We start from the raw sequence: 71,813 nt of genomic DNA, 5'->3' as shown, positions 1-71,813 counted from the left end.
CATGGATATTCCATAACGCCCATGAAAGGCTAAAATAATAATTAATACCATGAGCCGCAGATCGAAAGATAGCTTGTGATGACCCGGCCGATCGTCTTAAGAATTAACGCTCTGATCCCCTATTAATTATTTTTCCGAGTTTATTTCTGCTATTTTGATTTGCCTGGATGTTCGATTTTGAGTTTCGGGATGTTTTGGTACACTTAGTCCCAGAATGAGAGCTTAAGTATTGGAAAGTTGACCGTAGTCAAAATAGTGTGAAGACGGCCTTGAAATGGAAATCTGACAGTTCTGTTAGCTCTGTTGGGTGATTTCAGGCTTAGGGGCATGATCGGATTGTGTTTTGGAGGTCCATAGCTAATTTAGGCTTGAAATGGCAAGAGTCGAATTTTTGAAGTTTTCGGTCCGATAGTGAGATTTTGATCTAAGGGTCGGAATGGAATTCCGAAAATTGGAATAGCTCTGTAGTGTTGAATGTGACGTGCTTGCAAAATTTCAGGTCATTCGGACGAGATTTGATAGACCTTATGATCGAAAGCATAAGTTAAGAGTTCTTGGAGTTCTTAGGCTTGAATCCTACGTTAAATTGGTGATTTGATGTTGTTGTGAGCATTCCGAAATTTTGAACAAGTTTGAATGATGTCATGGGATGTGTTGGTACCAATAGTTTGAAGTCCCGGGGACTCGGGTGAGTTCCGGGTAGGTTCCGGGATGTTTTAGGCCAAAAATAATAGTTGTTGCAGGTCCAGAAGAGTTGCAAGCCTCGGAACCCACCAGTGCAGTCCGCACAAAGTCCAGTGCGTCCACGGTGGGGGCTGTGCGGCCGTACAAAATGCAGTGCGGTCCGCGGTGAGGAAAATTTCACTGGTCCTATTTCGGAAGCTCATATCTTTTGATATACAAGGAATTTTTGGGATGATTCAAAAACGAAAGTTGTAGCCCTTCTTGTCTAGTTTCCAGAACGGTAAAGAAATCATAATTTGGATATCTTTAAAGAAAGTTATGGCCAAAATACTAAAGTTTGTCACTGCAGTCAAAACCTGTGCAGACATCACTCGTTTTGTGCGGACAACACTCGTTTTTGTGCGGTCCGCAGTGGTGGAAATCCGGGGGTGCTCTATAAATACGAGGTTTTGGGTTTTATTTCTTATTTTGACCTAGAGGGCTCGGATTTTGGCGATTTTTTGAAAGTTTTTCAAGAAATTTATCGGGGTAAGTGATTCTAACTTAGATTTGGCTAGAGTACATGAATCCATCATTGAATTCATCATTTAATTCGTGAATTGGGATAAAATATGGGAAGAAAACTTGTGAAATCTTTCAAAAATATAAAATGATGATTTGAAGGACCAAATGGTATCAGAATTGGATAATTTTGGTATGGTTAGACTCGTGAAGGTATGAGGATTCTGAAAATATAAATTTTACCCGATTCCGAGATGTGGGCCCGAGAGGCGTTTTGGTCATTTACATAATTTCATATATTAGCTTAGAATTTAATTGTAGAATCAGTTACTTGAAGTGTTATTTACATTATGCAATTGAATTGAATAGATTTGGGCCATTTGGAGTTGAGTAATCGTGGCAAAGACGTGGTGCTGGGTTGATTTTGAGCCGGTTCGAGGTAAGTGGCTCATCTAACCTTGTGTGGGAGACCTCCCCTTAGAATTGGTATATATTGTAATTGAAATGCCTTGTACGTGAGGTGACGGGTGCGTACTTGTGCTAATTGTTTGAAATCCGGTTTTCTTTAAGTACTTACTAGTATGTTTTCTTTCCTATTTCTATTACTTACACTATTAAGCCTGTTGTTAGCTTAGGAAAGCATGTCTAAGTGACTTAATTGCTTTATTTGGTTTAACCTGCCTTACTTGAATTATGTGTAGCATGCTAGGCTAGAATCACTTATTGCCTTAATATAAATTTTGCTATTTCTATTTATCTTCATGCTGCTGCTATGTATTTATTTTGGGACTATAGATGTAGGATTCCGGTAGCTCCCCTTGTCTGTTTACTTTGGGACTACGGGTTAGATTCCCGGTAGATCCCCTGCACATTTACTTTGGGACTACGGGTTAGATTCCCGGTAGATCCCCCTGCATATTTACTTTGGGACTACAGGTTAGATTCCCAATAGATCCGTCTGCACAGTTATATGGAACTACGGGAATGCACCCGGTAGATTCCCCTAGTACTGAGTATTTACATTTGGGACTACGGATCGGGATTTCGGTAGATCTCCGCGCATTGATAGTTGGACTACGGGACGGGATCCCGGGAGATCCTTTGGACATATATATGATGGACCATGAGACGGTATCCTGAGAGATCTACTGGACACTTGTAATTGGGACTACAGGACGGTATCTTGGAAGGTGCCCCGGTTGTTATCTCTATGTTGAGCTGTATTTCTTTCTGTGGCTTGTTTGGTCTCTGTTCTAGTTGTTGTTGTTCTGTCAATTCTATGTTATTTCTTATTGTTGCACTTATTTATATTGTTTTATTCCACACTGTTGACCCTTATATTGTATTTAACCTCAGTAAGGCCTTGACCTTCCTCGTCACTACCCAACCGAGGTTAGGCTTGGTAGTTACTGAGTACCGCTATGGTGTACTCATGCCTCTTCTGCGCATGTTTTTTATGTGCAGATCCAGGTACTTCTACTCAGGCCTACCATCCTTGATGGAGGCGACTACTTAGAGACTTCGAGGTACATCTTCCGCGTCCGCAGACCGAGGAGTCCTTTTTTATTCCTACCTTTTAGTATTTAGCCCTTCTGTACTTTCTGTTCTTATTAGACAGATTCTAGAGTTAGAGCTATGTAGTATTTCTTTTTTCTTAGCTTGTGATTCGTGGGTTTTCGGGTCTTGGATTTGGATATTGGTTTTGAGATTTATATATGGTGTATGTCGAGCGGCGCATTTAAACATTGTTACTACTTTATTTCTGTTTTAAATTGTTTACTTCCGCAAATTTTGGCTTTTTTTTTCAAATTAGGTTTACCTAGTCGTAGAGACTAGGTGTCGTCACGACGGTTCACGGAAGGTGAACTGGGGTCGTGACAAGTTGGTATTAAAGCTCTAGGTTCATAGGAGTCATGGATCACAAGCCGGTTTATTAGAGTCTCTTTGATCGGTACGGAGATGTCTGTACTTATCTACGAAAGGCTAGGTAACCATTAGGAAAATTCCACTTCATTTAAATTCCTTGTCGTCCGAGATTTTTGATTTCACAATTCTAAACTTCTATCTTCTATTCTCTCACCGATGGTGAGGACACGTACTACCCAAGATGATCAGGCACCTGCGCTCATGCGAGAGTCGCCAGAAGTCGAGGCCGAGGTAGAGGTCGAGGATGTGCATGCGGTGCAGCCTGAGCACTCGCACGAGCTGCCACCGAGGAGCCACCAGCAGTTCCAGCCAGAGCCTAGGCACCAGATACGCCTACTGCTACTACTACTCTAGCCCTTCAGGAGATATTAGCACAGTTCCTGAGCATGTTTGGTACATTAGTTCAGGCGGGGTTGATTCAGGTTGTACCAACTACTTCACAGATCGGGGAAGGGACCCAGACTTCCACCACCCCCACTCCAGAGCAGCAAGTTCTCATTGTACAGGTTCCAGTTGTCATGGCGACACAGCCTGTGGTCCCAGTTCAGTGAGTGGTGAGGACCTCTCACCGAGTAGAAGACAAGTGGGTCCAGGAGAGAGAGGACAGACAAGATCAGGAGAGAGAGTATAGGGAAGTGAGGAGACCTCGTAGACTGGAGAGACCCACTGGTCCTTATTCTGGAGGAAGAGTATGACATGGTAGAGGTTTTGTGGGTCAACCAGCTCAGTTTGTATCTCAGATTTCACACAATGTTTCAGGTGTTCAGGGGTCTTGGAGTACCCGTACCACATAGTTTCCACTGCCACGTCCTCCCAAAGCTTGTTTTGAGTGTGGTGACAACCGTCATATGGTGAGGGATTGCCCCAGACTTGGGAGGGGTGCACCTCCACAGACTTCTCAGCCACAGCGTGCCCCGTAGAGTTCTCAGGCTATGGTTATAGCTCCAGTTGCTACCCCACCTGCTCAGCTAGCTATAGGTAGAGTTCGGGGAGGTACAGGTTGCCCTAAAGGGGGAGGCTAGGCCAGATACTATGTCCTTCCTGCCCGTACTGAGGTTGTTGCCTCTGATTCTGTCATCATAAGTATTATATTGGTTTGTCACAGAGATGCATCGGTTCTATTCGATCCAGGCTCTACTTACTCTTATGTGTCTTCTTATTTTGCTCCGCATTTGGGTGTACATCGGGATTCTTTGAGTTCCCCTATTTATGTTTCTACTCCTGTGGGAGATTCTCTCATTGTGGATTGCGTTTATCGGTCGTGTTTGGTTGCTCTTAGTAGTTTTGAGACCAGAGCCAATTTATTGTTACTCAGTATGGTTGACTTCGATATTATCTTAGGCATGGACTGGTTGTCGCCCCATCATGTTGTTCTTGATTGTCACGCCAAAATCGTGACGCTGGCTATGCCAGGTGTACCGCGTGTTGAGTGGAGGGATACTTTAGACCACACTCCTAGTAGAGTTATTTCTTTTCTTAAAGCTCAATGTATGTTGGAGAAGGGGTGTGATGCGTATTTAGCTTATGTGAGAGATGTCAGTATTGATACCCCTTCAGTTGATTCAGTCCCAGTAGTACGGGATTTTCTCGATGTATTTCCAGCAGATCTTCCAGGCATGTCGCCAGATAGAGATATTGATTTTGGCATTGATCTGTTGTCGGGCACTCAGCCCATTTCTATCCCTCTGTATCGTATGGCTCCTCCTAAGTTGAAGGATCAGTTACAGGAATTGTTTGATAAGGGTTTTATTCGGCCCAGTGTATCGCTTTGGGGTGCTCTTGTCTTGTTTATGAAGAAAAAAGATGGCTCTATGCGTGTGTGTATTGATTACCGCCAGTTGAACAAGGTTATAGTGAAGAACCGTTATTCTTTGCCTCGTATTGATGATCTATTTGACCAACTTCAGGGCGCACGGGTGTTTTCTAAGATTGATTTGCGCTCAGGTTACCATTAGTTGAAGATTCGGGAGCCAAATATCCCGAAGACTGCTTTTCGGACTTGGTATGGTCATTACGAGTTCCTCGTCATGTCATTTAGGCTGACTAATGCCCCAGCAGCCTTTATGCATTTGATGCACAGTGTGTTCCGGCCATATCTTGACTCGTTTATCATTGTCTTTATTGATGATATTCTGGTGTATTCCCGGAGTCGGGAAGATCATGAGCAGCACCTGAGGATTGTGCTTCAGACTTGAGAAAGAAGAAGTTATATGCTAAATTCTCGAAATGTGAGTTTTGGTTGGATTCAGTGGCATTCTTAGGCCACGTGGTATCGAGTGAGGGTATTCAGGTGGATCCGAAGAAGATAGAGGTCGTGCAGAGTTGGCCCAGACCATCCTCAGCTACAGAGATATGTAGTTTCCTTGGCTTGGCGGGCTACTACCGTCGTTTTGTGGAGGAGTTTTCACCGATTGCAGCCCATATGACTAGTTCATTTCAGTGGACGAGGGAGTGTGAGGCGAGCTTTCAGAAGCTCAAGACGGCTTTGACTACACCCCAAGTTTTGATATTGCCTACAGGTTCGGGGTCTTATACGGTCTATTATGATGCCTCCAGGATTGGCCTCGGAGCGGTGTTGATGTAGGACGGTATGGTGATTGCCTACGCCTCCAGACAGTTGAAGATATATGAGAAGAATTACCCTGTTCACGACCTTGAGTTAGTTGCCATTGTTCACGCCCTGAAGTTTTGGTGCCATTATTTATACGGGGTTCCTTGTGAGATTTATACTGACTATTGGAGCTTGCAGCATTTGTTCAAGCAAAATGATCTAAATTTGCGCCAGAGGAGGTGGTTGGAGTTGCTGAAGGACTATGATATCACTATTTTGTATCACCCGGGAAAGGCCAATATGGTAGCCGATGCTTTGAGTCGCCGGGCAGGGAGTTTGGGGAGTTTGGCTTATTTACCAGCATCGAGAGGCCTCTGGTGATGGATGTTCAGGCTTTAGCCAGCCAGTTTGTGAGATTGGATCTTTCGGAGCCTAGTCGGGTTCTAGCTTGCATGGTTTCTCGGTCTTCCTTATTTTATCGTGTCAGGGAGCGGCAGTATGATAACCCTCATGTGCTTGTCCTCAAGGACAAGGTTCAGCACGGTGATGCTAGAGATGTGGCTATTGGTGATGACGGGGCATTGAGGATGCAGGGTCAGATTTGTGTACCCAATGTTGATGGACTTTGAGAGTTGATTATAGAGGAGGCCCATAGCTCGCGGTATTCTATTCATCCGGGTGTCGCAAAGATGTATCAGGATTTAAGGCAGCACTACTGCTGGAGGCGAATGAAAAAGGATATAGTTCGATTTGTAGCTCGGTGCCTCAACTGTCAGCAGGTGAAGTATGAGCACCAGAGACCGGGTAGGTTGCTCCAGTAGATAGAGATTCTGGATGGAAGTGGGAACGAATCACCATGGACTTTGTAGTTTGGCTCCCACGGGCTTTGAGAAAGTTCGATACTATTTGGGTGATTGTGGATCGGCTGACCAATTCCGCTCATTTTATTCCTGTGTGCACTACTTATTCTAGTGTCTATCATCTCAGATAGGGGTACTCAATTTACATCACGGTTCTGAAGGGCCGTTCAGCATGAGTTGGGTACTCGGGTGGAGTTGAGTACATCATTTCACCATCAGACGGACGGACAGTCCGAGTGCACTATTCAGATTCTTGAGGATATGCTCTGTGCATGGGTGATTGAGTTTTAAGGGTCTTGGGATCAGCTTGCCATTGGCGGAGTTTGCTTATAACAACAACTATCGGTCCAACATTCAGATGGCACCGTATGAGGCTTTATATAGGAGGCGGTGTAGATCCTCGATGGGTTGGTTTGAGCCAGGTAAGGCTAGACTATTGGGCACAGACTTGGTACAGGATGCTTTAGAGAAGGTTAAGGTGATTCAGGATAGACTCTGTACAGCCCAGACCAGAAAGAAGAGTTACGCGGACCGAAAGGTTCGTGATGTTTCCTATATGGTTGGAGAGCGGGTTCTGCTTTAAGTTTCACCTATGAAGGGCGTTATGAGATTCGAGAAGAAAGGGAAGTTGAGTCCGAGATTTATTGTCCCTTTTGAGATATTGAGGCGTGTTGGGGAGGTTGCTTATGAACTTGCCTTACCTCCCAACTTGGCAGGAGTTCATCTGGTTTTTTTTCATGTTTCGATGCTCCAGAGGTACCACGGCGATCCGTCACACGTGTTGGATTTCAGTTCAGTCTAGTTGGACAAGGATCAATCCTATGTTGAGGAGCCAGTAGCAATATTTGACAGGCGGGTCAGAAAGTTGAGGTCAAAGAACATTGACTCAGTGAAGGTTCAGTGGCGGGGTCAGCCGGTCGAGGAGGCGACCTGGGAGACCGAGCAGGATATGCGCAGTCGTTACCCTCATCTTTTCACTACTTCAGGTATGTCTCTATGCTCGTTCGAGGACGAACGAATATTTAAGTATAGGAGGATGTGATGACCCGGCCGGTCATCTTAAGAATTAACATCTCGATCCCCTATTAATTGTTTTCCCGAGTTTATTTCTGCTATTTTGATTTGCCGGGATGTTCAGTTTTGAGTTTCGGGGAGTTTTGGGATACTTAGTCCCAGAATGAGAGCTTAAGTGTTTGAAAGTTGACCGTAGTTGGAACAGTGTGAAGATGGCCTCAGAATGGAAATTCGACAGTTTCGTTAGCTCCGTTGGGTGATTTAGGACTTAGAGCGTGATCGAATTGTGTTTTGGAGGTCTTGCAGCTAATTTAGGTTTGAAATGGCGAGAGCCGAATTTTTGAAGTTTCCGGTCCGATAGTGAGATTTTGATCTAAAGATCGGAATGGAATTCCGAAAATTGGAGTAGCTCTGTAGTGTTGAATGTGACGTGCTTGCAAATTTTCAGGTCATTCGGACGAGATTTGATAGACTTTTTGATCGAAAGCATAAGTTAAGAGTTCTTGGAGTTCTTAGGCTTGAATCCTACGTTAAATTGGTGATTTGATGTTGTTGTGAGCATTCCGAAATTTTGAACAAGTTTGAATGATGTCATGGGATGTATTGGTACAAATAGTTTGAAGTCCCGGGGACTCGGGTGAGTTCCGGGTAGGTTCCGGGATGTTTTAGGCCAAAAATAATAGTTGTTGCAGGTCCAGAAGAGTTGCAAGCCTCGGAACCCACCAGTGCAGTCCGCACAAAGTCCAGTGCATCCACGGTGGGGGCTGTGCGGCCGCACAAAATGCAGTGCGGTCCGCGGTGAGGAAAATTTCACTGGTCCTATTTCGGAAGCTCATATCTTTTGATCTACAAGGAATTTTTGGGATAATTCAAAAACGAAAGTTGTAGCCCTTCGTGTCTAATTTTCGGAAGGGTAAAGAAATCACAATTTGGACATCTATAAAGATAGTTATGGCCAAAATACTAAAGCTTGTCACTGCAGTCAAAATCTGTGTGGACAACACTCGTTTTTGTGCGGACAACACTCGTTTTTGTGCAGTCCGCAGTGGTGGAAATCCGGGGGGTGCTTTATAAATACGAGGTTTTGGGTTTTATTTCATATTTTGACCTAGAGAGCTCGGATTTTGGCGATTTTTCGAAGGTTTTTCAAGAAATTCATCGAGGTAAGTGATTCTAACTCAGATTTGGCAAGAGTACATGAATCCATCATTGAATTATCATTTAATTCATGATTTGGGATGGAATTTGGGAAGAAAACTTATGAAATCTTTCAAAAATGTAAAATGATGATTTGAAGGATCAAATGGTATCGGAATTGGATAATTTTGGTATGGTTAGACTCGTGAGGGTATGCGGATTCTAAACATGTAAATTTTACCCGATTCCAAGACATGGGCCTGAGGGGCATTTTTGTCATTTTACATAATTTCACGTATTAGCTTAGAATTTAATTGTAGAATCAGTTACTTGAAGTGTTATTTACATTATGCAATTGAATTGAATAGATTTGGGCCATTTGGAGCCGAGTACTCGTGGCAAAGACGTGGTGTTGCCGATTCGAGGTAAGTGGCTCGTCTAACCTTGTGTGGGGGACCTTCCCCATAGGATTGGTATATTTGGTAACTGAAATGCCTTGTACGTGAGGTGACGAGTACGTACTTGTGCTAATTGTTGGAAATCCGGTTTTCTTTAAGTACTTACTAGTATGTTTCCTTTCCTGTTTCTATTACTTACACTATTAAGCCTGTTGTTAGCTTAGGAAAGCATGTCTAAGTGACTTAATTGCTTTGTTTGGTTTAACCTGCTTTACTTGAATTATGTGCAGCATGCTAGGCTAGAATCACTTATTGCTTTAATATGAATTTTGCTATTTCTATTTATCTTTCTGTTGTTGCTGTGTATTTATTTTGGACTACAGATGTGGGATTCTGGTAGCTCCCCCTTGTCTGTTTACTTTGGGACTACGGGTTAGATTCCTGATAGATCCTCCTGCATATTTACTTTGGGACTACGGTTTAGATTCCCGGTAGATCCCCCTGCACAGTTATATGGAACTACGGGAATGCACCCGGTAGATTCCCCTAGTACTGAGTATTTACATTTGGGACTACGGATCGGGATTCCGGTAGATCCCCGCGCATTGATAGTTGGACTACGGGATGGGATCCCGGGAGATCCTTCGGACATATATATGATGGACGACGGGATGGTATCCTAGGAGATCCACTGGACAGTTGTAATTGGGACTACAGGACGGTATCCTGGAAGGTGCCCCGGTTGTTATCTCTGTGTTGAGCTGTATTTCTTTTTGTGGCTTGTTTGGTCTCTGTTCTAGTTGTTGTTGTTCTGTCAATTCTATGTTATTTCTTACTGTTGTACTTATTTATACTGTTTTATTCCACACTGTTAACCCTTATATTGTATTTAACCTTAGTAGAGCCCGGACCTTCCTCGTCACTACCCAACCGAGGTTAGGCTTGGCACTTACTGAGTACCGTTGTGGTGTATTCATGCCTCTTCTGCGCATATTTTTCATGTGCAGATCCAGGTACTTCTACTCAGTCCTACCATCCTTGAGGAAGGCGACTACTTAGAGAGTTCAAGGTACATTTGTCGCGTCCGCAGACCAAGGAGTCCCTTTCTATTCCTACCTTTTAGTATTTAGCCCTTATGTACTTTCTGTTCTTATTAGACAAATTCCGGAGTTAGAGCTATGTAGTATTTCTTTTTTCTTAGCTTGTGATTCGTGGGTTTCCGGGTCTTGGATTTGGATATTGGTTTTGAGAGTTATATATGGTGTATGTCGAGCGGTACATTTAAACACTGTTACTACTTTATTTCTGTTTTAAATTGTTTACTTCCACAAATTTTGGTTTTTCTTCCCTAAATTAGGCTTACCTAGTCGTAGAGACTAGGTGCCATCACGACGGTTCACGGAGGGCGAACCGGGGTCGTGACATAGCTTAAGCCTACATAAAGGTTGATCAGAAGGAAGAGAAAACTAAAGAGTTATATCAACTAAGTAAATCAAGAGTCTAATTATTGGACCTAGAAAATTATAGAAGTCGTGATTGAGAACATTGCAGAATTACTCTTAATATCAGAGGTACAAAAGAGAAAGTACAACAACCATATTCTATAATGGCCCTATGATAAAGCTAGTTAGAAGAAGTACTAGCCTCATAAGAAGTCGGTATGAAGCACCCACTGGGTTGTGTACGCACCAAAGGTGCAAGTGTTATAATTAAGTTTCAAGGGTTGGACGTGAATTATACCAATGTGGAAGGGAGGTCATGAAAGATATAGAAAATGTGATACGATATTTTAAGGTAAGTAAGGTAAAGGTAAACAACATACGAGATACTCAAATACAGAAGGTTGTGGATAGTCCATACTTCGGATAGAAGGCTAAAAGCGTTGGGATTCAATATCCAGGAATGATAGTGACATCTCCAGTGGCATGTCTTCCAACCTATGGTTAAGTACCGAGAGATATAGTTAAGAGAGTAAAGAAGAGTTAGAGACAATGTGATGTCTCGCTTGATGTTCTAACATAACACAAGGAAACTTGTGGTGCAAGCAAGTTGAAGGAAGGTTGTGAGTAGTATAAATAGATATGTATAGGTCGCAAGCTAAAGTATGGTAAAGCGACAAGGTTTTAGGAAGATAGGAGTAAGGATAAGAAAGGGCGAGTGAGAAGGTGATGAGAATGGATAAGTCCTCAGGATTAAGCCCATGAAAACAAGAGAGATGATGGTTTCTCTAAGTTGTAGAAAGCTCAGTATAGCCGAATGAACTCAAAGGAGTCTAAGAATAGTAGCATTTAGAAGAGATGGAATGCTGCCCTGCTAGTAGAATGAAGGTGTAATTGTGATAGATGAAGGATGACGTGTGGGACTTCGATTGTCCACATAAGGTAAATCACATTGGGATGCTATGAAATACGATTATGGAAATATAGCATTGTATCGCCACCGGGTGGATCAGGAAAATCACTTCAAATGTTCCTCGATGTAACGTGAGCCCAAGTGATTACGTAAGAGGTTTCAAGTTATGAGTGGTAGAGTGTAGATCAATATTGAGGTGATCAATAATGGATGGATAAAAGTCAAAGTATAAGATGAGATTAGGTCGTCATTCTTAAGATGAACAGTAATGAGGAAGCATTAAAGGACTTAGACTTATGCATATAGGATAAACAACGAGAGTAGGCTGGAATTTGGTAGCAAACCTCAGCAACGATAAATTGAAGTAAGAGTTACGATATAGTATGACCTATCTTTATGCAGTAAAGTCATACGGATGGATAAACGGGTCTATAAAATAAGGTATGGCAATATTCGTAAGTTCAACAAATTACCGAGCGAAGAACTTCAGTATACCTATAGATGCCCAGAGGGACATCTTGTCAAGATCTTTATATGTTCACAAAGTAAGGCCTAGAGATTAGCTAAAAGCTGGAGGAAAAGGAGAGAAGAGTCGCATAGGCACACTTACAAGGTCGGAATCGTACAGGCTGCATAAAAGAAGGTAGCAACAGTTATGAGATTAGAAGGATTCCAACCACAAGTCATGGCGTGAAAAAGAGGCCTAAAGGGGGGAATGCCCTGTACTTTGGATTTATTTACAGAACAATTGCCTAAATGGCAAGGAGAGTATTAAGGTATTCGCAAGAGCTATAAGTTATGAAAATGATAAGTGCATCAGTCAACATTCGAGGACGAATGTTCTAAAGGGGGGAATGATGTTACACCTCATGTTTTCATATGTGAAAGTACACCATAAATAATTAATCGAAGCTCGGAAATGAGATGTTACATCCCGTATTTTCGTACGTTAAAGTTTCGTCGTAAGTTAATCGACGCAAGTTCAGAAATGAAATAATTTTCAGATTATAAGCATTATTCTATTTCAAACAAGTGATGAGTAAATTCGTGAAGGTGAGAGGGTAAGCAAATTGAAGAAAAAGAGTTTCGTCGAAGTTTGACATTTTGGGATAAAATACGGTCCGAGCTAAAATATCTGGTATTTATGGACTAGTACCATACAAGGTAACACATGGCCATGATAGTAAGGTATATAATATATCTTAGAAGTGAGTAGTATTTTAAGTAATTTGAGATAATTCTTAATTATGTGGATAATCGGGTAATTATTAATTTTAGTGAAAAATTAATAATTAATTAAGATGATTAGTGGTTAATTATTGGATAAGATCCTCACGTGGAAGCAAACCAATTCAAGAATTGTGATTTATAAGTCACTATGTTATGTGGCAAGTCTTAACAATGTGAGTCATTTCCATTTTAATAAAGAAAAGACACATATAATGTGAGTTATATCCATCCTTAAGAAACATAAGTCAAATAACCATTCTTATATGCATTCAAACGTGAATGTTTGTATGTTACAAACATAAGTAATGAACGTAAGTCACATATGCAAGATAATATCTTCAACAATTCAAAGCAACGTGAGATCTTGCAATTATAAGCGAGTACGGTGCAATCTTTCTCAAGAATATCATACGGATTTTTCCTACTCCGGTCTTGCTCTCACGTGTTTTGTTGCAATTGTCATGTGTTAGAGGGATTGTCCGGAGAACCGGCTCAGGTATGTTAAGGCTATCCCTTCTTTCCTTTTGGCATGATCTATACGATACAAACAAAACAAGTAAAAATGCACAATTTCCATAAATAACTCAATTCATAATATACTAGAGATGCTTATGTTCTTGATTTCTCATGTGTCATATTATTCTATTATCTGTTCATGGGTTTTAGAAAATACGTAAGTTGATAAAGTTTACTTCATGATATTAATCAAAGGTATGATGGTCTTATGACGTTCCGAAAGATTTTATTGATGTACTTCTCATGCATTGCATTCATTTACATTGACCCACAACCAGACGACGTTATATATGCGTGTATATATATATATATATATATATATATATATATATATGAGAAAAGGTTACGAATATTATATAATATATATATATATATATATATATATATATATGTGTGTGAGAAAAGGTTACAGTATTATATAAGCATCGCCACCTGATCAGCTGGTACACGTTGATGATTTGTCCACAGTGGCCGAGATGATATGATGGGATGCCCTTAGAGGCTTGATGATATTATGAACGCGTATACCCATGCATGGCATGAAATCTATACGCATATGCATGACATTGTAATCTTAAATGATTCACAGAGCTATTCAGATATACATGTTGAGTTTTTTACTCTATGTTTCTCTCATGTCTATTGTTTACTGATTTTCATTCCTTACATACTCGGTACATTATTTTTACTAACGTTCCTTTTGCCTGGGGACGCTGCTTTTTATGCCTACAGGTTCCGATAGACAGGTTGAGAATCCTCCAAGTAGGCTATTAGCTCAGCGGAAGGTGTTGGTGTAATCCAATTGCACCGGAGTTGCTTATTTGGTCAGTATAATTAGGACATGTATTAATTGGTATGGAGGGGCCCAGTCCCGACCTTTGTGATACTTATGTACTCCTAGAGACTTGTAGACAGATGTCATGTATACATATACTTGTATGGCCTTATCGGTCTATGTTTTGAGTTTACAAATGATCATGTTGGCCTTATAGGCTCGTATGTCATGTATGTAAGGTTTTATATCAGGACGGATCGTTCTATGTCGAGTATATCCCCCTGTTTTATTCTACTCATCTCACGATAGCCTCTCTAGCTCATTTACCTATGATAGTATGATACAAAAGATACGTTACATAGGTACTCGATTGAGTAAGGTATCGGGTGCTCGTTGCGGCCCATCGATTTGGGTCATGACACTTATTTTGTTTGAGCGGGTGGAATTTTGGGTCCAGGCTTAACTTGTGAGTGGTAATCTCTGGTGGGATCCCAGTCATATCAAGATGGGACCAAGCGAAATAATCTATGTTAGTTATAATAAGTTGAATAAGTTTTTTCCTGAGCTCGGGTTAGCCCCGTACCCAGGTATACCTTCTGATCGGGTAGATGTTCGACCAAGGTGACTTGTTCCAACTCTTCGACCATTGATTTTGTAGCGTCTATCACACCTCCTTTTCTACCCAAAAGGGGTATATAAGGGAAGTCTTTCCAATTAAAGTGACATTAATCGAGATGGGATTATTTATTTATTCAGAGTCGCCACTTGGAATAATGTATGGTGTCCGAAGTCACCGGTTTATTTTAAATCCCAAATCGAGGAAGATTTGACTTTATTTAAAAGTCTGCAAAACCAAAAAATTAGGTAAGGAATTCTGTTAACCCGGAAGAAGGTGTTAGGCATTCCCGGGTTTCGTGGTTCTAACACGGTCGTTTAACTATTAATAATTGGCCTAACTATCTGATTCATTAGTTGTTTTAAACCTATTGTGTATTTTTAACTTTATTACAGCTTTTAATTATTTTAGCTCATTTTTAGGTTTTATGGAATTATTTCTTGAACAAGTTACAATTGTCGTACACTTGCCGTTTTGGAACACACTGCAAACCACGCTACATGAGATGCACTCGCGATTCGCGATATGTTTATTTTTATTATTGTTCAAAGTTGTTATGATCGGGTTACATGAAATGCACACCCGATTTTGGGGATTAGGTATCATAACTATGTCACGGGAACCATACTCATAGTCACGATGATTTAATTTCTTGCCTAAAGCAAACTACATTGTTCAAATTATTTCCTAAGCTATTTTGATTGTTATATAAGTCTAAAGCAGCGTCTAATGATAAAAGGTATTAACTACTTAATGAAAGCATGTCTTTAAAGGTTATAAGCCCAAGATAAAATGAAGTAGTCCAACTGGGCTATTTGGCGCTTCTCTGGAATGACTAGGCCCATTAGGAGTTTAAGTTTAATATCAATGAGATTTACCCGAAATATACATTTATCCAAAGGTTTGAAATCAATTCATTTCAAGGCAAAACCAGAATATGATTCGAGTTCTGAAACTCCTTACACTATGCATGATTTCGAATACATAAAAGGAATAACTAATTAATGCTAATGTTGAAAAGGAAACCCATAGTTGGAGTCAAGCTATTGGGCTTAATGCCCGGGCCCAATGGCTTAAGCTCACACTCATTTGAAACATTTTCCTTAACTGGGCCAGTTTGTGAGTCTGGCCCAATCTGAATTGCAGAATTCAACTTTAAACATCTGGCCCATAGCCTTAGCCATTGCAACATTGTGCTTACATTTACAAAAATACAATAACAAAATAATTATTTAATAAAATCCTAACAGTAGTGGTTTTAATCACGATATATTTAGAACTTAATTAATTACAGTGCATTAGGTAAGAATAAAGCTGTCAAAAATCAGAACGTTACATTATGGCCCATTAATATATAAACTACTATATTAATAACTAATCTATTACATTAGAATTCTAGGAGAAGAATACCTCAACTAATTGTATTACAATATTTAGGGAAATTGACAACCTAGTGGACTCTTGCCCCCTTTTTTGGATATAGTTGATCCAATCAAAAGTTCAGTTCACCACATGAAGCCCTCAACTTCAGCATAATAACAACAAAACAAATTTCAGTTTTTAGCTTTCAAAATATGCTAATTTGGCCAACTAGTGGCCAAATCCACAAGTTATAGCCCATAGGCCACATGACCTCAAACAAAACACTATGTAATTATCATTGTGTAGAAGAAGAAAGAAAAACAAATTCAGCAATCAAAGTTTCAGAATCAGCATAGAATTGTAATTAAAAAAAATTCAAATTTAGCCATTTTTAAGAGGGAACTACAGGTATCGTTATACCAAACAAAGTGTACATACTAGTTCATTTCTACCCTTAAACTCATATAGCAACAAATTAACTAGATGTATAACAAAGTAATCAACTACTACATGAAAGAACACTCATTCATTAAATATAATTTGCAAATTATGATCTTATAACATTCAAATAAAACAGTACATTAGGAGAGAGTTGAAATCAGTACCTTGACAAGTAAAAAAGACAGCAGGAAAATAAGTGAAAATGCTGGATGAAGACTTAGAGATGGAGCAGCAACCAAAACCAAACAGCAGCAGTAGGAACCATCCCAGAAAACCAAGAACCAACACTCAAACTTCTGGAAAATCAGAGTATCAGAAAAACTAGCCTAGAAATCTAACTAGAAAACTGAAATTTTATGCCAGAAAAAGTTTCAGAGATTTTTCTTTGTATTCTAAAATTTTTAGGTCAAGATATGCTCATCCAATGTTTGTCCAGAATGAAGGAATAACTTTCTTTTTATAGGATATGCCAAAATAGCATCAAAATGGCATATTCTACCCTAAATTCCCTAAGTGTCAGATAGTAAAGCATATTTGGACAGCTGTCTGTCCTTTTTCAGCCCAATTCTAGCATTTTTCATGCTGGAAATGGGGACACCTATACATATGCTAGAACCTTCTGATTTTTACTCAATGTAAAATCCAATTTTACCCTTTCAAGTACTGATTATTTCAATTCTAACCAATTCTGACCTAAATTCTGATTTCAAAAACCCTTGTGGAACCTCCTAGAACAATCTAGAAGATTCCAGCATTGAACTTCCTAATATTGTTTTCAATTGTATCCTTAGAAGCTTTGATTATCAATTAAACTTAGAATTAACTAGACCTTAAACCAAACGCCTAGTCTATTAGTGAATTAAAGGATTAATCTAATCAAACCCTAAACAGAATTATATTCAAATAAGCAAACATAGCAAAACAGTAAACCAAATGAAGAACTAAAATGAATATATAATGAAATCCCAAAAATTAACCTAATTAATCTATGAAAGATGAAGTCGAACAAACTAACAACTAAGCTGATTTTTCTCTAACAGTAAACCTGCTTGGAACAATTTTAGTTCTAGCCTAACAGTAAACTAATTTACTTATACAGAAATGAACTAAATTAGCTTATGGTTATACACATGCAAAAATTAGGGAAACAAGAATAAAGAAACAAGGAAAAGATTAGAAAATATATACCAAGAGGAGTATGAAAAGTCGGAACTCCTTCAATATAGCTCAAAAATATGCTAACAAACCGTTCTTGTTGAGAACGATTGATTAGCATGGTTTTTCAACTACTTCGAGTCTGGAAACAATCCGAAGAAACTCAAAAAAAATAGAACTAGGGTTTCTGGTTCTTCGTAGATTTAGGATTCAAAGAATTCAATGGGGATTTTTGGCAAATCAAGGGTAGGATAGTGGTGAGGGAAGGTTGAGGGTCATCTGGTGTAATTTTAGGGTTGTTTGGACGACTTAGGGTTTTGGGTATAAGTGTCAGATTTGAAATTGGTGGAATTTAGTGGGATTTTTGGTGAAAAGGTTGGTGGATTAGTGAATAAGGGAGGCTAGGGATTACGGGGTGTGAATTTGAGGCGGTTTGGAGGTACCCCACCACCGTAAAGTGATTTTCGGGCGGCGCAGAGAGGCAAAGTCAGCGAGGGATGAGAGGGCGGCTAGGATTTTGGTCTTTGGGGTTGAGAGACGAGGAAGTGAATTGGATTTTAGGGTTTAGGGGTGTCTTCGGACAGTTTTAAATGGGGGACGTTAGTTCCCAACTGTTGGATCATGGAAGATCAACGGCTGGGATTAAAACAGGGAAAACGACGTTGTTTGGGTGGTGGGGCTTGGGACCGGATCGGGCAGGGGTTATGGGAATTAGGCTGGAATTTAAAATTAATTTGGGCCATTTTAGGAGTTGGCCCAAATTTAGAAGAAAGAAGACCAAAAATATATTCTTCCTATTTTCCTTTTCTTTGTTTTTTCCTTTTTTTTTCTTTTCTTTAATTGATTAAAGTCTAAATTAAATCCTAAATTAATCTAATCTATAAAATCAAATTAAAATGTATTTATAATTTTTACAAAATTAATTAATCCTAAATTGATGAAAAAAATTTTACTAATCTAATATTAAGAACTAAAAATGTAAAATGGACAATATTTTTTTGTGATTTTTCATTTTAATAAAGAAATTAATTAACGAATTAATCCTAAAATATGAACACAAAACCTAATATGCAATGCATGAAATTTTTGATATTTTTGGGGCTTTTTTTATGATTTTAAAAAAATTAAACGTGCACAAAAATGCAAACAATTAATAAAATCTTATAAAATTGAAAACAATTTGGAAAAAATCTATTTCTTTAATTTTGTAGGAGTATTTTTTAGTAGGGCAAAAATCACATGTTCACAGCTGCCCCTCTTTGCTCGGAAACATGAAGAGTTTACGGACAAAGATAAAATGAGCAATTATGAGCGATTTTTGCCCGTCTGGATACTCCCTAGGAAGCTTTTTTGGGAAAAAGTCTGACCGAACCTTGCTTCAGAGGTTGCCTACATATCTTTGGCTATAAAGGAATCAGTTCAGTGTAGTTCTAGAAGTTTTGGTAGCTGGGACTACCGAGAAACTGTGATTTCACTGCTGTTGCTGCTGTTTCTGCTTGCTGAGCTCCTTATTACACCAAAATGAAAAATGAAAAACTAAACTACCTAAGCCTATCAACTACGAGTTACAAGATTCTTATCTATAAACCTTCTAAAGCTTGATTTTGAGTCTTGGCTGGTTCTTCCTACAGACTCTGATCTAAATCTTGATGCTCGTTAGCTGCAACCGCTGGTTCATTTTTCTTCAGCTTTTCGGATCAAGGCGGGACATGCAAAACTTGTGACTTCAATCATATCTTGAGCAGTCCCCATTTTTTCTCCGCTTGTACACTTTGAGTTCACTTCTTTTCTCTTTTTCTTTTTCTTTTATTCTGGATTGAGACTTCTTCTTTTGGTCATCTTGAAACTTGTGCCTCAAGGTAAAAAACTGCTCAAGTACCAAAACAAACAAACGAACAAAATTTTCTGCTCCAGTTTTCACTAGGAAAATTTCGTGAGTTATTGTAACAAAATTCTAAACTACTTCTTTATTGAAAGCAATAAAATCAAGATTGGGTATCCTTGGGAAAAGGAGATTATGGAGTGGGGACCATATATCTAAAATGAAATCAACTGGGGATTGGAGGCCCCAAGTTGGAAAGATTACCCGGTTATGTTGGCATCAATTAAGGAGTGGGACCCTATATTGGGAAAAGATTACCAGGTTATGAAGGTATCTACTAGGGAGTGGGACCCTATGTTGGAAGAGTCATCGGGTTATGCCGGGAAAGTCATCGGGTTATGCCGAAAGAGTCATCGGGTTATGCCAGAAGAGTTATTGGGTTATGCCGAAAAAGTCATTGGGTTATGCCGAAAGTGTCATCGGGTTATGACGGAAATATCATCGGGGTTATGCTGGAATAAACTAGGGAATAGGACCCTATGTTGGAAAAGACGTAGCTAGAGATTGGAGACCCTATGCTACCATGATTTTGAATTTTTCTTCTTCTTTCTTTTCATTTCATTTTTTTTTAAGAAAATGAGTAAAAATGAAGGAATGAATTTGGAGGAGACTTCCCTTTTGGATTGATTATTGCTGCAAAGCTGTTTCTAGCCCTTGCGCAGTTTCTTTTTTGTTGCACCTACTCCTTGCAAGGTTGTTTTAGATTGCACGTGTTTTCCTGTTTTTCAAACAAAAAACAATTTGTCAGTTTGAAATGGTGGTTGGTTTTGTGGTCTTGATGGTTTCAATCATTTTATCTTGGCCCAGCTCTGTCAATAAAAATACCCATTGCTTGCTGGCTTTCTGGAAATTGGTTTCATTTCTAAACCCGGGGATCTTGACTTCTCCCAAATTCCAACATGATGATTAACCCGTGTGGGGCTTGGCCTTTTCCATGTTATTTTGTCTTTATGGGCACTTGACTTTGATTTCTTTTCTTTTCAAGAGTTTTTGACTCTGGAGCATCGTCCATCATGGACAGTCGAGGTCGACTTGATGCACCTGCTGAGGATGGGTGCTTTCTTGAATTTTATCTTTTTGTCAAACAAAACCCTGTAAAACCAATCTTGCTATCTTTTCTTTGTATTAATTTCGGAGAAGAATTAGACCGAAAGGGATTCAAAGAAAAGTAAACAACGGATAGGATAATGAATTTAAATGAGAAGTGTCCCTTTCGGGGAAAGGAAAGAAGGACTTATCTGCAGTGCACGCAGACTTCAATAAACATGACATGCTTCTTGGACTGGATACCCAATCTGTGCAAACCATCCAACTCTCGTAAACCCATCATAACCCATATCTCAAAACTGAGAAATCTTGCTAGCACTCTATCAGTGCCGATGGTTGTAAGGGATCCTTTTTCGATCAGTGGCGCCCTTTGCGGGTTTTCACCAACTGACCTCTCTTATTTCTCTTCTCACTGTCATCTCATAGTGATCTTTGTGAGTTTTCACTAACAAGACTCTCTCATTTTCAATTTCTCTACTTACCATCGCCTTATGGTGCCCGTGTTGGTTTTCACCAATAAAACTCTCTTATTTTATTTCTCTCATTTGATTGTATCAAATCCAAATAACCACATCCTCCAATTTCGAACATCTTTACCGATTGATCGGAAGGACTTGAACATGATTTGTGGTAAAAAGAGTTTGGGTTGAATTACAACTTTGGAACCTTTCAGGTGAACCATCGCTGAACCATTATAACTTCTGCTCTAGTTTCACTTTTGGGGAAATGTGGATTTTTATTTTGGTGTGACTGAACCCCAAAGAGAGGCTGCCTACGTATCCTTTCGGAATCAAGTCGAATGTAGTTTGGGGAACTTTGCTTTTGGTTTTTTTTTGTTTTTGTTGTTTTGTTTTGTTTTCTCTCTTTTTTAAACAACATTTTCAGGTTCCAAAGAGGGTAATCAAAGAAAGGTAACCAGCTCAAAGGGTTAACAGTTTTTGGGTAGCGAGAATGAAAGTCTTTGTCATCCCAATCGGAGAATATCAGTACCGCAAAAGGGTTAAACGTAATACCTTTTGACCGCGTCCGCATTGATAGCTGTTTCGGGGTCATTTCCTTCGATGTCTCCCAAGTACAATGCCCCTTTTGGCAACAATTTTCTTATAATGTACGGACCCTTCCATTTTGGAGCGAATTTTCCTTTTGCTTCCTTATGATGCTGGAGAATACGTCTCAAGATGAGTTGCCCCACTTCAAATTTCCTAGGACGCACTTTCTTATTGTATGCACGGGCCATTCTTTGTTGCTACAACTGCCCGTGGCAAACTGCGGCCATCCGCTTTTTATCAATCATGGTTAACTATTCTAGACGGGTCTTGACTTATTCATTATCCTCAATCTCAGCTTCAACGATGATTCGAAGAGATGGAATTTCAACTTCTGCAGGTATTATGGCTCAGTGCCATAAACCAATAGATAAGGTGTCGCGCCAACTGATGTGCGCACAGTTGTGCGATATCCCAAAAATGAAAAAAGGGAACTTTTCATGCCATTGTCTAGAACTTTGAATCATTTTTCTGAGGATCTTCTTGATGTTTTTGTTCGCTGCTTCAATAGCACCATTAGCTTTGGGCGATAAGGGGTAGAATTCTGATGCGTGATCTTAAATTATTTGCATACCTCCCTCATCAAATGACTATTCAAATTTGCAGCATTGTCCGTAATTATAGCCTTAGGAATACCAAAACGACAGATGATATTGGAATGCACAAAGTCCACCACTGCCTTCTTGGTGACAGCTTCAACCCACTTTGTGAAATAGTCAATGGCAACTAAGATGAATTTGTGTCCATTTGAAGCTTTCGGCTCGATTGGCCCAATGACATCCTACCCCAAGCAATGAACGGCCACAGTGCTGACATAGGATGTAGTTCTGAAGGCGATACATGAATCAGGTCACCGTGTACCTGACACTGATGACACTTTCGGACGAAACTGAAGCAATGTTTTTCCATGGTCATCCAGTAATAACCTGCCTGAAGGATTTTCTTTGCAAGGATGTACCCATTCATATCGGGTCCACATACTCCCGCATGCACTTCACTCATGATTTTTCCAGCCTCTTGGGCATCCACGCATCTTAAAAGGTTCAAATCTGGAGTTCTTTTGTACAATACTTCTCCACTCAAAAAGAAACTACTGGCGAGCCTTCTAATGGTTCTCTTTTGGTCTCCACTAGCTTGCTCGGAATATTCCTTTATTTTCAAGTATCTTTTGATATCATAATACCATGGCTGAATATCTGTTTCTATTCAACTACATCGCAATAACCATGTCTCTCTCGGACTTGGATTTCCAATGGATCAATGTGGACATTGCCCGGATACGGCAGCATTGAGGCCAAAGTAGCCAGTGCATCAGCTAAGTCATTGTGGAATCAAGGAATATACCTGAACTCAACAGACTTGAATCGTTTGCTAAGATCTTCCACTCTTTTCCTGTATGGAATAAGCTTGATATCCCGAGTTTCCCATTCACCTTGAGCTTGTCGAATAATCAAGTCAGAATCTCCCATGATTAAAAATTCTTCCACATCCTGATCGACTGCCATGTTCATGCCCATGATGCAGGCTTCATACCTGGTAGTGTTGTTCGTACAGAAAAACTGAAGTCGGGCTATGGCCAAATAGTGCTGACCAGTGGGTGAAATTAAAATTGCCCCAATCCCGACACTTTTTGCATTCACAGCTCCATCGAAGAACATTTTCCAAGCATTGGTGTCTTCTGGAATTACCTCAACTGAATTTACTTCCTCTTCCGGAAAGTAAGTACTCAAAGGCTAATATTCATCATCAACAGGATTTTCAGCTAGGTGATCCGCCAAGGCTTGAGCTTTCATTGTCGTGCGGATGATATAGACTATGTCAAACTCGGTGAGTAGGATTTTCCATTTTTCTAACCTCTTTGTGGGCATCGGTTTTTGGAATACGTATTTCAAAGGATCCAGCCTGGTTATGAGATAGGTGGTATAAGCCAACAAGTAAGGCCTGAGCTTCTGAGCGACCCAAGTTAGGGCGCAACAAGTTCTTTCCAACAAAGTGTATTTGGCCTCACAACTAGTGAACTTCTTGCTCAAATAGTATATGGCTTGTTCTTTCTTCCCAATCACATCATGTTGCCCGAGAACACATCCAAAAGAATTCTCCAACACTGCCAAGTACAAGAACAAAGGCCTTCCAGGTTCAGGTCGGACCAACACTGGCGGATTCAACAGATTTTCTTTGATTTTGTCGAAAGCTTCCTGACACTCATCTGTCCATCTAATCGCCACATCTTTCTTCAACAGCTTAAATATGGGCTCACACGTGGAAGTCAACTGAGCAATGAATCTGCTAATGTAATTCAACCTTCCCAGCAGACTCATAACCTCTTTTTTTGGTTCTTGGAGGGGGAAAATCCCGAATAGACTTAATATTTGTTGGATCTAGCTCGATGCCCCTCAAACTGACTATAAACCCCAAAAGTTTCCTAGATGGAACTTCGAATGCACATTTAGCTGGATTTAACTTTAAGTCATACTTACGCAGACGCTCAAAGAACTTTCTCATATCCCGCACATGGTTGTCCTACGTTCTGGATTTAATGATCACATCATCCACGTACACCTCAATTTCCTGGTGCATCATGTCGTGAAATATGGCAGTCATAGCTCTCATGTAAGTTTCCCCGACATTTTGTAAACCAAACGGCATGACCCTATAATAGTAAGTACCCTGTGGTGAAAGCTGTCTTTTCTGCGTCTTCTTCATCCATCAGAACCTGATAATACCCAGCATAACAATCCACAAAAGTCTGTATCTCATGTTTGGCACAGTTGTCAACAAGGATATGGATGTTTGGTAATGGAAAGTTGTCCTTGGGGCTTTCTTTGTTCAAATCCTGATAATCAACACACACTCGGGTTTTCCCATCTTTCTTTGGCACTGGGACCATATTAGCCAACTATGTGGTGTATCGCACCCGCTTTTAACTATTTGGTGATTTATTCTTTGATCTTGTCACTGGTGTCTGTTTTAAACTTTCTCTGTTTTTGTTGGACAGGGGTTAACCGGGGTAAATTGGAAATTTGTGCACCACTAAATCAACACTCAGTCCTGAAATATCATCATAGGACCAGGCAAACACATCTTTGAATTCGAACAAAAGTTGGACCAATGCATCTCTAGTTCTTCATCAGTGTGAATGCTTATCATGGTTTCCTGGATCTCTTCCGGACTACCCAAATTAACTGGCTCGGCTTCATTTAAGTTTGGCTTAGGCTTATTCTTAAATTGTTCCAATTCTCGATTTATTTCCCTAAAAGCCTCATCTTCATCATCTTCTAGTTCTTGATTTATTATTGCACAGTTAGACAGGGCATGAAGTCCGCAAACATGTCATGTTATTTAAGTTCGCATCATTAGAACTGAAAAGAGATATAAAAATAACAAAATCAGAAAGAATAAAGAAAGAGATTCATAGACGATGAAATATTGATTTCAATTCATTGAATTTGAAGATAGGAGGGTTTACATTGGAATTTTAAAAGACAATAAACAAAAAAATATTCGAGCTACACCCTGAAATAACTCGGAATGCAGAAAAGATGGCAAGACTAAACTACCGGGATTCCCGCCTGACTGGGAATAGAGTAGCCTTCCAATTTTGAAGTTTAGCATTTGGCCCTATATATTACACCTCGGCAGTGCTTGAGCCTTCACCCGGTTGGACCATGTTAACCTCTTATAACATTTACCTCATTGCCCCACAGATGTCCTCAATTTCTTCGGTCATGAAAGCCTCTTCTTCTTCTATGTACCTTGTCTTAACAAACGTTTTGGCGAGATGCGGGACCGGCTGAGGTAGAACCCACCCATTGTTCTTATGTTAATTAGCCCATTTTACATTGGCTTCTATAGCTTGGAAACCGATACCAAAGAATTTCTCACTGGCAGTCAAAGTGATGGGCTCTGTAATGCCTTGCAAAGATGCCCCGATCCCTTTACCGGGCTTGTAGCCATGTTTGATCATTTCACTGGAGACCATGATTGACGCGTTTGACAAGAAGGGTTGAGGACACGGAGTTCCTTCCTCACACTGATCCACGACCACGATTTCAAAATCTTAGAAGACTATGTGCTCGCTACCTTTCTTAGCCTCCAAACATGGGACTGGCGGGTCCCTGTAAATTGATTGCTTATTTTCTCTGTGGACCACGATTTCCTGGTCTTCATGTTCAAACTTAACCATTTGGTGGAGAGTAGAGGGTACGGCCCCTGCCGCATGGATCCAAAGCCTTCCTAGGAGAAAATTGTAGGAGGTGTCCATGTCCAAAACCTAAAATGTTACTTTAAAATCCACAGGGGCGATGGTTAGGATCAAATTAATCTCCCCTATCGTATCCCTCTTGACGTCGTCAAATGCACGTATGCAAACATTGTTGGGCCTAATCCTTTTAGTCCCAATTTTTATTATCTATAAGGTCGAGAGAGGGCAGATGTCAACCCCAGATTCGCCATCCAACACAACTCTTTTCACGTAGTATCCTTCATACTTGACGGTCAAATAAAGAGCGTTGTTGTGGGCAGCCCCTTCCGGAGGCAAGTCATTTCGGCTTAATTAGATCCGGTTAACTTCAAAAAATCATTCTGCCATTCTTTCCAATTGCTCAACCGTGGTCTCGACCAGAACATATGCCTCATTAAGCGTATTTAACAACACTTTCCGATGCTCATTAGAGCTTATCAGTAGGGGAAAAGTGAGACTTGAGAGGGGGACTTTCTGAGTTGATCATTCACGGCGTAGTCCGAGGTTTTTATTTTTCGAAAGAATTCCTCTACCTCTTCAGCACTGACTGGCTTTTTAAGAGGAAAACGCTTATGTTTGGTCTTGTTCAATTCTTCTAAGTTGAGGTACTTCCCAGACGGGTTCGCTTCATTCACCTCCCTCATGATTTCCTTTCCCTTGTACATAACCACTGCTTTATTGTAGTTCCAGAGGACGGTAGTAGGGTCCTTCATGGGATTCTGTGGTGCGCGGCTGATAACCACGGGCTCAGTCAGTGTGGGTGAATTATCGTCCCCGTGCCACATAAGTCCTCTTTGGTACGTACATCTTTGGTACCTTCAGTGTAACCTTGTTTTGCTCAAACCTTTTGGGGGGACTCAACACGAACTGTTCCTTTCTGGGGGCCCTAGGAACAAAAGGAATGGCATCTTTAGGAGGTACTGCCATTGTCTTGTCTTCCACAACCTTTTCTATGCTTTGAGGAGTGGAGTTGCTCTTCTTCTCATCCTTAGCTTGTTTTGCTGCCGCTTTGGGCTTATTTTCAACATCGGCAATAGCAATGATAGCTTTCAAAACTGGATCAAACTCTCTGTCCCCACAAATTATCCCAATAACTAGCCCGTTGTTGTGAGCTGGCAATGGGTTATTGGTTACATTGGGGATCTCCTCATCCCTCAACACTACCCGTTTTTGTTCTATCAGGTTCTCGATCGCTCTCTCAAGGGTCCAGCAATCTTCAGTGTCGTGCCCTTCTGTCCCTGAATAATAAGCACATCGGGTACCCGGTTGGTAGGAGAGTGACTCTAGGTTTTGCCTATTGGAGCTACGGGTTGTAACAAACCCATTTGGACTAATTTTGGGAAGAGGCTGGAATATGATTCACCGACGGGTGTGAAGTTGGTTTTTCTGGGTGGTTCACGGGTACGGGCGTTATATGGAAAATTATTCTATGGTGGACGGGGATTATATGGAGCTTGGTGAGGAGGATTATTTCTAGGAGTTGGATCTCGATTCTGGTTATAGTGTTGTTGCGGTTGAGCGTATGGCTGGGCATTCATTACTACATAAGGCTGAGGAGTCATGGCATATGCCATATCTTGGTGAGGGTAGTAATATTGCGGGCTGCTTGACGAGGAACCAAAGTAACCTTGGGGTTGACGGGGGTTTCTCAGACTTGAGGCCATCATTGCCACTTCTTTCTTTTTTCGGTTTGCTACCCCCCCCCCCCCGGCCCACTCTAGATTTCTTGAGAAGTGGCTCTTATAGCTGACTGGCTTAGGATGCGACCCGTTTTCAAACCACTTTCCACCATTTCCCCAATCTTTATGGCTTCTGCAAATGACTTGCCCATAGCGGGCATCATGTTCTGGAAGTAATCAACCTCTTGGTCTTTCAAGAAGACACTGACCATCTCGGTCTCATCCATTAGGGGTTTCACCCTGGCAGCTTGTTCACGCCACTTGATAGCGTACTCTCGGAAGCTCTCTGAAGACTTCTTTTTGAAATTAGACAAAGAGTTTCTATCTGGAGCTATGTCCACGTTGTACTGGAACTATCTGACAAAGTCTCGGGCCAAGTCATCACATATGTGCCAGTGGAAGATGTCTTGGTCCATATACCATTCGGATGCAATTCCGGCTAAACTCGCTCCGAAGTAGGCCATCAAGAGTTCTTATTTCCTGCCCGCTCCTCTTAACTAATTGCAATACCTTTTCAGGTGAGCTATGGGGTCCCCATGTCCATAATATTTTTCATATTTAGGAGTCTTGAAACCAATGGGCAGATGAACATGAGGGAACATGCACAAGTCAGCGTAGGAGACACTCTTCTGGACACTCAGACCTTGTATGTTCTTGAGACTTTATTCTATGCTTTTCATTTTCTGAGTGATCTCTTCTTGCTCGGGATTCTTTACAGTTCTCTCTTGTTCCGTGGTAGACTCATCCCGAGGTTGTTGAGGGTAGGGTTTTGGGGTGACATGAGTCGTGTCCAATTGAAATGGTGGTATTTGGAAAGTAAAGGACGACGGCTCGAAACCTGGCCTAGGTACTATTGGTTGTGTCGCAGCAGAGGTTGGTGGTGGGGTGAATATGTTAGAAGACACTCCCAAAAATAGTGCTTGGAGGAGAACCTCAGAAGGCGTTCCGGTGAAATGGGTTGACATAGTAGGGTATCCTAATGGGGTGGCCGGGTAGTTTATAAGGACATTGGAGGTTCCACTTGTTGTGGGAATCAGCTCGGGAAAACCAGGTATTGCGCTGGGCGGCTCCCTACCGTTATACTAAGCATCCCACATTTCCAACATGTGGAGGTGCAGTATCCTGTTCTCTTCAGCAGTTGCTGACTCTGACACGGAATAACCAACATTGGGCTATCCTCTGAGGGGTTAATGATTGGTAGGTGACTTCCGCTGTCATTCAACACTCCCTTTAAATCTCGTAAAGTAAGAGTGTGAAGCCAGATTATCACAAAACCAACCACCTAAAACAGAACCTGTTCTCAACAACATACACAACAAACTGGTTAGTTTGAGACATTTAACACATAGGGAATCGCACGTTGGGGAATGCAATGCACCTAGACAGTTAAACATTTTTCTACATGTTTTGCAACGGTTACGTGTCTCATCCCGGCTTTTGCTGCCTCCCAAATCTTTGAATCTTTTTATTTTCTTTACGTTTTTCATTATTTTATCTCTTTTCTTTGCGCTCTCTCTTTTGCATTATTTTCTCTCTTTTTCTTGTGCCCTCTTTTCATCATTTTGTCTCTTATTCTAGTTATCTAAAGCTATGACCGGATCCGATGGGGATTGCCTACGTATCACGACGCCGTGTGAATTAGATCATTACGTAGTTCAGGAATACTAGAAACAAGGTAAATGAACTAACCCTTTTTTCTTCTCTAATTTATTCAAAAAATTTAAATAGGCAAGTCATACCTCAAAAGCTTCTAACAAGGAAAATATTTTGGATTTTGGATTGTGATTTTTTTTTTTGAAAGAAAGACTTCTAAAATTTCTTTTCTTTTGATTTGAACTTTGGGAATTTCAAAAGTAAAAAGAAAATATTATTTTTTGAATTTTCATTTATTTTCTCTTTTTCTAAAGAAGAAAGAAAATATTTTTGGATTTTGGATGTTGCCTCTTACTTTTCGAAAGAGGGACTTTTTAAGAAAAACATTTTGGATTTATGAGTTTTTTTTTGTTTTTTTTTAAAATTTACAAAAGTACTACTAAAGAAAAACGAAAATATTTTTGGACTTCAGATTTTCAATTTTTTTTGACATTTACGAAAGAAAGACTTTTAAACATGGAAAAGATTTTTTTTATTCTAATGCATAAGTACCCCCTGACATATACCCGGATTCCTAACTACACATTTTTTCTTTGCGGGAATTCTATTACCCACCTAAACTTATTTTAAATGGAATTATTTGCACCCTCAAACTAGATAACCAAACTCTTGGCAAGTGGTGAGCTATACGCGCGCCCACATGTATTTTTAGTACCTTTTTTGTTCTTACTTCTTTTTCTTATTTCTTATTATTCTCATTTTTTTGGTTATTTCATTCTCTTTCTTTTTGTTTTGGTAATCGGCGGCATAAAATGGTGGTCGTCGAAATTTCACAAACACCATTTTTTCGGCGATAGATTTTTATTCCAATCTAAGTGTGTTTTGTTATATATATATAAAAAAAAATTCTTTAAAGTGTAATTTATGTGTGGGAGGAAGAGAAAAAGAAATAAAAACGAATATAAGCTGAGAAAACTTTTTCCAATTAAAATTTCAATACATCATTTTTTTTCGGCGTGGGAAGGTTTTCCGATGATGAATTGTTTCCCCCAAATCTGAGTATATTTTGCTTTGCTTATGAATAGATCTTTTTGAGAGTTTAATTTGTGTGTGCAAAGAAAAAATGGAAGAAAAACGGTTAGACAAAGTCTCCACCGGAATTAGAGAAGAAACGAAAAAAAAGACAAAGAAAAAGGAAGAGGAAAAAAAAAGTAAGAAAAAATGGTAAAAAGAATAAAAAATAATCTGAAAATCATTTTTTCTTGCTTCTCACTCTCCTTTGGGAGAGTGAAATACACACACTCTGCCACGTCAGCATTAAAGGTGCAAATAACTTAATGTAAAATAAGTTTGGGGGGTAATAGGATTCCCGCAAAAAAAGTGTGTAGTTGGGAGTTCAGGTATAGGTCAAGAGGGTACTTATGCATTTTTCCTTTTTTTTTTTGATTTTTTTGAATTTTTTGGGAAAAATACTTCAAAATAAAGGAAATCCGTATTTTGAATTTTGTTTTTTATTAATTTTTCTTTTTATTTCTTTTTTTCCGTATGAATTACTTTATAAAGAAGGAAACTATTTTTTGTGATTTAAAAAAAAACTAAATTTTTTTTTTGAATTTTCTAAGGAAAAATTTCTAAAGAAGAAACTAAAGGACAATATTTTTGGATTTTTGAAAATTGGGGGCCGGAACCGATGAGGTTTGCCTACGTATCTCACATCCGGTGAGAATCAGACCCGCGTAGTTCTGTCAGTTTTGACGGAGCAGGAAAATATGACTTTTGAAAACTTTGGCTTATTTTCTTTCTATTTGTTTTTCAAAATTTTGGCAGAGTTTCGAAATTTCAAATACCTATATATCACTCTTGTTTTTGTTTTTTTTCTTTTCCTTTTTTTTGATTTTCTTTCCCTATTCTAGAAGATGGTCAACAGGCAAGCCGAAACAAACAGATGCGCAAGTAGCACGTAAGATGTATCAGGATGGTCTTTTTAATTTGGGTACATCTATCCTAGAAGGACCCAACCCTTGTGCTGAGCCCCAAAGTCAAATGCACATGATTCAAACAAACAATCCTACTAGGGATCCGACATGAGGCTATGTTACTCTAGGTTTAAAACCTGGCTGTATTGTTCTAGACCTGGCTTATCCAAGTGGACAGCTCGAGCCGTGGGGAGGGGGCAACGTATCGGAAATACAGAAGCTTCACCGGCTTTGCAACTTACCCGAACCTCATTCTAAAATTGGGATGACTCTAACAGAAAAGAAGTCACACGAAGTGCACGCTTCCCAGATGATTTAGAAGACTCAGAGAGAAGAGGGTTTTGAAACAGTTTATATATAGTTCAAGCAATATCAAAGCGGTAAAAAGAAACAATTAGCATATTAGGCTCAAACACGTAAAAATCAGATAATAAATAAAATCAACTATAACAGTTATTCTAAACTCGAATTCTCAACCCTGAACCAATGATTCTGGGTTCTTTTTCCCAACAGAGTTGCCTGAGCTGTCACACCTTCTTTTCTACCCGAAAGGGGTATATAAGGGGAGTTTTTCCAATTAAAGTGACACTAATCAAAATGGGATTATTTATTTATTCAGAGTCACCACTTGGAATAATTTATGGCGTCCCAAGTCACTGGTTTATTTTAAATCCCAAATCGAGGAAGATTTGACTTTATTTAAAAGTCTGCGAAACCAGAAAACTAGGTAAGGAATTCTGTTAATTCGGGAGAAGGTGTTAGGCATTTCCGGGTTTCGTAGTTTTAGCACGGTTGCTTAACTATTAATAATTGGCCTAATTATCTGATTCATTACTTGTTTTAAACCAATTGTGTATTTTTAACTTATTACCGCTTTTAATTATTTTAACCCTTTTTAGGTTTTATGGAATTATTACTTGAACAAGTTACGATTGTCATACACTTGTCATTTTGGAACACACCGCAAACCACGCTACATGAAATGCACCCGCGATTCGCGATATGTTTATTTTTATTATTGTTCAAAGTTGTTATGATCGGGTCACATAAAATGCACACCCGATTTTGGGGATTAGGTATAATAACTATGTCATGGGAACCGTACCCATAGTCACGACAATTTAATTTTGCGCCTAAAGCAAACTACGATGTTCAAATTATTTCCTAAGCTATTTTGATTGTTATATAAGTCTAAAGCAGCGTCTAATGATAAAAGGTATTAACTACTTAATGAAAGCATGGTTTTAAAGGTTATAAGCCGAAGATAAAATGAAGCAGTCCAATTGGGCTATTTGGCAAAGGCAGGCCCAGTCGCTTCTTTGGAATGACTAGGCCCATTACGAGTTTGAGTTTAATATCAATGAGATTTATCCAAAATATATATTTATCCAAAGGTTTGAAATCAATTCATTTCAAGGCAAAACTAGAATATGATTCGAGTTCTGAAACTCCTTACACTACGCATGATTTCGAATACATAAAAGGAATAAATTAGTGCTAACGTTGAAAAGGAAACCCATAGTTGGAGTCAAGTTATTGGACTTAATACCCAGGCCCAACGACTTAAGCTCAAACTCATTTGAAACCATTTTCTTAACTGGGCCAGTTTGTGAGTCTGGCTCAATCTGAATTGCAGAAGCTGGCATTCAACTTTAAACATCTGGCCCATAACTTTATCCATTGCAACATTGTGCTTACATTTATAAAAATACAATAACAAAATAATTATCTAATAAATTTCTAACAGCAGTGGTTTTAATCACAATACATGAATTCAGAACTTAATTGATTGCAGTGCATCAGATAAGAATAAAGCTATCAAAAATCAGAACGTTACATTATGGCCCATTAATACATAAACTATTATATTAATAACTAATCTACTACATTAGAATTCTAGGAGAAGAATACCTCAACTAATTCTATTACAATATTTAGTAAAATTGACAGCCTAGTGAACTCTTGCCCCTTTTTTGGATATAGTTGATCCAATCAAAAGTTCAGTTCACCACATGGAGCCCTCAACTTCAGCATAATAACAACAAAACAAATTTCAGTTTTTGGCTTTCAAAATATGTTGATTTGGCCAACTAGGGGCCAAATTCACAAGTTATAGCCCATAGGCCACATGACCTCAAACAAAACACTATGTAATTATCATTGTGCAGAAGAAGAAAGAAAAACAAATTCAGTAATCAAAGTTTCAGAATCAGCATAGAATTGTAACTAAAAAAATTCAAATTTAGTCATTTTTAAGAGGGAACTACAGGTATCGTTATACCAAACAAGGTATTCATACTAGTTCATTTCTACTCTTAAACTCATATAGCAACAAATTAACTAGATGTATAACAAAGTAATCAATTACTACATAAAAGAACACTCATTCATTACATATAATTTGCAATTTATGATCTTATAACATTCAAACAAAATAGTACATCAAGAGAGAGATGAAATCGGTACCTTAACAAGTAAAAAAGACAACAGGAAAACAAGTGAAAATGCTGGCTGAAAACTTAGAAATGGAGCAACAACCAAAACCAAACAACAACAGTAGAAACCAGCCCAGAAAACCAAGAACTAGCACTCAAACTTCTCGAAAAATAGAGTATCAGAAAAACTAGCCTAGAAATCTAACTAGAAAACTGAAATTTTTTGCCAGAAAAAGTTTCAGGGATTTTTCTTTGTATTCTGAAATTTTTAGGTCAAGATATGCTCATCCAATGCCTGTCCAGAATGAAGGAATAACTTTCCTTTTATAGGGTATGCCAAAATAGTATCAAAATGGTATATTCTACCCCAAATTCCTTAAGTGTCAGATAGTACATCATATTTGGACAGTTGTCTATCCTTTTTCAGCCCAATTATAGCATTTTTCATACTGGAAATGGGGACAGCTGTACAGATGCTAGAACCTTCTGAGTTTTACTTAATGTAAAATCCAATTTTACCCTTTCAAGTATTGATTATTTCAATTCTAACCAATTCTGACCTAAATTCTGATTTCAAAACCCTTGTGGAACCTCCTAGAACAATCTAGAAGATTCCAGCAGTGAACTTCCTAACATTGTTTTCAATTGTATCCTTAAAAGCTTTGATTATCAATTAAACTTAGAATTAACTGGACCTTAAACCAAACAGCGTAGTCTATTAGTGAATTAAATGATTAATCTAATCAAACCTTACACAGAATTATATTCAAACAAGCAAACATAGTAAAACAGTAAACCAAACGAAGAACTAAAATGAAGATGTAATGAAATCCCAAAAATTAACCTAATTAATCTATGAATGATAAAGTCGAAAAAACTAACAACTAAGCTGATTTTTCTCTAACAGTTAACCTGCTTGGAACAATTTTAATTCTAGCCTAACAGTAAACTAATTTACTTATACAGAAACGAACTAAATTAACTTATGATTATACACATGCAAACATTAGGGAAACAATAATAAAGAAACAAGGAAAAGGTTAGAAAAAATATACCAAGAAGGGTCTGGCAAGTCGGAACTCCTTCGATTTAGCTCAAAATATGCTAATCAACCGTTCTTATTGAGAACGATTGATTAGCATAGTTTTTCAACTAAGTCGAGTTTGGAAACAATCCGAAGAAATTTAAAAAAAATAGAACTAGGGTTTCTAATTCTTCGTAGATTTAGGATTCGATGAATTCGATGGGGATTTTTGGGAAATCAAGGGTAGGATAGTGGTGAGGGAAGGTTGAAGGTCATCCGGTGTGATTTTGGGGTTGTTTGGACGACTTAGAGTTTTGGGTATAAGTGTCATATTTGAAATTGGTGGAATTTAGTGGGGTTTTTGGTGAAAAGGTTGGTGGATTAGTGAAGAAGGGAGGCTAGGGATTACAGAGTGTGAATTTGAGGCGGTTTGGAGGTACTCCACCGCCATAAGGCAATTTTCAGGCGGCGGAGAGAGGCAGAGCCGGCGAGGGGTGAGAGGGCGGCTAGGGTTTTGATCTTTGGGGTTGAGAGACGAAGAAGTGAATTGGGTTTTCGGGTTTGGGGGTGTCTTCAGACAGTTTTAAATGGGGGGACGTTAGTTCCCAGCCGTTGGATCATGGAAGATCAACGGCTGGGATCTTGGGACCGGATCGGCTAGGGGTTATGGGAATTGGGCTGGGGTTTAAAATTAATTTGGGCCATTTTAGGAATTGGCCGAAATTTAAAAGAAACAAGACCAAAAATATATTTTTCATATTTTCTTTTTCTTTGTTTTTTCCTTTTTTTTTCTTTTCTTTAATTAATTAAAGTCCTAAATTAATCTAATCAATAAAATCAAACTAATTATCTATTTATAATTTTTACAAAATTAATTAATCCTAGATTAATGAAGAGAAAATTACTAATCTAATATTAAGAGCTAAAAATGTAAAATGGACAATATTTTTTGTGATTTTTCATTTTAATAAAGTAATTAATTAACCAATTAATCCTAAAATATGAACACAAAATCTAATATGCAATGCATGAAATTTTTGACATTTTTGGGGCATTTTTAATGATTTTAACAAAATTAAACGTGCACAAAAATGCAAACAATTAATAAAATCCTACAAAAATTCTATAAAATTGAAAACAATTTGCAAAAAATCTATTTCTTTAATTTTGTAGGAGTATTGTTTAGTAGGGCAAAAATCACATGCTCACAACGTCGGAATTATCAGGGACTCTAAAAGATTTGGGAACCCCGTAATCATCGTCTTCACCATTCCCCTATTTATCTGATTGGGTCGTGGTTGGTGTCGATAATTGCTATTTAGCTTCCTGCTTTGTATCCGAACTCGGTTCCTTTGGTGTCGTCGATGTTGATACTGGAATCACTTCTTCGACTGCAAACATTTCCTTTGCAACCGGTTGCTCCCCATAGATCGTCTTAATCCCTCCTCGCGTTGGGAATTTTAACATTTGGTGAAGAGCCAAGGGTACTGCCCTCATGTTGTGGATCCGTGGCCTTCTAAACAGGGCAGTTTACCTCATGTCTCATTCGATCACATAAAACTTGGTTTCCTGGATGGTCCCGGTGGCATTTACTGGTAACGTTATTTCTCCCTTAATAGTTTCACATGCCATGTTGAATCCTTTTAGAACTCGGGTTGCAAGCATGATTTGGTCTTGTAGGCCGAGCTGTTCTATGACCCTCGATCGAATGATGTTGGCCGAGCTACCTAGATAAATTAACACACGTTTAACTCGAGATTTATCCATCAGTAGCTATTACCAGTGCATCATCATAGGGCTGCACGATTCCTTCCGCGTCCTCGTCGCTGAAAGACAAGGTTCCTTCGGGTATGTAATCTCGAGTTCGTTTTTCCCTTGTGATGGATACTTTGATGCGCTTTAACATCGGTCTTATAGGAACATCGATCCCTCTGATGATCATGTGAATGACGTGTTGAGGTTCTTCTTGCTCGGTTTGTTTATTAGAATCCCTATTTCTAAAATGATTTTTGGCTCGGTCACTCAAGAATTCTCGAAGATGCCCGTTGTTGAATAACCAGGCTACCTCCTCCCTCAACTATCGGAAATCCTTCGTTCTGTGGCCATGAGTGCCATGATATTTGCATATCTGGTTTAATCCCTTTGGGTTGGGTCGTACTGTAGAGGTCGAGGCTATTTGGTATCTTTGATGCGTTTGATAGCCGATACGATGGCAGCAGCATCAACGTTAAAGTTATATTCCGATAACCTTGGTGCTTCTTTAGGTCTGATAGGCCTGTCGAAACCGTTCTTGTTCATGAGTCCCCGGCTACTCAGACCTCGGTCATTTCTCCTTTCATTTCGCATAGAACTCCATCCGAACCCACTACTTCTTCGTTCCTCATTGAACGGCTGATACCGATCCATGTTCGGCCTTGGTTCACGATCGATATCTCTCTTAACTCTGTCGATGGGTCTAACAGGATAAACGGATCTGGAAGGAGCCCCTAGTTGATCATCTTCGATTTTGATCTTCGATTGATACCGATTATGCATATCAGCCCAAGTGACAGCCGAATATTCTATCAGATTCTGCTTCAATTGCTATGAAGCCACCGAACTGCGAACATTGAGTCCTTGGGTAAAAGTTTGAATGGCCCAATCATCAGCGATCGGTGGCAGGTCCATCCGTTCCATTTGAAAACGAGACACGAACTCTTTGAGCATTTCATTATCCTTTTTCCTTATTTTGAAGAGGTCTGACTTCCTAGTTTCGACCTTGATAGCCCCAGTGTGTGCTTTCACAAAGGAGTCTGCAAGCATAGCAAATAAGTCAATATAATTAGGAGGTAAGCTGTGATACCATATCATAGCTCCCTTTGACAAGGTTTCTCTGAATTTCTTCAGCAAGACAGACTCGATCTCATCATCCTCCAAGTCGTTTCTTTTGATGGTGTACGTGTATGAAGTGACATGCTCATTTGGGTCAGTCGTCTTGTTGTACTTAGGAATCTCGGGCATATAGAATTTTTAGGGATCGGATTTGGAGCCGCACTCGGAGGGAAAGGTTTTTGTACAAACTTCTTGGAATCCAAGACTTTCAGCATCGGCGGCGCTCCTGGGATCTAGTCGACCCTGGAGTTGTAGGTTTCCACCTTTTTGTCGCTTGCTTAGATTTTTTTTTCTCCCCCGATTCTATCCGTTTGTCAGCTCCTCGAGCATTTTTATGATCTCGTGGTTAGTACCTGACTCGTTCCCACTCGGCCTCTCCGCGACTGGTTCTCCCCTGCGGGTGATTTTCCGGGACAAATCGGGTTCAATTCTGCTCAGTGTGCGGTTTTGGTTTTGCAACTAAGCTATCGTCACCTGTTGAGCCTATAATATTTCGAAGATCATCCGTAGATTGATTCCGTCTCCTCCATTATTTTGAGTATTCTGCGTCGTCGATCGGGTTCCACCACGGATGCTATTCACGGGGTCGGTAGGCAGGTTTGTGTCGATAGCCATATGCGAGTTGGCATCCAACGGGTCCGCGACTGGAATTCCAATGGGATCTACGGGCGGTACCTCGTTAGCGGGTGCTATGTTGTTATTTTCACCATGGGGACCGGACTCATTGTCAGCAAGTAGGAGTGCCAATTGTGAATTTGACATTTTGAGCTTTAACCTGAAATTAGAGACACTTCAAAGAACAAGTGTAAAATAGTATGTGTTATGGAAATTTGTATCAAATAATCACTATTATCTTTAGCCCCGTGGTGGGCGCCAAACTGTTTATCCGCAAAATCGGATAACAATTGAATTTATAAGTGATTTTAAGGATACGTGGATTAAATTGACACAAAGCGATATATTGAATTACAATTGAAATAAAGTGCGATAAAGTGAATTCGAATCACACGAATCGAGCGATAATAGCCTTGGAGAGTGAAACACCCTTGAAGAGAATGCACTTTGATCAGAATAAAAACACAATTGAATAAGAACTTTTAGAGAGAAAATAAAAGTATATTGCTTTGGGATGCGTGTTACGATGTCTTTACAACTAATCAGACCCTCTTTATATAGTCGGGGAGTCCTACTTTAGGTACAACTCTATAAAAGGTAAAAAAATCTCATGCTTTGCTAATTAACCGGTTTCTCATTAATACATGCCGAGATTCCTGCCGTGATATCCGACCGGTTACGGATATTTTGGCCTTCCGATATTTGGTCCGACAATGTTTCCTCGAGCTCATTCGGAGTCGGGGTCGATTCCGGGGTCATGAACTCGATGATCTCGAAGGCGGGTGTTCTCACCTCGTACCGTGGTTCGATGGAACCCAGGGTCGATCTTCAATGGGGAAGTTCTTATTATTTAGGTTAGTTAGGTATTTCCATTTCAAAAAAAAAAGTAAAAAATAAAAATTGGAACATTTCAATCCCGATCTATCATAGATGAGCCCGATTTCGACCGTATACAACATGCTAGCTAGTGCATGTGATAGAACCAACACCAACTAATAACAAATAGAGCACAAACCATACTGCATTGCGACCATTACGGATATAGCAACATGGTTTGAAAATAGATTCACCTTGTTGACTCTGTGTATCAACAGAGATAATCATTTAATTAGCATCAACAACGACAACAATAACAAAAAAAATCTAGTGTAATCCTACAAATGGAATTTGGGGAGGCTAGTGTGTACGCAAATTTTATCACTACCTTAAAGGTAGAGAGTATGTTTCCGATAGACTTTCGGCTCAAGAGACCATTTAATCGGCATCAATTCCAACAATTTATATAGGCCAAATACATCGACAACCCCTCAAACTTGATAGAATATTTCATTTTGTTTACAATTTTTATTAAATTTAATAGTTAGAGTTTGTTAAGTATGTAACACAGATCAAAGTGCTCATTCTTGGAAAACTTAGAGAACCAAGACGACTCAGAAATATATTTAAGGGTCGAGCAACCTAGTATTTTAACCCTTTTTTTAGCCAACTAGGATGTGGAACTTGGGTTTTGTTATAACTCGGCTCTGGAATCGTATGGTACTAGCAACCTAAGAACCAGATGAAAATAGCAATATTAATAACCAGTAACAAGGACAAGGTACTTGAAAATACATTATACGAGGTTAAATTTGAAAATTGTTACCATTATATATAGACAAATATTTTGCCCCACCATACCGGCTCTCCCTCAAAATATGAATGACATGCAATCACATAACATCAGTGGAGAGAGCACAAAACCATACATTCTGAAAAAATGCATTGCCCTTTTGCTTTCATGTGCCTCTTCAACTTACAAATTCAAGCAAGTACATGCATTTTCCATCAGACGTGGCATCCCTTTGTCAAGCCCAGAAATGGGCAAGTACTTGATTTTCTCTCTAGTTTCCCTTTCAGGTCCAATGCGTTACGCCCAGAAAATCTTTTATCAAATTCAATTTCCAAATATCTTTACTTGGAATACAATGATTAGAGGTTATGCTGAGAGTGAAAACCCGTATCCAGCTATTGAAATACACAATGAAATGTGTGTGAATTCTGTTGCACCTGATACACATACATACCCTTTTGTGTTAAAAGCTATTGCGAAAGTGATTGATGTTAGGGAAGGAGAAAAAGTGCATTGCGTTACGATTAGAAATGGGTTTGAATCGTTGGTGTTTGTTCAGAATTCTTTGGTTCATTTTTATGGAGCTATTGGTCAAGCAGAGAATGCACATAAGGTGTTTGAGGAAATGTCTGACAAGAATCTTGTGGCGTGGAATTCAGTGATTAATGGGTATGCTTTGAATAGTCGACCTAATGAAACGTTGACCCTTTATAGGAGAATGGCTTTTGAGGGTGTTAAGCCTGATGGGTTTACTTTGGTTAGTTTGTTGACTGCTTCTGCTGAGCTTGGTGCTTTAGCTTTGGGTAGAAGGGCGCATGTGTTTATGTTGAAGGTGGGTTTGGATAAGAATTTGCATGCTGCAAATGCCCTTTTGGATCTTTATGCTAAATGTGGGAATGTAAAAGAGGCAGAGCAAATTTTTGATGAGTTGGAGGAGGATAGTGTAGTTTCTTGGACCTCTTTGATTGTAGGTTTGGCTGTTAACGGGTTTGGTGAGAGAGCACTTGAGCTTTTCAAGGAAATGGAAAGAAAAGGATTTGTTCCTACTGAGATCACATTTGTTGGGGTGTTATATGCCTGTAGCCATTGTGGTTTGGTGGACAAAGGCTTTGCTTACTTTGAAAGGATGCAAAAGGAGTTTGGAATTAAGCCGAAAATTGAACACTATGGCTGCATGGTTGATTTATTAGGAAGGGCTGGTTTAGTGGAAAAGGCGTACAAGTATATTACAGACATGCCATTGCAACCCAATGCGGTGATTTGGCGAACATTACTCGGTGCCTGCTCAATACATGGTCATTTAGCTCTAGCGGAGATGACCAGAAATCACCTTAAGCTGTTAGAACCTAAACATTCTGGAGATTATGTGCTCCTTTCGAACCTTTATGCAGCCGAAAGGCGATGGTCAGATGTGCATAAACTTAGGAGAACTATGCTTAAAGAAGGGGTAAAGAAAGTCCCCGGGCATAGTCTCGTTGAGTTGGGTAATCGTGTGCATGAATTTGTTATGGGAGATAGAACCCATCCTAAAACTGAGGCTATATATGCTATGCTTGCGGAAATGACTAGATTGTTGAGATTGGAAGGTTATGTCCCTCATACATCCAATGTGCTTGCTGACATAGAAGAAGAGGAGAAAGAGACTGCTTTGGCGTACCATAGTGAAAAAATTGCAATTGCATTTATGTTGATCAGTACACCACCTGGGACCTCTATTAGAATTGTGAAGAACTTAAGGGTCTGTGCTGATTGCCACCTTGCCATAAAACTAATATCGAAGGTCTATGATCGCGAGATAGTTGTTAGAGATCGTAGCCGGTTTCACCACTTCAACAATGGATCTTGCTCTTGTAAAGATTATTGGTAAAACGTAATTGTGGGATTGGAACTGGAACTTTGCATAAGTTGCTGAAATCAGAACGTGGCCTTTTGAAAATATCAAAATCGATGAAAACTACTGCATTCTGCTCAAGGAAAAGTTACCGGAAAAAAGACGCAAATATCTGGTCCGTTGCTTGATGGGCAGTTTGAAAACAATTAATGCAACTCTATGCTTTCTGTGGAAGAAATATTCCTCAACCCCTTCTACAGTGTTGTATGTATCATTTTAAGAGGATCATCCTCGGTGTCTATACAAGTCTTGAGAGGAGTAGCTACTTTTGTAATAACAAAAAGCGAGGTACCTGACCCTAAGCAAAAGGGATTCAATCTGATGAATAAGTCCTTCAGTTTCCCCAAACCCTTTAATAACTTCAGGTGATTGCACTTTCATTTCAGCTGGTAAGATTACATACTCATTATTCCTGCATAATCTGCTATATTTAAGATGTTAATACCCAGTTGACAGCTCATGTTCCACCTTGCTGAAGGTATAAATCAAGTATCTGATAGTTCTTCAAAAACCTGTTGATACACATTCCACTTCAAGTTGCCAGTTACCTACATGGATCCTCAAATTTTGTGCACAAAATAAAGAAATATCTTTTTAGTGTCTTTGAGGCCCCACATGCTCCCACAACAGCAAGCCACAAGGTCGGAACACAGACCCCTGAAGCTGAAATATCCAGATCTTTTTTGCTTTGTGGAAGAAGTTAAAGCAACTATTGCCTATTGTGGATCAGGAAGTGAATGGTATGTGATTTTAGAAAAAACTACTTTGACTTGGAAGTAACTAGCATGGATCAACTAATTCTGGAGTTGGGCAGATCAACACATTTTAGGAATCTCATGAATGGACCAGCAGTATTCCCGTCACAGTCAACCCATACTATAGAGTACTTAATGAGGGTGAATCTAGCTCTGCACAATGGCCATGGAATATGATCTGGAAACTATGGCTCAATACAAAGCTTCAGTTGATTGTTGATGCATGATGCATGTTTGACTAATGGCGGTATAGCTCTAGAAACCAGACAGAGATCATTCATGGGGTGGGCAAAATTTCTTGGTTTTTTATTTTGATGATTTCTGTTTGCTCCTCTTTTCTGTGTTGCAGAGAGAACCAATTACATTGTCCACTTTGAGTTCTCCAAGTAGCATTGCTCCATCATTGATTCCATCAAAATTGCTGATCCTCTTTTCGCTAGCCAACATTCTGCTGAAAGCTCCTATATTCCTATGGTTCTTGAAGCTCAACCCGTCTTCTGGCCAGATTATGCTAGCTTTACAGATGATGATACACCTGAAATCCCAAAAAGGTGGAAGGAATTTATTGTGAGGGGACGGAATTCAATTCTTTGATGTGCAACAGGAAACTCGTTGGGGCTATTTATTTCAATCAATGTGGCAGCTAATCCTAGTGTGAACATTTCCATTAATTCTGCCAGGGATAATTCCAGTCATGGCACACATCTAGCCTCCATTGCTGCTGGAAACTATGCTCAATCTGCTCCGTACTATGGATATGCCAAAGCAACAGCATGCGGAGTTGCTCCACATGCTATGCTGGCTGTTTACGAGGTGACCTGGACAGAAGGAAGCTATACTTCGAATTATCTTGCTGGTATGGATCAGGCTGTTGCAGATGGTGTTGACAGAATATCCATTTTGGTTAGGTACTGATTTACTCCATAATATGAAAAGATTCTATAGCAATTGCCTCTTTTGGTGCCATGCTGAAGGGGGTCTTAGTTTCTGCTGCAGCGAGAATGGTACCAGGCATGTTAATCTTAGGAGCCTGGCCTTCTACTGTATGTACAACTGGCAACTGTACCAGCATAGAATTAGAATATGAGTCCTTTCTTCAATCAGGCGTATCCATGTCCTCTCCTCATGCTACTGGAATTGCTGCCATGCCAAAAGTTGTGCAATCAGATTGGAGTCCATCAGCTATTAGGTGTGTTATGATGACCACCATGAAGGTGTGAACCATTTAGGCAGTACTTCAAACCCCCATTGTTGATGCGGCAACAATAGCCTAGCAACGCCATTAGGCATCGGAGCAGGACATGTTGATTCGAATCGTGCTGTGGATCCAGGATTATTAATATATGATGCTACTTCTCATGACTGTGTGAATCTTCTATGCTCCATGAAACCATTGCAAGATCATCAGTTAGCTACAACTGCTCAAATCCATCTTCTGATCTCAATTACCCATAATTTATTGCCTTATATGAGTATAGCCTAAAGAGGGAAACTTCCCTTGGGTGGTGGAAGTGCCCAAGAATTCTACAATATCAGTATCCTCACAAGTTGTCGTATTTTTTAATTTGAACTTTGTAATTTTTATTCCACTTACCTTTAATTTAGAAAATAAGAAAGAATATAGATACAGCAAGGTATGACAATTCAGACTTCATGGTAGTCTATTTAGCAACTTTATCTCGAATTAAATCTAGAGGGAGAAAGTCATCTGCAATTATGCCGACTTCTTTTTATTTATTTATCATTACAATTTGGCCAGCTTGTTATAAAAGTTACCTGTTGATAAATATAAAAACCTTTGTTTGTCGATGCACACAACTTAAAGAAGATTTAATTGGTGTGCCGAACGATTCTGCTATCGTTTTGCAATTAACCATAATTGTCCACTAAATTTCATATAACGATGAAGAAATCAGAATCATGTAGGAAAACAATCTAAACAGTCAACACCAAACAACGAATGCTAGAACTAATTTTTAATTGAACAAAAATATTAAAATATGGTAAAATACTTTTTTTAAATGAATCGCATTAAGTAAATTAGATAGAAGAGCGAATGGTCAAACCCAGCTTCTGTCATGGCACATTTTCAGTCAGCTTTTACAAGAAAATATCAAACAATGAAATTCAACTAATCATGAAACTGAAAGAACCATATGAAAAAAAAAAAGAAAAAAAAAAAAGAAGAAATGGCCAATAAATGATAAATGGAAACCAAAATTTGAGCATTGGTCAACCAAATAGCTGTGAATTTTATCATCGGCATCATCTCTTCTTGACAGAAATCAACCTAAAGATTCACATAACTGCAAATAGAACAAAAGACTATAAATCATGAATCTTGATTTTGATTGAAATAGCGACGAATACAAACAATTTGAATCACCAATGGCAATAGTTAGCAGAAAAAACTTATCTGCACCTGATGTTTATACCACTTCAATAAGTACGGGACATGTTTTTTTACATATATTGTTATCACAACCATCGTTAATTGATATACATTCCCGTGTCATTTTTATCATTTAACCCAGGCGTGGATAAGCTTCTTCATAGTTAACTTCAATAAATCAGTCAATGCAAAATGATTTTTTATCATATTCTCTGATTAATAGTAAAGAACTAACCTGTCAAAATAAGAATCAAAATAGGCAGACAAGTGATAACATGGCGAAAAGAACAAGGGGAACAAGAAAACCAAGTGTTTCAGCGAACATTTATATCTACTTCTATGCAAATTACAATATAGCTAGGAACTATAATCTGTTTCTTAAACTGAATCTATGAAGAAAATGACAAGGTGTACCTCATTAAAAATCTTCTAGTTCCCGCGGTTCCACAAGAATATAGAGAGGCTTTCCCTTTAGCCTGCTTTGACCCTGCAACGCAGAGAAAATCAGACGGAAAAAAAAAAGAAATAAAGAAATAACTTGCAAATTGTGCTGCACAAAGCAGATGATTCAGAGCTCAGACTGTATAAAATTAACTAGTACCCTGATCATGCTTGTTCCAATAAAAATGAAGTGATAAAAAACACTTATAGAAAATAAATGAGTGAGCTTATATTTGCCAAGGAATAAGTATCTCCAATTACTAAATATCCTAAATTCCGTTACAGAAAAAGAGAAGAAGTAAACTGAGCTTGTCTAGTTAGAGCATCTCAAGAGTTAAATTTGAACAGCAGTAGGGCAGATGTAGTATTTATGAGATTTGCAGATGAGATCTAGTTCCTGTAGGCAATAACTATTGCATGCCAAGGAAACCGGTAAGGATATTTATTTTCTTTTCAATCATAAAAAACTGAAAGAACAAATGCCAACAAAATGAGACTTATAAATAAAAAAATAAGACCCACTTTCAGTATAAAAAAAATAAAATAAAGACCAAGGAAATCCGCCTGGAGCCAACTGTTTGAACCAAATGCAGCCTTTGAAACTCAGGGATGATGGGCTCGCCCCTCTACCCTTCACTTAAATACCAAAGTTAGTTCGCTTGGGGCACGCTCGAACATGTGACCTAAAACACAAGTCCCTCAACCTTTGCCATCTGAGCTAACCCCGGGGGCCCTACTTTTAGTAGTTCTTTTGGACTTTTTTCTATCATTTTTATGTAACTTGTAGCAAAATTCATAAAAAACACACGAAAGCCTAAAAACAGTTACTTTCCTTCAACAAAGGTTTGCATTGATTAACAACTTGTTTCAAGTCCTAAAAATATGAGAATTTTAAATAAACAAAGCAAAGTCAAAGAGAATGATAAACAAGCACTACCTTGACCTCTGGCACTCCGATAACGCAACCACATTCAACCACTTCAGCCCCCATCCGTTCTACATTGTAGCATAGAAAACATCATTAGCCGAGCCCAAGAACGAAGGAACCATGAGAATCACAGAAATTACCTAGAAGTTTAATTGCAGCAGAGAGCGTTCCACCGGTAGCTACCAAATCGTCAAGTATGACTGCTTTGTCCCCTTGCTGTACAGCTCCAACATGCATCTCCAAACAATCTTTCCCATACTCCAGTTCATATGATTCTGCAATTACCTTACCTGTCCAGTGTTGTCAATGTTGAGATAAGACTTTCCAAAAATAGTAGTCAAGCATTAATAAGGTTTCCTTTTCAAGACCAACCTTTAAAGCAATCTTCTAAGGATGGTTTCCATATCTGGACCATACTCCAAGATGGAATGGGCAGCATGGAAGCAGAGCCCAATAGCATGTAAAAGATATTATGCATGATATTAAATATACGGTCAGCGACAATCCTACATGAAATTAGTTTGTTTAATCAACTACTTCGGGGAGCCTTGGCGTAACTGGTAAAGTAACTGTCATGGGTTCGAAGCATGGAAATAGCCTCTTGCACAAATGCAAGGTAAGACTGTGTATGATAGACCCTTGTGGTCCGGCCCTTCCCTGTATCCCACGCATAGCGGAAGCTTAATGCATTGGACTACCCTTTTTTAATCAACTACTTAAGTTGATCCATTTCTTATCCTGTTCTCTTTGATAAATCTTCTCATCTGACGAACAAAAGATGAATCACAAGATACTGACTCTGACTTTGATAGTTAAGATGGATCCGAGAGCGAAATTCTAACATTAACATGAAATTTTCACAACATTTCCACCAGAAAAATGAGATGCATTACTGATAATTAAGTGCTCCTCATAATGAAAAGAAGTTCTAATTTCTAATGAATATTTAGAAAATCAATCTAAGAATACCTGGCAATTTTCCTGGCTTGCGTAAAGGAACAAACTTTGCACCAATGGCTAGAGCTACAGATGGACCAAACATGAACCCTCTAGCTTCAATTCCTATCAAGTAATTTGGCCATTAATGAAAAATGAGGAAAAGAAATTAAAAAGTTTGCAAATTAGTAAGGGTGAAGAACAATTTTTCCTGATATCCTAACATTATGGAAAACACTATCATACTACAATTAAATAATTCTGACCAAATGCACTGTATCACCAAAAAAAAACAATTAACTGTCTCTCTCATTGAATAAAATATTTTAGAACTCAGGAAAAATCCAAAATTACTTGGTCATTACACTCAAAGATAATTGCATTTTGCCATATAAAAAATTAGGCAGGTGCTTAAATACACTTCAATACAGCTTCCAAATTAATCCAACACAAGTAATTTATGCTTTAAAAAATGTATTCCACACCAAACATATCAAATGTGGGTGAAATTTCCTTAAAAAAAGATTCTGTATTTTAATGTGGAATAATGACCTAATCTTCAATGATTAATAAAAAAGGACCAAAAACAAGGAGAAATAACCTGAAATTTTTCAGTGAAATTAATACAGTGAAAGAAAAAATATTTCCTTTGCATACACAGGAAAAAACAGATACAAATTCTAATAGTTAAAAAGTGAAAGAAGAGATTTACCAGCAACAACAGAGATGTCCATTTCTTTGTACCTATCAACAAATATGTCCACTGTGTCTTTAAATACCTTATGATTCAACAACAAAGTTGTAATATCCTGAAACATTATTCCTGCAAAAACAAGGAAAAAATAGTATTAAAAAAAAAAGACATGCATCCCGCACTTACACAGGGTTCGAAGGTCCAAGGAAGGACCGCACCTCGAGTGTATGTGATGTAATGCTTACATTAGTGGCGGCTTCAGAGACGGAGCCAATGTTGAGTATATGGGTTCCAGAATCTAGAACACGATAAGTTACTGGGTTCGGGATAGATTTTTTTACATATTAATTAAATTTTTTAAGATAAATACAGGACTTTGAGCTGCAGGGTTCTACCGAACGCATAGAACCAGTAGCGAGACCTGTGGCTCCCCGACTGACGGGATAACCCGTGACTTATAGATCATATCGAGACAATTTTAACCTCAGTAGCAAGACCTGTGGCTCCCCCGCTGACTACGGGTATAACCTGCGACTTATAAACCATACAAAGATAATTTTAGCCCCAGTAGCAAGACATGTGGCGCTCCCCCACGGACGGAGATAACCCGTGACTTATAGACTAGACAATTTTGACGTAGCTACGATGCTCCTCTTCCTTTCCCATGAAAAGAAAAAGGGGTCAAAATGCAGGTAGAAAAATGAAAACTACCTGGTTTAGGGAAATCAGGAACAACTCTAATGGCTTCAGAAATGCCCTGAAGCCTAGAATCTCCTTTGAGTCCATTTTCAGCAGCAAACATCTTCTTGAAATTCTTGATTATTATTTTTCTATGTGAGAAATTAATTGGTCTGTGTTTCTCTCTGTATATATAAGACTAGAGGAAGAGGAGGGAATTGATCTGAAGTTTGTTTAATAGTCAGGAGAAGCAGTGTACTTTCTCACTCTTCAATGTCTTTTAGGAAGGTTTGGTTTGGTATGCTCTTCACTTTGTTACTTCCAACAAGAATAGAGTAGTTGGTTCTTAAATTGCATTTCTTTTCCCTCTCAAAGTAACATAATAATAATAATAATAATAAAAGGATTAAATCTTTCTCTCTTCTTTTTCTCTCTCTCTTTCTATATTTGGTGGTGTGCATCACACACAAGTGGTTAAATACGGGTAAGGCTGCGTACATTCTATCCTTCCCAGACCTTACTTGTGGGATTTATTGGATTGTTGTTGTTGTTGTGAGATATACAGTCAAATCTCTCTATATGTATGATGGGACAAAGACTCGGGTTAGGACAGTAGGAGGCGACTCTGAGAATTTTTTCCGGTTGTTATGGGGTTACACCAAGGTTCTGCGCTCAGTCCGTTCCTATTCGCCCTGGTGATGGACACGTTAACACATCACATTCAAGGGGATGTGCCATGGTGCATGTTATTCGCTGATGACATAGTTTTGATTGATGAGTCGCGAACCGGTGTTAACGAGAGGTTGGAGGTTTAGAGACAAGCTCTTGAATCTAAGGGTTTCAAGCTTAGCAGGACACAGATGGAATACCTAGAGTGTAAGTTCAGCGCTGAGCAGAGGGAAGTGGGCATGGATGTGAGGCTTGAATCACAGGTCATCCCGAGTAAAGACAGCTTCAAGTACCTTGGGTCGGTTATCCAGGGGGGAAGGGAGATCGACGAGGATGTTACATATTGTATTGGGTAGATGGATGAAGTGGAGGTTAGCATCTGGAGTATCGTGTGACAAGAGAGTGTCACTGATACTCAAAGGTAAGTTCTATAAAGCGGTGGTTAGGCCGGCCATGATGCATGGGGCTGAGTGTTGGCCGGTTAAGAAATCACATACCCGAAAGATGAAGGTAGCAGAAATGAGGATGTTGAGGTGGATGTGCGGGCATATTAGGATGGATAAGATTAGGAATGATGATATTCGGGAGAAGGTGTGCGTGGCTTCCATTGATGACAAGATGCGGGAAGCAAGGCTCGGATGGTTGGGGCATGTTTAGAGGAGAAGCCCAGATGCTCCGCTAGGGAGGTGCGAACGGCTGGTTGTGGAGGGCACGAAAAGAGGTAGGGGACAGCCTAAGAAGTATTGGGGGAAGGTGATTAGGCAGGATATCGCGAGTCTTCAGATTTTCGAGGACATGACACTTGATAGGAACATATGGAGGTCGAGTATTAGGGTTGCAGGTTATAAGGTAGTTGAGTCTTGTCTTGTGCCATAACTTTGGGTGACTAGTTTGGTAGGAATACTAGTTTGCTTTTTCTTTGTATCATTTTTCTTAATTTCATGTTGTTCCTATTTTTCGTATTTTTTTCATATTATATTTGTGGTGTTACTAATATTATCTTCTTTTGCCTTTTTGTCTTCTTGAGCCGAGGGTCTTTCGGAAACAACCTCTCTACTCCTTCGGGGTAGGGGTAAGGTCTGCGTACACACTACCTTCCTCAGACCCCACTAGTGGGATTTCACTGGGTCGTTGTTGTTGTTGTACATACTTGTTTTTAGTTTTATGACCCTACTTCTTTTTTTACACATGAGAGATTTAGTTTTACAGATAAGAGATCTGAAAAGGACATTTTCTTAAATTCAAAATTGTAAAAGGGCATGATGTACAAATAGCATTTTATAATAAACCTTGGCATTTTTAAAGAATTTTGGGAGAGGAGGTTTTGAAGGACATATTTGTCATTTCATTATTTTATCAAGAGATTAGCTAATTCCAGTATTATTATTCCACATAGCATGCGATAGAATATTCTCATATTTTATTCTTGATTTATTTTCTTATTCCTAAAATCGGACAACTCCTGAGGGTCGTTGTTTGGTCACCAGGATAATGATATACTAATCACGAGATAGAATATAAGATTATATTTATCTTATGTTAGATTATGGTACTAGCTAATAGTCGGATAAATTTTATGCTAAAATATTGGAATTAATTATTCCATATAGAAGGTGGGATAAATAATCCATAACAAAATGTTTAACGTTTATATATCGAAAGCGTAAAAAATATTTATATGATTAAATTACTTAGTATAAATATATTATAGGTAATTTTTACGATAAAAATCAACTGAAAACCAGGTAAAGAATAAAAATATTAACTTCCTAGTTATAATGGATTAAACTATTAATTGTAGGAATTTTTTTATAATATTAGTATAGTAGAAATTAAATTGAATGGTTATTATAATATTGTTGATTTGTGTTGGCCAAAACAAAACAGAGGACTCCCAAGACTGACACAAAAAAGCTGGACCAAAGTAGCAAGATACATGGAAAAGAAAGATCATCAGGTTAAAAAGAAATACTATGCACAACTTTTTACACAATTTATCAATATATTGTGTTTAAATTAATCCTAGAAAGAAATGTCACTCATTCTCAGGAAACTTCTGACATCTGAGCATGTTTGAGTTACTAGGACGCGGGTTGACCAGTTTTTTCAGAAATGTGTTTAAAGAAATTTATTGGAAATATAGTTTTTACACATTATTTTGTTAGAAAAATGGTGTACTAGTATTTGTTTCAATAGTTATATTTAAAGTTAAAATGATTTGTTTAAATAGTTATGCTATTTTTTATCTTCTAAGCATCACACTCTTTTAAATACTACTATTATTAAAGACAATATTAAATTATTAGGACAAAAAAATTCTAGGTATTTAAATGCACAATTTTTTAAGAAAATATCAATAATAAAGTGCGTCGTACAAAATGGTTGGAAGGATTACTATTCCCTCCGCTCACTTTTAGTTGTCCACTATACTAAGAACTCGTTTGGCCATAGAAAAAAATTCACTTTTTTCGATTTTTTTTTTTACTTTTTTTCGGAACCTGTGTTTGGCCGTAATTTTTCAATTTTCACTTTGAAGATGAATTTTGAAATTTTTCGAAAATTTGATAAACTTCAAAAAGTTATTTTTCGAAATTTTTACTTAGATCACTCACAAAAATTCAAAAAACAACCCAAAATTATATTCGTGTCCAAACACAACTCTAATTTTCAAATATTATTTTCACTTAAAAAAATTATTTTTTTCCAAATTTTACAATTCTTATGTCCAAACGTCCACTAAAATACATTTTCACTTTCGGTGTACACTATACTAAATCAAGATAAAGACAATTTTTTCTTTTATATTTCACCCTTATTATTAATTATTCATTTCCAAATCACTTCTAAAGACTTTTGAAAATGCTAAGGGTAAATTTTAAAATAAATACTTGAGAACGAGTGAGTATTTGAGAGTTGAGACAAACTGAATTCACTAAATCATTCAAGTTGGGAATTAGGAGACAAACATACATTATGGTATGGATCGTAATTAAGGAGTCAGTTATGTGAGGTAGACATAATACGAGGACTATGGTCTATGAGTTAACATAATCAACGTGAATGGTTGATAATAATAAATAGAGAATAAATTATTAGAAATCTAAATTAGGGCATCTCCAACCTTTACCTCATTTTTTATCTCAAAAATGGGGATTTCTCCATTTTGGGATAACTTACTCCAACCATTCCCCCATTTTTTTCCCCAAACTTTTTTATATTCTTCTAATTCTTTTATATTATATTATTATCTTTCATTTCAATTTCATTTTTTAATTTCCATTAAACAAGTTCCATCTTTTATTTTTATTAATTTGTAATTTCCATAATTAAAACAATTCCATAAAATTTTATTTGTAAGAATTATTATAGATTAACTAATAATTCAAATAAAAGTGAAATCATTGCGATACAAGATTAATTAAATATATATTACATAACGATAAAATTCATTCGAAATACTAGATAAATATTCAACTTCAACTTCTAGTATTCTCCCATAAATGATCTATTAATGCATTACGAAGTGCAAAATGAGCATTTTTGTCCTTAATTCTTCTATGTCGAAATAAAAATTCTTGAAATCGTTGATTTTTATCTACTGTCATTTCTACATAAAAATAATAAATGCACGAAAACTAATTTATCAAAATTATACACCAAAGTTAAGATATAATATTAATAAAATAAAGACATTACATAAACATAATTAGGTATATATAAAGAGATAAATTAAAAGATTAAATAATAAATAATAAATATTTGAGGGAACATTATTCATCCTCCATTATGGGGACAAAAATGAGGGAGGGTTGGAGCTAAATTCCCCCAAACATTTCTCCCATTATGGGGGATGAGGCAAGGTTGGAGATAGAAAAAAATGCAGTTTTATCTGTTTAAATTAAAACCATGATTTTGAAAAGAAAAAAAAAAAAAAGGAATCTGGAGCTGAGCGCATTGAGTCTGCAATGAGTATGAGAGTGACTGTGTTTAATGTCCACCAAAATCTGCCTTCTATAGATTACTTGCCATTTAATGTCTGCTTTATTTCTTTCATTAATTTCTAGTCTAGAACTATAATTCTATACTTCGCAACCCCCGCAATAAAAAAATGTTGAGTATTTTTGCTTTAACACTATCCACACCGTCCAATGTCATTTTAGTTTTCAAAAATGAATCTCCGGGTCTAATTTTGCGGCAGTTCGGTGCACGATGTATTTCGTATTCATATAAGATTCGGGATAAAACTGGTATGTGATATAGACAACCTACCCTCGTATAAGTTTAAATGACTGGCTTCACTATTCACATATATAACATATATGTCACACAAAAATAACTTTACATTTGTCCTCAGATCATGTTTTTCTGGAGTCAATTCCTTGGATAGTCACCCAACTTATAGAAATATCCTATCAAAATTACTTTCGTTGGTTTGAAACAATAAAATCATCCGACTATTACTTTTTTACTCAAACAATAAATTAAAAAAATACTCATTTGGCATGCCATGCCATATTTTTAATGATAAAACTCATTCAGTTCATGTCCCTTATACCTATTTAATCTACCTATAAGAAAATGGTTATAATTTTGAATAACAGGTGGCACTTTAAAAAAAAGGACACATGCAAATTAGAACAGAACTAATAAGAATCAGGACAAAGCTAATAAGAATTGTAATAAAAAAATTGATAATTGAAAGATAAAGTATCAAATTTAAATTTAAACTAAATATTTAACAACAAAATTTAACAATAAGATTCACTAGAGAGTCCCATTAAAATGATGTACTATTTTGAAATTTGGATAGTCTTATCAGATATATATTATTTTCAAATATGCAATTATAATTACTTATAGGTAAATTCAATTTAATTTGAATTTGAACGGGAAAATTAAGATCAATTTTGTTTTTTAAATTAGAAGATGGATATTTTATAAAACACATGAAAAATAGTGGTGAAGGATATTATTGTAAAGATTATTTTCAATGAACGGTCTTTAAAACTATAAATGTATTATTATCATAAACTTATAATTAAATATAAAACAATAAATTTAGAAATTTCTTATTACGACATTATATAGCAAAAATATATCATCAATATGTTTAGTCTGATAATCTAATTTAAGTTTCGAAAGTTATAAGATTCTACCTAATCAGTAATGCTTTTTAGATAGTGCAAAATACATTACAAAAATATCATATTAATTAGATTGATGTTTGCAAGGAAAGAAAAAGAATTGTTTGTGAAAAATAAATTTTATTATATATGTATGACATGGCATGCCAAATGGGTATTTTTATTTTATGGGTCAAAAAGTAATAGTTAAGTGACTTTATTATCCCAAATAAAACAAAAATAATTTTGATAGGATAATTCCATAATCTGGGTGACCATCAAGGAAATTAGAGCCAGTTTGGACATAAGAAGAAAAATTCACTTTTTTCGAAAAAATTGAACTTTTTTTCAAAATCAGCGTTTGGTCATAAAAATTTTAATTTTCACTTGAAAATGCATTTTGGAATTTTTCGAAAATTTGAAAAACTCCATAAGGTTGTTTTTCAAAATGTTCACTCAGATCACTCACAAAACTTCAAAAACAACCCAAAATTATATTTATGTCCAAACACAAACTCTAATTGTCAAATATCATTTTCACTTTAAAAAAATTTCACTTTTTTTTAAATTTTACAATTCTTATGTCCAAACGCCCACTAAATCTAATTTAGCAATAAGAGTTAACTCACCAAGTAAGAAAGGTCTAAAACTAGATGAGAATACAATAATTCAATTCCTTTAATTAATTAATGTGAGATAATTTAATACCCTATCACGCTAAAGGTTAAACAACTGAAGTGTTAAAATCACAAATTCTTAAAGTACTTTTGATAAATTTTGTCAATTTGTCATATAGTATAAATATAAAGTATAAACTAAAACAAAACGAGTAGGAGTATTTGATAGATTGGGACGTAGGATAACACGGTGTGTAGGAGTGCAGAATAGTAGGTCTGCATGGGTCTGTGTAAGCTTGCTTTTTGTGGGAAACGAGGTAAAGGTTAATTTGGTCTTTTAAGACAAGTTGACGGCTGTAGACAGGCAGAGAATCAAGCAAGATCAGCTTTTCTGGATTCGGATGTGGTCCCCAAAACTTCACTTTTTACTCTTTTTATTTCGTGGCAATTTTTTAATATAGTAAATAATCTACATCATCTACGTGTTATGCCTATCTGTATATTACGTTACAACAATGGGTTTCTCCATTTATACTTAGGCGCCGTTTGGCCATATTCGAAATCATCGTTTAGTCATGAAATTTTTAATTTTTACTATAAGATGGATTTTGTCGAAAATTTAAAAAACTTCAAAAGGTTGTTTTTCAAAATTTTCACTTCAAATCACTCACAAAAATTCAAAAACAGTTCAAAATTGTATTCCTCTCCAAACACAACTCTAACATTCAAATATCATTTTAACTGGATTTTTTTTTTACTTTTTTTGGAATTTTACAATTGTTATGTACAAACACCTACATACTTTTTCAAATTTGAAACTCATCTTAAAAAATTTAGTAAGTAGTATATAATCTAATTACAACAACAACAGATCCAGTAGTTTTATACAAGTGAAGACGGGAGAAGGTTGTATAGGTCAAAATCTGACCACAGTAGCCGACCCAGCCGAGATCCCGCCTAAGTGGCGGGATAGCGAGAGACATCATGATCTACTTCGGTCTAAGCACCCACATTGTACATTAAGATAAAAACAATATTCAAGTAACGACAAAAAAGATCACAACGTGAAGGTACATCGGCCAAAGAAAATAACAAGGGTCTCAGGACTATATATAGGGGGAACTCTCAAAGAGAGGTTTTTTTTTTTTGTTTTTCTCTCTCTATTCTCTCCTATTTTCTTCCAAAAAAAAGGATGCAAAATTGATGATCTTCTCTGTCTCGTGTAAGAAGAAATGACAAATATCAATAAAGATTGTTCGCTCTTATTTTATTCTACTCATTATTTTCCGATTCATTTTCAGATTTGGGATTTATTATGCTTGACTAAGATTGACCTCACTAGTATCATTAATTATTTAAATCAGAAAGGTTTTGACATCTTTTGGTCAAACAATTTGGCGCCGTCTGTGGGGATTTCATAGTCAAATTTTCTTGTCTCCTACAGATCAAAATCGGAAACATAATCACCCACCAAAAAGAGCGGTAAGTAAACCTCACGTGCTAATCTAGATCATGATGCTGCATACAAGCAGAAGTTACAACCAAATTCCTCTCCCACACACCGGGCGGTCCTTAAGCAAGCTAAGGCAAGCCCAACCCACGCAGAGCTAGGGCACAAAAAAGAAGGGGAAAGAGAGCTGAATTCGGCCATAGAATTTAGAAACCACCACCCCATCAACCATTTAAACGTCAGGCAAAGCGAACAACGCTATAGATCCACCCCTCATTCACCGACACATTGGATCGGAGTAAGGAAAATGTTATTTTGGCTCACCTTCTATTGTTTGCTCAAACAGGAACACAAGCGCCGCGCGGGGGAGCGAGCAAAATAACATCTCAACTGGAGAATGGGAAACTACTACAAAATAATCGAAATATTGCCCACCTAACACTCCAACTTCTAGAAAATGACGTCCATCAAGCTGTACTCTCTCTCCCTCACCTAGGAGTTGTCCCAATAGGGTTTTCCCGGGGAGTTAAGGTCCGAGTCGATGAGGGGGACATCCCCAAGTTCAAAGTATAATTCATCGTCCCTCCAGCCAATGACATCTCCAGACCGAAAAGCGAAAGGACTAGATAAGGAAACTCCAATATATGCACGAAACGAACGAGAGCAAAACAATAACATTTTATACCCTCCGGTATTACACTCTCTGATGTAAACAAAACCAAGCGAACTGGGACTCACCCAGAAAGCACAAAGGTTGAGCAAAACTAGGACTCCCCCATAGGATACCGACTCTCCAAAAAACTAGGACTCACGACGGGTTAACATTTTGACGAAAGATCAAAATGAAACCCTTAAGGCCAAGGGTCATCGCCAAAGAGAAGAGTTCGACCTCGATCGAACAACGACGGGTTAACATTTCGACGAAAGATCGAAATGACACCCTTAAGGCCAAGGGCCATCGCCAAAAAGAAGAGTTCGACCTCGATCGAACAACAACGTGTTAACATTTCAACGAAAGATCGGAATGACAACCTTAAGGCCATGGGCCATCGCCAGAGAAAAGAGTTCAAACTCGATCGAACAACGACGGGTTAACATTTCGACGAAAGATTGAAATGACACCCTTAAGGCCAAGGGCCATCGTCAAAGAGAAGAGTTCGACCTAGATCGAACAATGACTGGTTAACATTTCGACGAAAGATCGAAATGACACCCTAAAGGCCAAGGGTTATCGCCAAAAAGAAGAGTTCGACCTCGATCGAACAACGGTGAGTTAACATTTTGACGAAAGATCGAAATGATACCCTTAAGACCAAGGGTCATGGCCAAAAAGAAGAGTTCGAACTTGATCGAACAACGACGGGTTAACATTTCGACGAAAGATCGAAATGACACCCTTAAGTCCAAGGCCATCGCCAAAAAGAAGAGTTCGACCTCGATTGAACAACGACGGATGAACATTTCAACGAAAGATCGAAATGACACCCTTAAGGTCAAGGGCCATCGCAAAAAGAAGAGTTCAACCTTGATCGAACAACGACGGATTAACATTTCGGAAAAAGTTTGAAATAACACCCTTAAGGCCAAGGACCATTTCCAGAGAAAAGAGTTCGACCTCGATCGAACAACTACGAGTTAAAATTAAGGCAAAAGTTTGAAATAAAACCCTTAAGGCCAAGGGCCATCGCCAGAGAAAAAAGTTCGACCTCGATCAAATAACGACAGGTTAACATTTCGACGAAAGATCGAAATGACACACTTAAGGCCAAGGGCCATCGCCAAAGAGAAGAGTTCGACCTCGATCGAACAACGATGTATTAACATTTCGACAAAAGATCAAAATGACATCCTTAAGGCCAAGGGCCATCACCAAAAAAGAGTTCGACCTCGATCGAACAACGACGGGTTAACATTTCGACAAAAGGTCGAAATGACACCCTTAAGCCCATGGGCCATCGCCAAAGAGAAGAGTTCGACCTCGATCAAACAATGACGAGTTAACATTTCGACAAAAGATCGAAATACACCCTTAAGGCCAAGGGCCATCGCCAAAAAGAAGAGTTCGACCTCGATCAAACAATGATGGGTTAACATTTCGGTAAAAGTTCGAAATAACACTATTAAGGCCAATCGCCATCGCTGAAGTAAAAATGACTTCACCCGAACCAACGGTAGTTTGGACCCACCCAGACGACCTAAGTTATGACTGGCTTCGTCCAAAATAATGAATATGTTATATAACCTCATTTTCAATCAAGACCAAATCTGCTCAAAGTAACAAGTCACTTGTCGACTTCGCCCAAGTAGGCAGATCAACAACTCCGTTCAGGCTCACACGACGAAGTCCTACTCAGTCCGGTTGAGATTAAATTCCCTAAAAATTAGAAATTGACCATACAGGAATCCAAATTTTTACGCCAAAGTTATGCAAAGCAAAAGGAAGGGAAGTACAAAAGACATACACCGATGAAAACTTCTTTTTATTTAAAGTAGTTACGCAAATAGTCACAAATTACACACGGCTAAAGCCAGGCAATTCCAAAGGAAAAAAGGACAACAAAAGGACAACAAACCAAAAAAAAAAGAACAACACAAACAAAGATAAACAATTCTTTCACTCGGCGTAACCACCGACATCCTCCTCATCACCATCTTCTGGAAGTCTCTTTTCAGCATCAACATCCTCGTCGGCCTCCGGCGTCGTAGGATCATATCCATAATTAACACGAGCCTCTCGTGCCTTTGCCCGCGCTCCTTCATATGCAGCCTTAGAAATACTGCCCGCTTCCCACAAACTCTTATATATGTCCCGTTAGACTTCTGCATGTACCCAGAGCTCGTGCAGATGACGAGGAACAGCGGCGGAGGCAAATTCGACCTTGGCCAACAATTGTGCTTTCTCGGCCTCAAGAGCAGCGACCCGGTCCCCTAAAGTCGACGCTTCCCGGTCGATGTCACCAATACACTCTTCGAACCTCGCTTCTCTAAGCGTCGCTGTCGCCCTCTCAGATTCCTGCTCGGATTGAAGGACACGGATAGTGTCCTCTAAAGCCGCCGCCCTCGCTGAAGCCGACGCCCAAGCACTCTCGATATTCTCCAACACAGAAACCTTTCTCTCTAGTTCGGCTAACTTTCCCACCTATTCCGCGCTCATTGCCTTGACTCTGATGGCATTCTGATCCATCTCGGACTGCATCGACCGCACCTTCGCCTGAAGATGCTCACACTCTGTGGAAACCCCTTTACCCAACTCAAGTTCTTCGTCCTTTGCACGAAGTTGCTCCTCGAGCACGCTACTCCTGCGAATAGCCTGCATCAACTCCTGGTCCCTCTTCTCTAGTTCCTCACCAAGGGATCGATCATCGGCGTTCGCCTTCAGCCGCTCGTGCATCTCACGGCACTTGTTGCGGTAGTGTCGATACTTCTCCAACATCATCAGGAAAATCTTAGCCTAAGTGTCAGCCCTACGAGCACTCTCAATCTCCACCATGTACGTCTGAAAAACGAAAAAATTGGTTAAGGCCAGGATCGCCAAAGTGAAAAGGACATAAAAAGAAAGGAGAAACTTACCCTCAAGCCCATAGCGGCCACTTCATGCATCAAATCAACATCGCAGACGTCCTTGAGAGCCTCACTCTCGGTGGCAGAACACAAAAGGTCAAACTGCGGAACCAGATCTTCTGTATCCCCCAGGAGATTAATATCCAATGAGATTTCAAGTATACGGGACGGGCCTCCCGCATGTACCACCGTACGAGTAAGGCCCTCTTCAAGCATCTTGACGTCATTAGGATCAAGATCAGACTCCGATTTATAATCATCAACCACAACGCCTTTTTCCCTCTCTGCGGCCGAAGAAGAAGCACAACCTGGTCCAGAAGATGAAGGCCCGCCCAAAGTAACAGTAGCGGCCTTGGGACTTCGACTCTCCATCGTAGCAGTCTGTTGGTCACTTATAATGGCCGGAGTCTCTATCGATAGGTTGGTCACGGCGACCGGCTCTACCTCTACAGACGGGTTAGCATCATTCCCCATCTCAAACTCCATCAAGGGGATGCCGCCCTCTGAACACCATGGCTGACGGAGCCATTTCGGACTCCACTCGTCATCTCTTTCACGGCCCCTCTCCATCCTCAGCACGGGAAGGCTCCCCCGTTGGGCAGATAGAAGAAGTCAGAGCCTCGGATTGAGGAACAGTTTCCGTGCACACGACTACGGCCGCAGATTCAACTTGAGCTGCCCTTGCCACAGGTAGGGCAGCAGGCCTCGATACGGGCCGAGCGGAGGATGTCGGCTGACGAAATACAAGTGGAGGAGCCCTCGCACTTCGCACTCTCCCTGCTAACGATAAATGCCATATAAGCAACAAAGTCAAATTGCAAAGTGAAAAACAGAGACTGCGGTAAAGCTACTTACCAGTAAGGGGCTTACGTCCGTATTTCTCGTAGAAGGACGACCATTCGCGAACTCCCGCCGTATGAGGAAGAATGGCGTTCACCCATTCGCGGATATTGTCAACAAGCGCAGGAGGTAGTCTTGCGGCTGCAAAAGCAAAAACAGTTCAATACTGCCCAAAGAAAAGCGGTCGACTATCATTCCAACTAAAGGTACAAAAATTTACGTACGAAGTTCCATCTCTCAGGGAATCCTGCAGGATCCGCCACACAGGTGCTCGGTTCGCACATAAAAATAGTTTTTATAAAAGCGACAGTTGGCCCTGTCGTCCATGCTCACCACTAGACTCTTTGTCCTTCGATGGCGCATGTGGATCATCGTGCCTCAGATGGGTTGAGGAGCAAAGATATTGAGCATGTGTCTCAGAGTGACCTCCCGACCAGCAAGCTCTACGAACTTGAGAAGCATACGGAACAATTTATACAAGTACGGTGAAAGTTGAGCTGGACACACCTCATAGAAACGACATAAATCTACCACCAAGAAGGGTAGAGGAAGCGTATACCCGGCGATAAAGGGATAGGCATAGAACACACAATATCCCGGGCAATTGAAATGTATGATATCGTCTCCCACCGGCGACAACATTTCAACGTGGTGAGGGATCCCCCATTTTGCCCTCAGCTCTACAATCCCCGCCTCAGTCATAACAGAGGGAGCAGGTTCTGGCTCTTCTCCGGCAGGACTGCGGAAATCGTTCCACGGCTTTCCAGGACGAGGCAATATTTCGGCCACCGTCGGAACCCTCTCATCTTCTATCACTTCCACTCCTCCGGGAGCAGGAACATCACTTTCCGATGCCGGAATTGCGGCAGGATTGTCAGCGCGGGAAAAAATACCAGCCATTTATATCGATTTAATAGAACAAAGGGATTAAGTAAAAAAGAGGAGACTGGGCCGAAAATTTCCGGCTAACCGAAGAGAATCGAAAATCTGGAAGTATCGAAAAAGAGGAAGATCTGCAAAACTTTTTCAACAAAGGCAACAAAAGTGTGCCAATCGAATGGTGTTTTTCCTATATATAGTGTACACATGTGATTTTGGACCCTCCCTAAGATTTTTTATATTTTTAGCATAAAATATTTAATTTAGGCCTAATATAGCTATTTCAACTCATTTTGACTCTTTTACTTTATTTTATTACAAGAAAAATGAAAATTACAAAAAATATTTTAGTTTATGTATTTTTCATAAATTTAAAAATATATAAAAATAGTACCTTGTTTTTATCTTTATAAACACAAAAATAGTATCATGTTTAGTTTAATTAATTAAGATCAACTTTGGCATTGTGTAGTATTTTTATCTTATTTTAAAAGGCATTGTGTAGTCTAGGGACCCTTCTAGACTCTTCTTTGGGACAAAAAAAAAATAAAAAGACCCTAAGGACTTAACACAAAAGGACTAATTGGCAAATACACAAAAAATACACCCTAGACCTATATACACACAAGAGTGAGCGCCGCTACAGGGGGGCTGGATAATCTTCTTCGTGACTCTCCAAAAAAACGAGCCACTGAGAACAAAAACGACAGACCCTTCAGTCGTGACCCATCTCCAAATCCCTCTATCTTTTCTTCAACCTTGAGAGAACACAAACCCTAGGGACCTAGACAGTCGCAGAACACGACCTTTCCCCCCCATCGACGCTAGTTTTCTTCTTCGTCCTCAACAACCAAAAGCGAACACAAACCAGCCCCCCAGAACTTGAGCTTCTTCTTCACAAAAGAACGTTGGGTTTCTTCTTCATGAAGGACTAACCTAAAAACCTACAAGAAAAAAGAGCAACAGCCATTTCCATGAAGCCAAAGCTTCTTCTTCTCCATTGACACAGTTAAAAAAAGCGAACAACAACCAACGATTTCCATTGAATCCGGTGACTCACCATTGAATCCAGCGAATGCAACCGATCATGTCGCTCTCATATCTCACCCTTTCTCTCTCGTTTCTCACTGCTATGTCATTGTTCGTTGATGCCGGTCCAAGTGTCATCCATTGTTTCTGTTTAAGTTGTAGTTGCTGCATCTTTGTGGTTGTTTGAATCCCGGTGTTCATTTGCTTGTATATACTTTCTAAATAGAGACATAATATTAAAAGCTTATCAAGATGTTTATTTTGAAGACATTTTCTTTGTGGGTTTTGGTTATTTTCCCATATTGTTGAGCTTCTGAGTAGCCTTAGGAGATATTGATGAAGTTCTTGTTGTATGGATTACGTATTGCACGCAGTTTACTTGCCAAAGTTTGAGATTATGTAATGGTAAGGACTGGACATGTTATTTTTCTACAGTTTCAATGCCAAAAGGGCGATTGACTACTATGCTCTTTGGACAATTTCATTTTGCATGGGAAGAGAAGTACGTTTGAGATTTTGACTAATTTTTAAATTTTGAACTAAGTTGAAGAAGCAGCAGTCGTATTTGGAAATGAGTCATTTCCCTCATCCTTTTTCCCGTCATCGTGCTAGGTGACTGACAAAGGCAGGGAAGTGTTTGGGAAATTTGTCGTTTTTGGTATTAGATGTGGTTGTTGAATTTGTAGAAGCTTCAATTTTAGAGGAGGTATTTGATAGATTTTAACAAATGGGAGATCTTTGTCAATGATGGGTCAACTGGCACATTCATGTCACTGGAATTTGTAGCAGAAGGCTTAGCCCAGTTGCTTCAAGTTTGGGTGTCTAGTTTTCCAATGCTAATTCGAGTTCCGTCCGCGGTTCGTTACATCTCGAGTTCAAAGTAGTGAAACAATTAATTTTCTGGCTATATTGAGGTTCAACTCTTTCATCCTCTACTCGTTTTATGCAAGCTCTTATTAATTATTTGTTTGGTGACGCGACCCCGTTGTTTCTGTAATTATTCTCCGTGGTTTTGAATTTGCTTGCTCGGTTATATATTCGTGTTTACTCGATTTGGTTATAGCTTAATGTGATTTTGTCACAGTATACAAATTGGATTGTTGAACTATGTCAATTAGATTAAAGGGGCTCGGGTGTGCATTTTATGTGACCCTACCATAATTTTGGATAATAATAATGAAATAAGCATGTTAAAATCCGGGGGTGCATTTCATGTGACCCGATTCTAATTTCCAACAAGGTTAAATAGAGCGTGTCGTGAACCATGGGTGCATTTCATGTGGTGTGGCTTGCGATAGGTTTTAAGTGACCTTGAATTAATTCTTTAAATAAGTAAAAGCGGTTATTCAAAAGTTAAAAATGCACATAGGTTTAAAAATGTTTTAAAATCAGATAATAGGCCAATTATAACAGTTGAGCGATCGTGCTAGAACCACGGAACTCGGGAGTGCCTAACACCTTCTCCCGGGTTAACAGAATTCCTTACCCGGATTTCTGGTTCGCGGACTATAATACAGAGTCAATCTTTCCTTGATTCGGGATTTAAACCGGTGACTTGGGACACCATAAAATTATCCCAAGTGGCGACTCTGAATTTTTAATAAATAAATAATCCTGTTTCGATTGTCACTTAAATTGAAAAAACTCCCTTATACCCCTTCTGCAGAGTGTAGGAAAAAGGAGGTATGATAGCTCTGGAGACTCTGCTGGGGATCGAACCCAGAATCTCTGGTTCAGGGTTCAAGAATTCGAGCTTAGATGAATTGTTATAGTTGGCTTTATCCATTATTTGATTATGTTACATGTTTGGGCCTAATGAGCTAATTGTTGCTTTTACCGCTTTGATATTCGGTGAACTGTATATAAACTGCTACGAAACCCTCTCTCTCTCTGAGTCTTCTAAATCATGGAGAAGTGTGCACTTCGTGTGACTTCTCTTCTGTTAGAGTCATATCCCAAATTTTAGAATGAGGTTCGGACAAGTTGCAAAGCCGGTGAAGCTTCTGTATTCCTGGTACGCTGCCCTCCCCTCGGCTCGAGCTGTCCGCTCGGGTAAGCCAGGTCTAGAACAAATAAACCCAAGTTTTTAAACCTAGTATAACAAAACCTCATGCCAGATCCCTAGTAGGAATATTTGTTTGCATCACGTGCACTTGACTTAGGGGACTCAACACAGGGGTTGAGTCCGTCTAGGATAGGTGTACCCAAAATAACAGATCATCTTGATGCATCCTATGTGCTACATGTTACATTTATTCAAGGGTAAAAGGGTCATTTGGCGGACCAATGATAGTTGAGGGCAAATAAAAAAAAAGAGAAAAAGAGAGGGTGAAGTGTGAAGATAAAGCGAGTGAGGCTTAATTATGTTTTCTGTCACATTTTTGTTAAGGAAAAAAAAGCGCTTGAAAATTCAAAAAAAAAAAAAAGATTTTGCACTTTTTCATCATTTTCCGAAAAATCAAAAATAAAAAAAAAAGGAAAAACAAAATTCAAAAAGATTTTGCATGTTTCATCATTTTTCAAAAAAAAAAGACAAAAAAAATGTTTTCTTTAAAATTAGTTTTTTTTTATTCTTGCCCGTATCCAATTTGCCCGAACTATGCAAATCTGATTCTCGTCTTTCGGGGCATGATATGTAGGCAACCCACATAGGGTCCGGTCTTCCTAATAAATCTTAGGTTTTTGGCTTTGCGGGGTCTTAGCCAAATTTTGCACTTCTAGCTACCTCTTGGCAAAATAAGTCATTTTGCAAAAATAGCCCCGATCATGTCTTGCATGTGTCTTAGGGAATATTATTGTCTCACATAGTGTTGATTTAAGTTTTCCCATACAGGTGTGGAGATACTTACCGGAGTTTGAGCATGATATATACCCCAAGATCACTACCTTCAGGAGCTGCTCGAAGAGCCATTTTATGTTTTTGAGTCAATTATTTTTGTTTTATTTTCTAGTCCTGTATAGTAGCATTCAGTCTTTTAGGTGATGTTAGAGTTTGTATTGTCTAGTTAAGTTTGCCTAGTCTTTTGTTTTTGCATTTGGAAATGTGTTACAAGTCAAAAATCCAAAAAAAAAGAAAGAAATTTTGCGTTTTTATATTTTCGTTATAAGTTTTCTTTAGAATACTAATTCTAGAAATGAAAAAAAATTCCTTTGAGATTGTTTTTCCTTTAGACAATTAATATCAAAATAAAAATTGTTTTTATATTTCTTTTACTATATTGGGACCAAAATTCAAAAGAAAAAAGAGAATTTTCTTTTAGTACCTCTTTAAAAGTTTTCTTTAAGGTATTAATTTAAAATCCAAAAGATTTTCTTTTGAGACGTTTCTTTGGGAAATTAGTGAAACATGGGGAAAAAAAATTTCTTTTTATTTTCATTAGAACTTTAGAAAATTGTACATAAAAAAAGACATACTTTGTCTTTTGTTTATCATTAGAATTTTTCCTTTAGGCAATCAAAATTGAAATCCAAAAACATTTGGTTTTATTTTATTTATTGCTTGTTTCGAAATCTTGCATCAGGATATCAAATGAAAATTCAAATACTTTGCTGTGGTTTATTCTTTAGATTTTCTTCCTAAAAAAATAATAAAAAAAGGGGCTTTTCTCTTCTAGGATTTTCCTTAATAGAGTATTTGTTTCAAAAAGAAAAAAAACATGCTCGTTAAGCTTGAGTTTAGAATAGGTTTTCAGTCTAGGAAATTCAAAAAAAAAATTATTTTCTCATCAGAATAGTCACTAAGGTAAAAAGAAAAAAAAAGAAAATGAAAAAGGAAATGTTAGTTTATGTGCTTTACTCTCAATCTTCCAGAACTACGCAAAGATCTGATTCATGCGATGTCATGATACGTAGGCAACCTACATAAGGTTCGATCGAATCATTTTTTTTTACTGTTAAAAGAAAGGAAAAAAGGAAAAAAAAAGAGAAAAAAAGAGATGAAATTGTGGGATGTGAGAAATGAGAGGAAAGAAAAGAGTGAAATTAGAAAAAAGAGGAAGGAAAATGATCAAGCAAGTGCTAGAATAGCAAAGAAAAGAGAGGATTGGAATGAACAAATTGGGATGATGCCAACTGACCTTTGTACCCTCGAAGTCATTTTAGAACCGATAACTCTGGCTAGGTGAATTGCACATAAAGTGAGATTATCTTATGTTAAATTCCCTAACGCTAACGTGATGGCTTCATTTTGTTATATTCATAGGAGAAGGGTGGTTGGTTTGTTATTTTAAAGTGGTAACTCTTCCCTACAACATAAAGTCAAAAGGCAATGACAGACAATAATAGAACTGAGTTAGTTGATACCGGCGCTCGAAAGCGGTTGGTGGAACAGGACAATGAGTTGATTGAAGAGGTAAAGATGTTAAAACAACACATGCTTGACATGCATCAGGCTTGGATGACTGGGAAGGCGCCACCACCTAGCTTCCTAGATGTTGCCCTTACCTAAATTCCGGACACAATGCCAGATGATCCTCTATACTCTCCAGATCCACCCGCTTATCTCCAAGTTCATGATGCCCAATATTACCCCTCAGAGGTTGCCCACAAGGTTCCCTATTCATACAAACAGGACCCCAGGGATGAGCCTCATGTTGAAAATGAAAGGTTCACAAGAAAAAAAGGGAAAGATGGGGCACCCAGGAGGTTGAAAGGCCAGGAGACCAGGGAAGCATGGCTTACAAAGAACTGTCTGTGTTCCTTGACGTTCGCCTGCCCGCGGGGTTTAAAGTGCCAAAATTTAACTTGTATGATGAGTGTGGAGATCTGGTAGCCCACCTGAGAGTTTATTGCAGTGAAATGAGAAATGTTGGAGAGAAAGATGACTCGTTGATGGCACATTTCAGTAAGAGCTTGACTGGGGCAGCTTTGGAATGGCATGATCGTCAAGATGTCGGTAGGTGGCCTACATTGGGTGACATGGCTCAAGATTTTGTTCGATATTTTCAATACAAATTAGGCAATACCCCAGATCGCTCCTCCATATCTAAAATGGAAAAGAAGCCGAAGGAAAGCTTTAGGGAGTTTGGACTCAGCTGGAGGGAGCAAGCTGCTCGAGTCAGTCCCCCGATTGGTGAAGAAGAAATGGTTGAGCTTTTCCTACAAGCTCAGGGGCCCACCTACTTCAGTCATTTGATCCTGACCTTGGGTAAGCCTTTCAATGATGTGTTAAAAATGGGGGAGATGGTAGAAAAAGGAATCAAGTCAGGCAAAATCATGAGTTGTTCGAAAAACATTCAGAATATCCCAGTAAGCTTGGGTGGAAGAAGGAGAAATGGAAAATATGATCCAATGGGTTTTCCCAATCAACACTTCCAGCCTCGACACCATCCCCGTGGATATCCTTATGCACCAGATGATCTTTCCCAATTCCACTTCTCTCCACAGAACTCCCAAAGTCTTACATCATTCTCTCAGTACCCAGCTCCACAAAATGCCTATTTACCCCCACGAGCCTACCGAAAACCCCCTGGATCAGGTTTTCGGCCCAATCAAGCCTTTAAGAATGAGAGGTTACAGAAGAAGAAGACCTTCACTCCATTGGGAGAGTCATATGCCAGTCTGTTCCAGAGACTAAGGAAATTGGACATGTTGAAGCCGACCCAGATAAAAATCCCAGACCCTCTTCCAAAGAAGTTTGATTTTTCTCAAAGGTGCAAATATTGCTCGGATGCCCCGGGGCATGACATAGAGAAGTGCTGGAATCTGAAAAATGCAATTCAGAAGCTTATTGATGCAGGCAACATTGTCGTGCAAAATCCAGATATAGTAGACATTAGCCAAAGTTCGTCACATGTGCATAATGAGACGCATATGGTGGGTATGATTTATTTTGAAAAGGAATGTGAGAATTCTTCTGGGATCCTAGGAGGTCTATATGCTACGAAGCTTTCAGTGCTATCAGAGGATGATCCTAAGAACGAGCAGGCAAAGGGAGCCCAAAGGCAATCTGTTAAGAACAATGTGATGGAGACTTGTGAAGGTCCTAGTATTGTTGATGCAGAAGTCAGTGGCTAAGATGTTGAGTTTGATGATTGGAAAGACGCTCTTTTCTTGGTTAGCCAGGGAGGAGTTCTGGTGGTTTATTTTGTTGTCATTTCTACTGTCCGGGTTATTTCAGGGTTGTAATCTGAATATTGTCTTGTGACTCAAACCCTTGTATCCTTTTATTTTGCTTAGTTTGTTTAGTCATAATAGCCCGTTTAGTGTTGTCTAGGTTTGCTCTAGGTTTGTAACCCCAGTTTAGTTTGTTTGTTTTGTTGTCCAAACCCTTTTACCATCTGTCTAATGCAATTCTCTGTTTTTTGTGATTTCTAGTCATTTTCGTTTAGTTATCTTTTCTTTTTATAGTTCTTTTCCTGTTGACTCTAGTGACATGACATGCACGCATAATTCTCAGCCTAGTTTTAAAAGTCAGTTTAATCACGAAGCAATGAAACAATGTTGAAGATGTAGGGACATTGGAGAAAAATAAGTAAAGACATTTTGAGATCACTTCAAGCCCGAATTGTGTGAAACTGGGGCAGGTAGAACATAAAAATACACTATTGAAATGCATCATGCTGCATCGGATAAAGATAATGGCAAGTTTGCCCCAAATTTGTAGGGGGCCGTTCGTGGTAATGGGAGTGAGGGTGTTGTCCAATGGGGCTTGGTAATTAACAGATGTAGAAGGCGAATGCGTGGATATGGTTATCAAGTCTAGTGCAATCAAAAGATGTTACAAATGTTTCCCTTGGTTTGTTTAAATTGTGTAGTTTGCACTTGGCATGTTTTGGAGATAAGAATGACGAAGACATTTTATTTTGCTATCTAAACACTTTATCCTTCATTACCCCTTTGAGCCTTATTTATTTTCTTTCATACCCCTCTTTCGGAATCAGTAGCAAAGATCAGAAATGCAAGCTTGAAAGATGAGTAAAGGAAAAAGAGAAAAGAAAAAGAATGAAAAGAGAGAGAAGAAAAGAAGAAAAAAGAGAAAAGAAAAAAGAAAAAAAGAGAAGAAAAAGAGAGAGAAGGAAAACAACAACAAAAAGAAAAAGAAGGGAAGAAGAGAAAAGAAAAAGGAAAGAAAATCACAACAAACAAAGTAATTCCTATAACATGAACTACGTTCGACCTGATTCCTTTTAAGAATATGTAGGCAGCCTCAAGGTTCGGTCCCATCAAAATAAATATCCAAAAGTTCCCAAGAAAAGGAACTGGGGCAGAAGTTGTGGTTGTTGTGGGGAATCTAATTCCGAAAGTTGTAATTTTGAATCCATTTGAATTGTTTCGAGCCTTTGATACCCTTTCTTTCTAACCCTGTCCAAAAGCCCACATTACAGTCCAAAGAAAAACCTTCAGAGCAGTCTTTGAGAGATGCCAAGTCAAGCGAGTAGAGGTGAATCATATCAGGGGCAGCACTCCGGTCCAAGCAAGGAAAAATGAAAATGAGAGAGTCTTATTGGTGAAAGCCCTCATGGGCATCGTAAGGCGATGAAAGCTGAGAGAAATAAAAAATGAGAGAGTCTTATTGGTGAAAACCTTTACGGGCACCTTGAGGCAACGGTAAGTTGAGAGAAAGAACAAATGAGAGAAGCTTGATGGTGAAAACTCTCGGGGCACTACAAGTCGAATAAGGATTGTGAATCAGATTGGATAATCGGAGCATTGAAGCTCAGTTTCATGGTTTAAAGGTACAACAAGAGTTAAACATCAGGCTTACTTGACAAAATAGGCCACAGGTGCATGTCATGGTCATTAGAGTTTATATCCACAACTGATAGGTTTCTACTTTGTAGTTTTCTCGTAAGGAATCATTTTTTCCATTGTACTTTACTCTGTTCTTTTGGTCTTGTTCACTTCCTCTTCCTGAGTCTGTGCAGTTAAAACAAGTGAGAAATGACTTCAAAATTTTCCACCAGCTGGCCAATTGCACAAAAATGGGGTCGGTCTAACACAACAAAATGTCATAAGTCAGAAAAGAACAACAAGTGCATTGAGCTGGTAATAATCAACATGCTTTGGGATCCTTGTGAAATACAAAGGTTTGGTACATATCCATTCATGAACAATGCAACAAGATGAAGGGTGTTAGGTGAACGAATCAAAGGTATTTTCGGTGAAACACAAAGGTTTGGTATATATCAATTCATGAACAATGCAACAGATGGAGGGTGTAGGGTGAACGGATCAAAGGTATTTTATGTGATAAGATTAACAAAGAAAGTGGTTAACCAGTGACAAGCAAGATCTTCCAAGTAGAAATCAAAGTTATCATGGCAAGTGAAGGAGCAATAGACCTCAAGGCCAAGGCTAGCGGTCTAACTCAAGGAAGAACAACATATGCACTAAGTAGGTGGCCATTGACGTGCTTTGGGATTCATATGAGACACAAAGGTTTGGTGAATTCCAGTTCATGAGCAATGTAACAGATAGAGGGTATGGGGTCTGAACGGAGAAGAGGTATTTTCTGTGATAAGGATGACAGAGAAAGTGGTTAGTCAATAAACAAACAAGGTTTTCGAGTGGAAATCAAAGTGATCATGGGAAGTTAAGGAGAAATCGCCATCAAAGTCAAGGCCACAAACCAACCACCATATTTTTAAACTGACAAGATTTTTCTTTGATTTGAAATAGGGGCAGAAAAGTTTGGTTGTTCCGGAGAAATCCTCCGCAGGGGAAAGGCAAGCACCAAATAGGTTTGATGTTTGATTTTCAGGTCCCGCCTGGATAATGGGATTTAATTTGAAGTTCTCAGGACCCTCCTGAAAAATGGGACCTAGTTTAAAGTTCGAAACAATCATGAGTAGAATAATCTAGCATAAGTTTATCCCAAAGGAATATAAGTTGGCTTAGAAGTTTGCATGTTCGAGATAGGATTCAATTAGGAGTTTTCAGTACCCTCCTGAATAATGGGACTTAGCTTTAAGATTTCGATTAGATAACAATATTTAGCGTAAATTTTGTTGTAGGGTAGTATAATTCAGCCATAAAAGTTGTCACTCTTAAGATAAGACTTGATGTTTGATTTTCAGGACCCTCCTGGATAATGGGATGTAGTTTTGAGACCTTCTTAGATAACCAGATTTAGCGGAAGTCACACCTTTAGAAGATATAATTTAGATTTTAAAACCATCATTTAACTAGGAGTTTTCAGGACCCTCCTGGAGAATGAGATTTAGTTTTTAAATTCTCAGGACCCTCATGGATAATGGGATTTAATTTAAAATTCTCAGGACCCTCCTGGATAATGGGATTTAGTTTTTAAGTTTTCAGGACCTTCCTGGATAATGAGATTTAGTTTTTAAATTTTTGGGACCCTCCTGGATAATGGGATTTAATTTTAAAATTTCAGGGCCCTCCTGGATAATGAGATTTAATCTTAAAAATTCTCAGGACCCTCCTGGATAATG

At 38.7% G+C, this 71,813-nt stretch overlaps 4 protein-coding genes across 6 annotated transcripts; 1 reads left to right on the top strand and 3 right to left on the bottom strand.

The window, feature by feature from the left end:
- Positions 1-19,244: 19,244 nt before the first annotated feature.
- Positions 19,245-24,380, bottom strand: LOC138876110 (uncharacterized). Its single transcript, XM_070155006.1, has 6 exons — positions 24,160-24,380; positions 23,609-23,776; positions 22,838-23,026; positions 22,355-22,658; positions 22,068-22,274; positions 19,245-19,385 (listed from the first exon to the last, which is right to left on the bottom strand). The coding sequence occupies exons 1-6, from the start codon at positions 24,378-24,380 to the stop codon at positions 19,245-19,247; spliced, it is 1,230 nt and encodes a 409-aa protein (XP_070011107.1).
- A 15,117-nt stretch (positions 24,381-39,497) lies between these two features.
- On the top strand, positions 39,498-44,489 carry LOC104236040 (pentatricopeptide repeat-containing protein At4g21065). Of its 3 annotated transcripts, none has more exons than XM_009789882.2 (2): positions 39,498-41,815; positions 41,905-44,489. In XM_009789882.2, the coding sequence occupies exon 1, from the start codon at positions 39,621-39,623 to the stop codon at positions 41,400-41,402; it is 1,782 nt and encodes a 593-aa protein (XP_009788184.1). In that variant the 5' UTR covers positions 39,498-39,620; the 3' UTR covers positions 41,403-41,815; positions 41,905-44,489. The 3 variants fall into 3 exon arrangements, with proteins under 3 accessions (XP_009788184.1, XP_009788185.1, XP_009788186.1); XM_009789883.2 differs by having other exon boundaries at positions 39,498-42,166; positions 42,241-44,489; XM_009789884.2 differs by having other exon boundaries at positions 39,498-42,428; positions 42,531-44,489.
- Positions 44,181-48,577, bottom strand: LOC104236039 (adenine phosphoribosyltransferase 5). Its single transcript, XM_009789881.2, has 7 exons — positions 48,284-48,577; positions 47,591-47,701; positions 46,912-47,004; positions 46,083-46,232; positions 45,952-46,010; positions 44,988-45,060; positions 44,181-44,487 (listed from the first exon to the last, which is right to left on the bottom strand). Exons 1-6 carry the CDS (start codon positions 48,372-48,374, stop codon positions 44,992-44,994), a joined length of 573 nt encoding a protein of 190 aa, XP_009788183.1. The 5' UTR covers positions 48,375-48,577; the 3' UTR covers positions 44,181-44,487; positions 44,988-44,991.
- Positions 48,578-58,723: 10,146 nt separating this feature from the next.
- LOC138876109 (uncharacterized) lies at positions 58,724-59,542 on the bottom strand. The gene is made up of 3 exons (XM_070155005.1): positions 59,315-59,542; positions 58,940-59,248; positions 58,724-58,876 (listed from the first exon to the last, which is right to left on the bottom strand). The coding sequence occupies exons 1-3, from the start codon at positions 59,540-59,542 to the stop codon at positions 58,724-58,726; spliced, it is 690 nt and encodes a 229-aa protein (XP_070011106.1).
- Between the last annotated feature and the right edge of the window lie 12,271 nt (positions 59,543-71,813).

This window comes from Nicotiana sylvestris, chromosome 8, assembly GCF_000393655.2.
Source record: "Nicotiana sylvestris chromosome 8, ASM39365v2, whole genome shotgun sequence".
In the NCBI taxonomy this organism is placed as follows: domain Eukaryota; kingdom Viridiplantae; phylum Streptophyta; class Magnoliopsida; order Solanales; family Solanaceae; genus Nicotiana; species Nicotiana sylvestris.
This window is presented reverse-complemented; position numbering and strand designations above follow the sequence as displayed.

What these genes read in the sequence shown, in the direction of transcription:
- LOC104236040 (XM_009789882.2), top strand. Translation starts at nt 39,621, where the DNA reads ATGAATGACATGCAATCACATAACATCAGTGGAGAGAGCACAAAACCA.
- LOC104236039 (XM_009789881.2), bottom strand. Translation starts at nt 48,374, where the DNA reads ATGTTTGCTGCTGAAAATGGACTCAAAGGAGATTCTAGGCTTCAGGGC. An exon ending in TGCTGCAATTAAACTTCTAG is followed by an intron (nt 46,011 to 46,082) that starts GTAATTTCTGTG and finishes GCTACAATGTAG; the next exon opens with AACGGATGGGGGCTGAAGTG. An exon ending in TCGGAGTGCCAGAGGTCAAG is followed by an intron (nt 45,061 to 45,951) that starts GTAGTGCTTGTT and finishes TCTGCGTTGCAG; the next exon opens with GGTCAAAGCAGGCTAAAGGG.
- LOC138876109 (XM_070155005.1), bottom strand. Translation starts at nt 59,542, where the DNA reads ATGTTGGAGAAGTATCGACACTACCGCAACAAGTGCCGTGAGATGCAC. An exon ending in GTGAGCATCTTCAGGCGAAG is followed by an intron (nt 59,249 to 59,314) that starts GTGCGGTCGATG and finishes AGCGCGGAATAG; the next exon opens with GTGGGAAAGTTAGCCGAACT. An exon ending in GTCATCTGCACGAGCTCTGG is followed by an intron (nt 58,877 to 58,939) that starts GTACATGCAGAA and finishes AGTATTTCTAAG; the next exon opens with GCTGCATATGAAGGAGCGCG.
- LOC138876110 (XM_070155006.1), bottom strand. Translation starts at nt 24,380, where the DNA reads ATGGTCCCAGTGCCAAAGAAAGATGGGAAAACCCGAGTGTGTGTTGAT. An exon ending in AAGACAGCTTTCACCACAGG is followed by an intron (nt 23,777 to 24,159) that starts GTACTTACTATT and finishes TTACATTAGCAG; the next exon opens with ATTCATTGCTCAGTTGACTT. An exon ending in CCTGGAAGGCCTTTGTTCTT is followed by an intron (nt 23,027 to 23,608) that starts GTACTTGGCAGT and finishes CAACACTACCAG; the next exon opens with GTATGAAGCCTGCATCATGG.